General features: G+C 24.9%; 4 long non-coding RNA genes across 10 annotated transcripts in view; all 4 read left to right on the top strand.

Annotated features, from left to right (window-relative positions):
* The window catches only part of LOC132931229 (uncharacterized), a 16,512-nt gene extending 12,320 nt beyond the window's left edge, over positions 1 to 4,192 (top strand). For all 5 annotated transcript variants that reach the window (XR_009662356.1, XR_009662357.1, XR_009662359.1 and 2 more), the window contains exon 7: positions 4,117 to 4,192. This is a non-coding gene — a long non-coding RNA (uncharacterized LOC132931229). The remainder of the gene's footprint in view (positions 1 to 4,116) is intronic.
* Positions 4,193 to 22,925: 18,733 nt separating this feature from the next.
* Positions 22,926 to 34,675, top strand: LOC132931385 (uncharacterized). Its single transcript, XR_009662572.1, has 2 exons — positions 22,926 to 23,023; positions 34,600 to 34,675. It is a non-coding gene; the product is annotated as an uncharacterized LOC132931385 (long non-coding RNA).
* A 45-nt stretch (positions 34,676 to 34,720) lies between these two features.
* Positions 34,721 to 56,312, top strand: LOC132931384 (uncharacterized). 3 transcript variants are annotated; one of them, XR_009662569.1, is made up of 8 exons: positions 41,619 to 41,724; positions 41,789 to 41,977; positions 44,038 to 44,226; positions 46,287 to 46,475; positions 48,536 to 48,724; positions 52,799 to 52,929; positions 55,276 to 55,325; positions 55,846 to 56,312. It is a non-coding gene; the product is annotated as an uncharacterized LOC132931384 (long non-coding RNA). The 3 variants fall into 3 exon arrangements; XR_009662571.1 differs by lacking the exon at positions 55,276 to 55,325 and having other exon boundaries at positions 41,620 to 41,724; XR_009662570.1 differs by lacking the exons at positions 41,619 to 41,724; positions 55,276 to 55,325; positions 55,846 to 56,312 and adding an exon at positions 34,721 to 34,789 and having other exon boundaries at positions 52,799 to 52,874.
* Positions 56,313 to 60,424: 4,112 nt separating this feature from the next.
* On the top strand, positions 60,425 to 62,071 carry LOC132931244 (uncharacterized). The gene is made up of 4 exons (XR_009662381.1): positions 60,425 to 60,606; positions 60,667 to 60,764; positions 61,163 to 61,272; positions 61,872 to 62,071. It is a non-coding gene; the product is annotated as an uncharacterized LOC132931244 (long non-coding RNA).
* The last annotated feature ends 10,018 nt before the right edge of the window (positions 62,072 to 72,089 follow it).

The following is a 72,089-nucleotide window of genomic DNA, read 5'->3' as shown; positions in this document are numbered from 1 at the left end:
TATATATTTATTTTTTGAACTGCTTATAAAACACACAATTCTCAAGTTAATCTCTTAAAACCTGGACCACTATATTAAGAAAAGGATTCTAATTTATTATTATTAACTTGTATACATCTCATTTAAGCAGGTACTTCATAAAAACTATAAAACATGATTTTATATGATAATTTTGACGAATATTATATATTTATTTTTTGAACTGCTTATAAAACACACAATTCTCAAGTTAATCTCTTGAAACCTGGACCACTATATTAAGAAAATGATTCTAATTTATTATTATTAACTTGCATACATGTCATTTAAGCAGATTTTTCATAAACACTATAAAACATAATTTTGTATGATAATTTTGACGTATATTAATTATTTATGTTTTGAACTGCTTATAAAACACACAATTCTCAAGTTAATCTCTTGAAACCTGGACCACTATATTAAGAAAATGATTCTAATTTATTATTATTAACTTGCATACATGTCATTTAAGCAGATTTTTCATAAACACTATAAAACATGATTTTATATGATAATTTTGACGAATAATATATATTTATTTTTTGAACTGCTTCTAAAACACACAATTCTCTAGTTAATCTCTTGAAACCTGGACCTCTATATTAAGAAAATGATTCTAATTTATTATTATTAACTTGCATACATCTCATTTAAGCAGATTTTTCATAAACACTATAAAACATGATTTTATATGATAATTTTGACGAATGATATATATTTATTTTTTGAACTGCTTATAAAACACACAATTCTGAAGTTAATCTCTTGAAACCTGGACCACTATATTAAGAAAATGATTCTAATTTATTATTATTAACTTCTATAGATATTATGTAAGCTGATTCTTCATAAACACTATAAAACATGATTTTCTATGATAATTTTGACGAATATTAAAAATTCATTTTTTTAACTGTTTATAATACACACAATTCTCAAGTTAATCTCTTGAAACCTGGACCTCTATATTAAGAAAATGATTCTAATTTATTATTATTAACTTGCATACATTTGATTTAAGCAGATTTTTCATAAACACTATAAAACATGATTTTATATGATAATTTTGACGAATAATATATATTTATTTTTTGAACTGCTTATAAAACACACAATTCTCAAGTTAATCTCTTGAAACCTGGACCACTATATTAAGAAAATGATTCTAATTTATTATTATTAACTTCTATAGATATTATGTAAGCTGATTCTTCATAAACACTATAAAACATGATTTTCTATGATAATTTTGACGAATATTAAAAATTCATTTTTTTAACTGTTTATAAAACACACAATTCTCAAGTTAATCTCTTGAAACCTGGACCTCTATATTAAGAAAATGATTCTAATTTATTATTATTAACTTGCATACATTTGATTTAAGCAGATTTTTCATAAACACTATAAAACATGATTTTATATGATAATTTTGACGAATAATATATATTTATTTTTTGAACTGCTTATAAAACACACAATTCTCAAGTTAATCTCTTGAAACCTGGACCACTGTATAATTAAAAGGATTCTAATTTATTATTATTAACTTGTATACATCTCATTTAAGCAGGTACTTCATAAAAACTATAAAACATGATTTTATATGATAATTTTCACGTATATTAATTATATATGCATTGAACTGCTTATAAAACAAACAATTCTCAAGTTAATCTCTTGAAACCTGACCACTATATTAAGAAAATGATTCTAATTTATTATTATTAACTTGCATACATCTCATTTAAGCAGATTTTTCATAAACACTATAAAACATGATTTTATATGATAATTTTGACAAATATTATATATTTATTTTTTGAACTGCTTATAAAACACACAATTCTCAAGTTAATCTCTTGAAACCTGGACCACTATATTAAGAAAATGATTCTAATTTATTATTATTAACTTGCATACATGTCATTTAAGCAGATTTTTCATAAACACTATAAAACATGATTTTATATGATAATTTTGACGAATAATATATATTTATTTTTTGAACTGATAATAAAACACACAATTCTCAAGTTAATCTCTTGAAACCTGGACCACTATATTAAGAAAATGATTCTAATTTACTATTATTAACTTCTATAGATATTATGTAAGCTGATTCTTCATAAACACTATAAAACATAATTTTGTATGATAATTTTGACGTATATTAATTATTTATGTTTTGAACTGCTTATAAAACACACAATTCTCAAGTTAATCTTTTGAAACCTGGACCACTGTATAATTAAAAGGATTCTAATTTATTATTATTAATTTGCATACAATTCATTTAAGCAGATTTTTCATAAAAATTATAAAACATGATTTTATATGATAATTTTCACGTATATTAATTATATATGTATTGAACTGCTTATAAAACAAACAATTCTCAAGTTAATCTCTTGAAACCTGACCACTATATTAAGAAAATGATTCTAATTTATTATTATTAACTTGCATACATCTCATTTAAGCAGATTTTTCATAAACACTATAAAACATGATTTTATATGATAATTTTGACGAATATTATATATTTATTTTTTGAACTGCTTATAAAACACACAATTCTCAAGTTAATCTCTTGAAACCTGGACCACTATATTAAGAAAATGATTCTAATTTATTATTATTAACTTGCATACATGTCATTTAAGCAGATTTTTCATAAACACTATAAAACATGATTTTATATGATAATTTTGACGAATAATATATATTTATTTTTTGAACTGATAATAAAACACACAATTCTCAAGTTAATCTCTTGAAACCTGGACCACTATATTAAGAAAATGATTCTAATTTACTATTATTAACTTCTATAGATATTATGTAAGCTGATTCTTCATAAACACTATAAAACATAATTTTGTATGATAATTTTGACGTATATTAATTATTTATGTTTTGAACTGCTTATAAAACACACAATTCTCAAGTTAATCTTTTGAAACCTGGACCACTGTATAATTAAAAGGATTCTAATTTATTATTATTAATTTGCATACAATTCATTTAAGCAGATTTTTCATAAAAATTATAAAACATGATTTTATATGATAATTTTCACGTATATTAATTATATATGTATTGAACTGCTTATAAAACAAACAATTCTCAAGTTAATCTCTTGAAACCTGACCACTATATTAAGAAAATGATTCTAATTTATTATTATTAACTTGCATACATCTTATTTAAGCAGATTTTTCATAAACACTATAAAACATGATTTTATATGATAAGTTTTAGAAATATTATGAATACCTATTTTAATCTGCTTATAAAACAGTCAAAAATTAAATGTATACACCAACAGAGGGCGTGAGCGTCGCCGTAGTAGGGACGACATCCGTCGGCCGAATCGCCTCAGAACGAAACTAGATAGTTGTGTGGCGTTCACCGTACTGCTGTGTATCGTGACGGGTCGTTGTATTTACTTAGATTTTGAGTCTACTCGTTTTTTATTAATTAAGATTTTTGATATTATAAACGAATTGTTCATATTTTATGCCCGAAGTTAACACAAGTAACTGTCTTGATCCTTGACTACTAGATCAAGAAAATGATTCTAATTTATAATTTTTAACTTTCATTTTTTTCATTTTACCTGATATTTTTACTTCATAAAAACTATAAAATATGATTTTATAAGTTAATTTTGACGAATAATACAACTTAACATTTTTTCGTATTGTAAAGGAGCGATTTTCAGTTGTTGTCCAAATGTATTCTTTAGTTACACTCATAATACATTTGAATTCCTTCTACAAACCATTCTGGTACATTTGTACTATCTTTTATGGCTTATCATAATTATTATTTATTATCATCTGTTATCTATGTTTTGCAGTTCTACATTCGTTTTTGTATTTAAGTTTCAATTGTGAATTCCTTTCATGTATTTTGTATAAAAATGAAGTTTGTCTGTTAGTTTATGTTTTGATAGTTTCCTTTTCTGAATTACTCAGTGTTGTCCACGTACTAGTTGTTATATAAAAATTGTCGTTCTCCTTATGGTATCTAGTAGTGACATTTTGTCCTCCAACCATTATACATATTTAACTTACTATTTTTTTTTAGATGGCTGTACACCAGATATACTCAGGACATATTGAAACATGAATTACCATTTCTACCACATGGGAAAGTTTCAACATCCTACGTTGAAAATGGACTGGACGATCCTGATAATAATAATAGTTTTATGCATAGTACGAGTAATGGATATTGAATATAATTGATAGTCAATTAATATTAGTGTAACAAAAAGTTAGAGTCATGAAATCCAGACCATTAGATTAAGTTTATGATTCTTATTTACCATTACCAACTTCCATATATATCATATAAGCTGATACTTCATAAACACTATAAAACATGTTTTTATATGATTATTTTGACTCGTATTTTAAATTCATATTTTTAACTGCTTATAAAACAGTGAATTCTCAAGTTAGTGTCATGAAAGTCAGACCATTAGATTAAAAAAATTATTCTAATTTACCATTATTAACTAGCATACATTTCATTTAAGCTGATACTTCAATAACGCTATAAAACATGATTTTATATGATGATTTTGACGAATATTATATATTTATTTTTTGAACTGCTTATAAAACACACAATTCTCAAGTTAATCTCTTGAAACCTGGACCACTATATTAATAAAATGATTATAATTTATTATTATTAACTTTTATAAATATTATGTAAGCTGATTCTTCATAAACACTATAAAACATGATTTTGTATGATAATTTTGACAAATATTAAAAATTCATTTTTTTAACTGTTTATAAAACACACAATTCTCAAGTTAATCTCTTGAAACCTGGACCTCTATATTAAGAAAATGATTCTAATTTATTATTATTAACTTGCATACATTTGATTTAAGCAGATTTTTCATAAACACTATAAAACATGATTTTATATGATAATTTTGACGAATAATATATATTTATTTTTTGAACTGCTTATAAAACACACAATTCTCAAGTTAATCTCTTGAAACCTGGACCACTATATTAAGAAAATGATTCTAATTTACTATTATTAACTTCTATAGATATTATGTAAGCTGATTCTTCATAAACACTATAAAACATGATTTTGTATGATAATTTTGACGTATATTAATTATTTATGTTTTGAACTGCTTATAAAACACACAATTCTCAAGTTAATCTCTTGAAACCTGGACCACTATATTAAGAAAATGATTCTAATTTATTATTATTAACTTGCATACATGTCATTTAAGCAGATTTTTCATAAACACTATAAAACATGATTTTATATGATAATTTTGACGAATAATATATATTTATTTTTTGAACTGCTTATAAAACACACAATTCTCAAGTTAATCTCTTAAAACCTGGACCACTATATTAAGAAAAGGATTCTAATTTATTATTATTAACTTGTATACATCTCATTTAAGCAGGTACTTCATAAAAACTATAAAACATGATTTTATATGATAATTTTGACGAATATTATATATTTATTTTTTGAACTGCTTATAAAACACACAATTCTCAAGTTAATCTCTTGAAACCTGGACCACTATATTAAGAAAATGATTCTAATTTATTATTATTAACTTGCATACATGTCATTTAAGCAGATTTTTCATAAACACTATAAAACATGATTTTATATGATAATTTTGACGAATAATATATATTTATTTTTTGAACTGATAATAAAACACACAATTCTCAAGTTAATCTCTTGAAACCTGGACCACTATATTAAGAAAATGATTCTAATTTACTATTATTAACTTCTATAGATATTATGTAAGCTGATTCTTCATAAACACTATAAAACATAATTTTGTATGATAATTTTGACGTATATTAATTATTTATGTTTTGAACTGCTTATAAAACACACAATTCTCAAGTTAATCTTTTGAAACCTGGACCACTGTATAATTAAAAGGATTCTAATTTATTATTATTAATTTGCATACAATTCATTTAAGCAGATTTTTCATAAACACTATAAAACATGATTTTATATGATAATTTTGACGAATAATATATATTTATTTTTTGAACTGCTTCTAAAACACACAATTCTCTAGTTAATCTCTTGAAACCTGGACCTCTATATTAAGAAAATGATTCTAATTTATTATTATTAACTTGCATACATTTGATTTAAGCAGATTTTTCATAAACACTATAAAACATGATTTTATATGATAATTTTGACGAATGATATATATTTATTTTTTGAACTGCTTATAAAACACACAATTCTGAAGTTAATCTCTTGAAACCTGGACCACTATATTAAGAAAATGATTCTAATTTACTATTATTAACTTCTATAGATATTATGTAAGTTGATTCTTCATAAACACTATAAAACATGATTTTGTATGATAATTTTGACGAATATTAAAAATTCATTTTTTTAACTGTTTATAAAACACACAATTCTCAAGTTAATCTCTTGAAACTTGGACCACTATATTAAGAAAATGATTCTAATTTATTATTATTAACTTGCATACATGTCATTTAAGCAGATTTTTCATAAACACTATAAAACATGATTTTATATGATAATTTTGACGAATAATATATATTTATTTTTTGAACTGCTTATAAAACACACAATTCTCAAGTTAATCTCTTAAAACCTGGACCACTATATTAAGAAAAGGATTCTAATTTATTATTATTAACTTGTATACATCTCATTTAAGCAGGTACTTCATAAAAACTATAAAACATGATTTTATATGATAATTTTGACGAATATTATATATTTATTTTTTGAACTGCTTATAAAACACACAATTCTCAAGTTAATCTCTTGAAACCTGGACCACTATATTAAGAAAATGATTCTAATTTATTATTATTAACTTGCATACATGTCATTTAAGCAGATTTTTCATAAACACTATAAAACATGATTTTATATGATAATTTTGACGAATAATATATATTTATTTTTTGAACTGATAATAAAACACACAATTCTCAAGTTAATCTCTTGAAACCTGGACCACTATATTAAGAAAATGATTCTAATTTACTATTATTAACTTCTATAGATATTATGTAAGCTGATTCTTCATAAACACTATAAAACATAATTTTGTATGATAATTTTGACGTATATTAATTATTTATGTTTTGAACTGCTTATAAAACACACAATTCTCAAGTTAATCTTTTGAAACCTGGACCACTGTATAATTAAAAGGATTCTAATTTATTATTATTAATTTGCATACAATTCATTTAAGCAGATTTTTCATAAACACTATAAAACATGATTTTATATGATAATTTTGACGAATAATATATATTTATTTTTTGAACTGCTTCTAAAACACACAATTCTCTAGTTAATCTCTTGAAACCTGGACCTCTATATTAAGAAAATGATTCTAATTTATTATTATTAACTTGCATACATTTGATTTAAGCAGATTTTTCATAAACACTATAAAACATGATTTTATATGATAATTTTGACGAATGATATATATTTATTTTTTGAACTGCTTATAAAACACACAATTCTGAAGTTAATCTCTTGAAACCTGGACCACTATATTAAGAAAATGATTCTAATTTATTATTATTAACTTCTATAGATATTATGTAAGCTGATTCTTCATAAACACTATAAAACATGATTTTGTATGATAATTTTGACAAATATTAAAAATTCATTTTTTTAACTGTTTATAAAACACACAATTCTCAAGTTAATCTCTTGAAACCTGGACCTCTATATTAAGAAAATGATTCTAATTTATTATTATTAACTTGCATACATTTGATTTAAGCAGATTTTTCATAAACACTATAAAACATGATTTTATATGATAATTTTGACGAATAATATATATTTATTTTTTGAACTGCTTATAAAACACACAATTCTCAAGTTAATCTCTTGAAACCTGGACCACTATATTAAGAAAATGATTCTAATTTATTATTATTAACTTCTATAGATATTATGTAAGCTGATTCTTCATAAACACTATAAAACATGATTTTCTATGATAATTTTGACGAATATTAAAAATTCATTTTTTTAACTGTTTATAAAACACACAATTCTCAAGTTAATCTCTTGAAACCTGGACCTCTATATTAAGAAAATGATTCTAATTTATTATTATTAACTTGCATACATTTGATTTAAGCAGATTTTTCATAAACACTATAAAACATGATTTTATATGATAATTTTGACGAATAATATATATTTATTTTTTGAACTGCTTATAAAACACACAATTCTCAAGTTAATCTCTTGAAACCTGGACCACTATATTAAGAAAATGATTCTAATTTATTATTATTAACTTCTATAGATATTATGTAAGCTGATTCTTCATAAACACTATAAAACATGATTTTCTATGATAATTTTGACGAATATTAAAAATTCATTTTTTTAACTGTTTATAAAACACACAATTCTCAAGTTAATCTCTTGAAACCTGGACCTCTATATTAAGAAAATGATTCTAATTTATTATTATTAACTTGCATACATTTGATTTAAGGAGATTTTTCATAAACACTATAAAACATGATTTTATATGATAATTTTGACGAATAATATATATTTATTTTTTGAACTGCTTATAAAACACACAATTCTCAAGTTAATCTCTTGAAACCTGGACCACTATATTAAGAAAATGATTCTAATTTACTATTATTAACTTCTATAGATATTATGTAAGCTGATTCTTCATAAACACTATAAAACATGATTTTGTATGATAATTTTGACGTATATTAATTATTTATGTTTGAACTGCTTATAAAACACACAATTCTCAAGTTAATCTCTTGAAACCTGGACCACTATATTAAGAAAATGATTCTAATTTATTATTATTAACTTGCATACATGTCATTTAAGCAGATTTTTCATAAACACTATAAAACATGATTTTATATGATAATTTTGACGAATAATATATATTTATTTTTTGAACTGCTTATAAAACACACAATTCTCAAGTTAATCTCTTAAAACCTGGACCACTATATTAAGAAAAGGATTCTAATTTATTATTATTAACTTGTATACATCTCATTTAAGCAGGTACTTCATAAAAACTATAAAACATGATTTTATATGATAATTTTGACGAATATTATATATTTATTTTTTGAACTGCTTATAAAACACACAATTCTCAAGTTAATCTCTTGAAACCTGGACCACTATATTAAGAAAATGATTGTAATTTATTATTATTAACTTGCATACATGTCATTTAAGCAGATTTTTCATAAACACTATAAAACATGATTTTATATGATAATTTTGACGAATAATATATATTTATTTTTTGAACTGATAATAAAACACACAATTCTCAAGTTAATCTCTTGAAACCTGGACCACTATATTAAGAAAATGATTCTAATTTACTATTATTAACTTCTATAGATATTATGTAAGCTGATTCTTCATAAACACTATAAAACATAATTTTGTATGATAATTTTGACGTATATTAATTATTTATGTTTTGAACTGCTTATAAAACACACAATTCTCAAGTTAATCTTTTGAAACCTGGACCACTGTATAATTAAAAGGATTCTAATTTATTATTATTAATTTGCATACAATTCATTTAAGCAGATTTTTCATAAACACTATAAAACATGATTTTATATGATAATTTTGACGAATAATATATATTTATTTTTTGAACTGCTTCTAAAACACACAATTCTCTAGTTAATCTCTTGAAACCTGGACCTCTATATTAAGAAAATGATTCTAATTTATTATTATTAACTTGCATACATTTGATTTAAGCAGATTTTTCATAAACACTATAAAACATGATTTTATATGATAATTTTGACGAATGATATATATTTATTTTTTGAACTGCTTATAAAACACACAATTCTGAAGTTAATCTCTTGAAACCTGGACCACTATATTAAGAAAATGATTCTAATTTATTATTATTAACTTCTATAGATATTATGTAAGCTGATTCTTCATAAACACTATAAAACATGATTTTGTATGATAATTTTGACAAATATTAAAAATTCATTTTTTTAACTGTTTATAAAACACACAATTCTCAAGTTAATCTCTTGAAACCTGGACCTCTATATTAAGAAAATGATTCTAATTTATTATTATTAACTTGCATACATTTGATTTAAGCAGATTTTTCATAAACACTATAAAACATGATTTTATATGATAATTTTGACGAATAATATATATTTATTTTTTGAACTGCTTATAAAACACACAATTCTCAAGTTAATCTCTTGAAACCTGGACCACTATATTAAGAAAATGATTCTAATTTATTATTATTAACTTGCATACATGTCATTTAAGCAGATTTTTCATAAACACTATAAAACATGATTTTATATGATAATTTTGACGAATAATATATATTTATTTTTTGAACTGATAATAAAACACACAATTCTCAAGTTAATCTCTTGAAACCTGGACCACTATATTAAGAAAATGATTCTAATTTACTATTATTAACTTCTATAGATATTATGTAAGCTGATTCTTCATAAACACTATAAAACATGATTTTGTATGATAATTTTGACGTATATTAATTATTTATGTTTTGAACTGCTTATAAAACACACAATTCTCAAGTTAATCTTTTGAAACCTGGACCACTGTATAATTAAAAGGATTCTAATTTATTATTATTAATTTGCATACAATTCATTTAAGCAGATTTTTCATAAACACTATAAAACATGATTTTATATGATAATTTTGACGAATAATATATATTTATTTTTTGAACTGCTTCTAAAACACACAATTCTCTAGTTAATCTCTTGAAACCTGGACCTCTATATTAAGAAAATGATTCTAATTTATTATTATTAACTTGCATACATTTGATTTAAGCAGATTTTTCATAAACACTATAAAACATGATTTTATATGATAATTTTGACGAATGATATATATTTATTTTTTGAACTGCTTATAAAACACACAATTCTGAAGTTAATCTCTTGAAACCTGGACCACTATATTAAGAAAATGATTCTAATTTACTATTATTAACTTCTATAGATATTATGTAAGTTGATTCTTCATAAACACTATAAAACATGATTTTGTATGATAATTTTGACGAATATTAAAAATTCATTTTTTTAACTGTTTATAAAACACACAATTCTCAAGTTAATCTCTTGAAACTTGGACCACTATATTAAGAAAATGATTCTAATTTATTATTATTAACTTGCATACATGTCATTTAAGCAGATTTTTCATAAACACTATAAAACATGATTTTATATGATAATTTTGACGAATAATATATATTTATTTTTTGAACTGCTTATAAAACACACAATTCTCAAGTTAATCTCTTAAAACCTGGACCACTATATTAAGAAAAGGATTCTAATTTATTATTATTAACTTGTATACATCTCATTTAAGCAGGTACTTCATAAAAACTATAAAACATGATTTTATATGATAATTTTGACGAATATTATATATTTATTTTTTGAACTGCTTATAAAACACACAATTCTCAAGTTAATCTCTTGAAACCTGGACCACTATATTAAGAAAATGATTCTAATTTATTATTATTAACTTGCATACATGTCATTTAAGCAGATTTTTCATAAACACTATAAAACATGATTTTATATGATAATTTTGACGAATAATATATATTTATTTTTTGAACTGATAATAAAACACACAATTCTCAAGTTAATCTCTTGAAACCTGGACCACTATATTAAGAAAATGATTCTAATTTACTATTATTAACTTCTATAGATATTATGTAAGCTGATTCTTCATAAACACTATAAAACATAATTTTGTATGATAATTTTGACGTATATTAATTATTTATGTTTTGAACTGCTTATAAAACACACAATTCTCAAGTTAATCTTTTGAAACCTGGACCACTGTATAATTAAAAGGATTCTAATTTATTATTATTAATTTGCATACAATTCATTTAAGCAGATTTTTCATAAACACTATAAAACATGATTTTATATGATAATTTTGACGAATAATATATATTTATTTTTTGAACTGCTTCTAAAACACACAATTCTCTAGTTAATCTCTTGAAACCTGGACCTCTATATTAAGAAAATGATTCTAATTTATTATTATTAACTTGCATACATTTGATTTAAGCAGATTTTTCATAAACACTATAAAACATGATTTTATATGATAATTTTGACGAATGATATATATTTATTTTTTGAACTGCTTATAAAACACACAATTCTGAAGTTAATCTCTTGAAACCTGGACCACTATATTAAGAAAATGATTCTAATTTACTATTATTAACTTCTATAGATATTATGTAAGTTGATTCTTCATAAACACTATAAAACATGATTTTGTATGATAATTTTGACGAATATTAAAAATTCATTTTTTTAACTGTTTATAAAACACACAATTCTCAAGTTAATCTCTTGAAACTTGGACCACTATATTAAGAAAATGATTCTAATTTATTATTATTAACTTGCATACATGTCATTTAAGCAGATTTTTCATAAACACTATAAAACATGATTTTATATGATAATTTTGACGAATAATATATATTTATTTTTTGAACTGCTTATAAAACACACAATTCTCAAGTTAATCTCTTAAAACCTGGACCACTATATTAAGAAAAGGATTCTAATTTATTATTATTAACTTGTATACATCTCATTTAAGCAGGTACTTCATAAAAACTATAAAACATGATTTTATATGATAATTTTGACGAATATTATATATTTATTTTTTGAACTGCTTATAAAACACACAATTCTCAAGTTAATCTCTTGAAACCTGGACCACTATATTAAGAAAATGATTCTAATTTATTATTATTAACTTGCATACATGTCATTTAAGCAGATTTTTCATAAACACTATAAAACATGATTTTATATGATAATTTTGACGAATAATATATATTTATTTTTTGAACTGATAATAAAACACACAATTCTCAAGTTAATCTCTTGAAACCTGGACCACTATATTAAGAAAATGATTCTAATTTACTATTATTAACTTCTATAGATATTATGTAAGCTGATTCTTCATAAACACTATAAAACATAATTTTGTATGATAATTTTGACGTATATTAATTATTTATGTTTTGAACTGCTTATAAAACACACAATTCTCAAGTTAATCTTTTGAAACCTGGACCACTGTATAATTAAAAGGATTCTAATTTATTATTATTAATTTGCATACAATTCATTTAAGGAGATTTTTCATAAACACTATAAAACATGATTTTATATGATAATTTTGACGAATAATATATATTTATTTTTTGAACTGCTTATAAAACACACAATTCTCAAGTTAATCTCTTGAAACCTGGACCACTATATTAAGAAAATGATTCTAATTTACTATTATTAACTTCTATAGATATTATGTAAGCTGATTCTTCATAAACACTATAAAACATGATTTTGTATGATAATTTTGACGTATATTAATTATTTATGTTTTGAACTGCTTATAAAACACACAATTCTCAAGTTAATCTCTTGAAACCTGGACCACTATATTAAGAAAATGATTCTAATTTATTATTATTAACTTGCATACATGTCATTTAAGCAGATTTTTCATAAACACTATAAAACATGATTTTATATGATAATTTTGACGAATAATATATATTTATTTTTTGAACTGCTTATAAAACACACAATTCTCAAGTTAATCTCTTAAAACCTGGACCACTATATTAAGAAAAGGATTCTAATTTATTATTATTAACTTGTATACATCTCATTTAAGCAGGTACTTCATAAAAACTATAAAACATGATTTTATATGATAATTTTGACGAATATTATATATTTATTTTTTGAACTGCTTATAAAACACACAATTCTCAAGTTAATCTCTTGAAACCTGGACCACTATATTAAGAAAATGATTCTAATTTATTATTATTAACTTGCATACATGTCATTTAAGCAGATTTTTCATAAACACTATAAAACATGATTTTATATGATAATTTTGACGAATAATATATATTTATTTTTTGAACTGATAATAAAACACACAATTCTCAAGTTAATCTCTTGAAACCTGGACCACTATATTAAGAAAATGATTCTAATTTACTATTATTAACTTCTATAGATATTATGTAAGCTGATTCTTCATAAACACTATAAAACATAATTTTGTATGATAATTTTGACGTATATTAATTATTTATGTTTTGAACTGCTTATAAAACACACAATTCTCAAGTTAATCTTTTGAAACCTGGACCACTGTATAATTAAAAGGATTCTAATTTATTATTATTAATTTGCATACAATTCATTTAAGCAGATTTTTCATAAACACTATAAAACATGATTTTATATGATAATTTTGACGAATAATATATATTTATTTTTTGAACTGCTTCTAAAACACACAATTCTCTAGTTAATCTCTTGAAACCTGGACCTCTATATTAAGAAAATGATTCTAATTTATTATTATTAACTTGCATACATTTGATTTAAGCAGATTTTTCATAAACACTATAAAACATGATTTTATATGATAATTTTGACGAATGATATATATTTATTTTTTGAACTGCTTATAAAACACACAATTCTGAAGTTAATCTCTTGAAACCTGGACCACTATATTAAGAAAATGATTCTAATTTATTATTATTAACTTCTATAGATATTATGTAAGCTGATTCTTCATAAACACTATAAAACATGATTTTGTATGATAATTTTGACAAATATTAAAAATTCATTTTTTTAACTGTTTATAAAACACACAATTCTCAAGTTAATCTCTTGAAACCTGGACCTCTATATTAAGAAAATGATTCTAATTTATTATTATTAACTTGCATACATTTGATTTAAGCAGATTTTTCATAAACACTATAAAACATGATTTTATATGATAATTTTGACGAATAATATATATTTATTTTTTGAACTGCTTATAAAACACACAATTCTCAAGTTAATCTCTTGAAACCTGGACCACTATATTAAGAAAATGATTCTAATTTATTATTATTAACTTCTATAGATATTATGTAAGCTGATTCTTCATAAACACTATAAAACATGATTTTGTATGATAATTTTGACGTATATTAATTATTTATGTTTTGAACTGCTTATAAAACACACAATTCTCAAGTTAATCTCTTGAAACCTGGACCACTATATTAAGAAAATGATTCTAATTTATTATTATTAACTTGCATACATGTCATTTAAGCAGATTTTTCATAAACACTATAAAACATGATTTTATATGATAATTTTGACGAATAATATATATTTATTTTTTGAACTGCTTATAAAACACACAATTCTCAAGTTAATCTCTTAAAACCTGGACCACTATATTAAGAAAAGGATTCTAATTTATTATTATTAACTTGTATACATCTCATTTAAGCAGGTACTTCATAAAAACTATAAAACATGATTTTATATGATAATTTTGACGAATATTATATATTTATTTTTTGAACTGCTTATAAAACACACAATTCTCAAGTTAATCTCTTGAAACCTGGACCACTATATTAAGAAAATGATTCTAATTTATTATTATTAACTTGCATACATGTCATTTAAGCAGATTTTTCATAAACACTATAAAACATGATTTTATATGATAATTTTGACGAATAATATATATTTATTTTTTGAACTGATAATAAAACACACAATTCTCAAGTTAATCTCTTGAAACCTGGACCACTATATTAAGAAAATGATTCTAATTTACTATTATTAACTTCTATAGATATTATGTAAGCTGATTCTTCATAAACACTATAAAACATAATTTTGTATGATAATTTTGACGTATATTAATTATTTATGTTTTGAACTGCTTATAAAACACACAATTCTCAAGTTAATCTTTTGAAACCTGGACCACTGTATAATTAAAAGGATTCTAATTTATTATTATTAATTTGCATACAATTCATTTAAGCAGATTTTTCATAAACACTATAAAACATGATTTTATATGATAATTTTGACGAATAATATATATTTATTTTTTGAACTGCTTCTAAAACACACAATTCTCTAGTTAATCTCTTGAAACCTGGACCTCTATATTAAGAAAATGATTCTAATTTATTATTATTAACTTGCATACATTTGATTTAAGCAGATTTTTCATAAACACTATAAAACATGATTTTATATGATAATTTTGACGAATGATATATATTTATTTTTTGAACTGCTTATAAAACACACAATTCTGAAGTTAATCTCTTGAAACCTGGACCACTATATTAAGAAAATGATTCTAATTTATTATTATTAACTTCTATAGATATTATGTAAGCTGATTCTTCATAAACACTATAAAACATGATTTTGTATGATAATTTTGACAAATATTAAAAATTCATTTTTTTAACTGTTTATAAAACACACAATTCTCAAGTTAATCTCTTGAAACCTGGACCTCTATATTAAGAAAATGATTCTAATTTATTATTATTAACTTGCATACATTTGATTTAAGCAGATTTTTCATAAACACTATAAAACATGATTTTATATGATAATTTTGACGAATAATATATATTTATTTTTTGAACTGCTTATAAAACACACAATTCTCAAGTTAATCTCTTGAAACCTGGACCACTATATTAAGAAAATGATTCTAATTTATTATTATTAACTTCTATAGATATTATGTAAGCTGATTCTTCATAAACACTATAAAACATGATTTTGTATGATAATTTTGACGTATATTAATTATTTATGTTTTGAACTGCTTATAAAACACACAATTCTCAAGTTAATCTCTTGAAACCTGGACCACTATATTAAGAAAATGATTCTAATTTATTATTATTAACTTGCATACATGTCATTTAAGCAGATTTTTCATAAACACTATAAAACATGATTTTATATGATAATTTTGACGAATAATATATATTTATTTTTTGAACTGCTTATAAAACACACAATTCTCAAGTTAATCTCTTAAAACCTGGACCACTATATTAAGAAAAGGATTCTAATTTATTATTATTAACTTGTATACATCTCATTTAAGCAGGTACTTCATAAAAACTATAAAACATGATTTTATATGATAATTTTGACGAATATTATATATTTATTTTTTGAACTGCTTATAAAACACACAATTCTCAAGTTAATCTCTTGAAACCTGGACCACTATATTAAGAAAATGATTCTAATTTATTATTATTAACTTGCATACATGTCATTTAAGCAGATTTTTCATAAACACTATAAAACATGATTTTATATGATAATTTTGACGAATAATATATATTTATTTTTTGAACTGATAATAAAACACACAATTCTCAAGTTAATCTCTTGAAACCTGGACCACTATATTAAGAAAATGATTCTAATTTACTATTATTAACTTCTATAGATATTATGTAAGCAGATTTTTCATAAACACTATAAAACATGATTTTATATGATAATTTTGACGAATAATATATATTTATTTTTTGAACTGCTTCTAAAACACACAATTCTCTAGTTAATCTCTTGAAACCTGGACCTCTATATTAAGAAAATGATTCTAATTTATTATTATTAACTTGCATACATTTGATTTAAGCAGATTTTTCATAAACACTATAAAACATGATTTTATATGATAATTTTGACGAATGATATATATTTATTTTTTGAACTGCTTATAAAACACACAATTCTGAAGTTAATCTCTTGAAACCTGGACCACTATATTAAGAAAATGATTCTAATTTATTATTATTAACTTCTATAGATATTATGTAAGCTGATTCTTCATAAACACTATAAAACATGATTTTGTATGATAATTTTGACAAATATTAAAAATTCATTTTTTTAACTGTTTATAAAACACACAATTCTCAAGTTAATCTCTTGAAACCTGGACCTCTATATTAAGAAAATGATTCTAATTTATTATTATTAACTTGCATACATTTGATTTAAGCAGATTTTTCATAAACACTATAAAACATGATTTTATATGATAATTTTGACGAATAATATATATTTATTTTTTGAACTGCTTATAAAACACACAATTCTCAAGTTAATCTCTTGAAACCTGGACCACTATATTAAGAAAATGATTCTAATTTATTATTATTAACTTCTATAGATATTATGTAAGCTGATTCTTCATAAACACTATAAAACATGATTTTCTATGATAATTTTGACGAATATTAAAAATTCATTTTTTTAACTGTTTATAAAACACACAATTCTCAAGTTAATCTCTTGAAACCTGGACCTCTATATTAAGAAAATGATTCTAATTTATTATTATTAACTTGCATACATTTGATTTAAGCAGATTTTTCATAAACACTATAAAACATGATTTTATATGATAATTTTGACGAATAATATATATTTATTTTTTGAACTGCTTATAAAACACACAATTCTCAAGTTAATCTCTTGAAACCTGGACCACTGTATAATTAAAAGGATTCTAATTTATTATTATTAACTTGTATAGATATTATGTAAGCTGATTCTTCATAAACACTATAAAACATGATTTTCTATGATAATTTTGACGAATATTAAAAATTCATTTTTTTAACTGTTTATAAAACACACAATTCTCAAGTTAATCTCTTGAAACCTGGACCTCTATATTAAGAAAATGATTCTAATTTATTATTATTAACTTGCATACATTTGATTTAAGCAGATTTTTCATAAACACTATAAAACATGATTTTATATGATAATTTTGACGAATAATATATATTTATTTTTTGAACTGCTTATAAAACACACAATTCTCAAGTTAATCTCTTGAAACCTGGACCACTATATTAAGAAAATGATTCTAATTTACTATTATTAACTTCTATAGATATTATGTAAGCTGATTCTTCATAAACACTATAAAACATGATTTTGTATGATAATTTTGACGTATATTAATTATTTATGTTTTGAACTGCTTATAAAACACACAATTCTCAAGTTAATCTCTTGAAACCTGGACCACTGTATAATTAAAAGGATTCTAATTTATTATTATTAACTTGTATACATCTCATTTAAGCAGGTACTTCATAAAAACTATAAAACATGATTTTATATGATAATTTTCACGTATATTAATTATATATGCATTGAACTGCTTATAAAACAAACAATTCTCAAGGTAATCTCTTAAAACCTGGACCACTATATTAAGAAAAGGATTCTAATTTATTATTATTAACTTGTATACATCTCATTTAAGCAGGTACTTCATAAAAACTATAAAACATGATTTTATATGATAATTTTGACGAATATTATATATTTATTTTTTGAACTGCTTATAAAACACACAATTCTCAAGTTAATCTCTTGAAACCTGGACCACTATATTAAGAAAATGATTCTAATTTATTATTATTAACTTGCATACATGTCATTTAAGCAGATTTTTCATAAACACTATAAAACATGATTTTATATGATAATTTTGACGAATAATATATATTTATTTTTTGAACTGATAATAAAACACACAATTCTCAAGTTAATCTCTTGAAACCTTGACCACTATATTAAGAAAATGATTCTAATTTACTATTATTAACTTCTATAGATATTATGTAAGCTGATTCTTCATAAACACTATAAAACATAATTTTGTATGATAATTTTGACGTATATTAATTATTTATGTTTTGAACTGCTTATAAAACACACAATTCTCAAGTTAATCTTTTGAAACCTGGACCACTGTATAATTAAAAGGATTCTAATTTATTATTATTAATTTGCATACAATTCATTTAAGCAGATTTTTCATAAAAATTATAAAACATGATTTTATATGATAATTTTCACGTATATTAATTATATATGTATTGAACTGCTTATAAAACAAACAATTCTCAAGTTAATCTCTTGAAACCTGGACCTCTATATTAAGAAAATGATTCTAATTTATTATTATTAACTTGCATACATTTGATTTAAGCAGATTTTTCATAAACACTATAAAACATGATTTTATATGATAATTTTGACGAATGATATATATTTATTTTTTGAACTGCTTATAAAACACACAATTCTGAAGTTAATCTCTTGAAACCTGGACCACTATATTAAGAAAATGATTCTAATTTATTATTATTAACTTCTATAGATATTATGTAAGCTGATTCTTCATAAACACTATAAAACATGATTTTCTATGATAATTTTGACGAATATTAAAAATTCATTTTTTTAACTGTTTATAATACACACAATTCTCAAGTTAATCTCTTGAAACCTGGACCTCTATATTAAGAAAATGATTCTAATTTATTATTATTAACTTGCATACATTTGATTTAAGCAGATTTTTCATAAACACTATAAAACATGATTTTATATGATAATTTTGACGAATAATATATATTTATTTTTTGAACTGCTTATAAAACACACAATTCTCAAGTTAATCTCTTGAAACCTGGACCACTATATTAAGAAAATGATTCTAATTTATTATTATTAACTTCTATAGATATTATGTAAGCTGATTCTTCATAAACACTATAAAACATGATTTTCTATGATAATTTTGACGAATATTAAAAATTCATTTTTTTAACTGTTTATAAAACACACAATTCTCAAGTTAATCTCTTGAAACCTGGACCTCTATATTAAGAAAATGATTCTAATTTATTATTATTAACTTGCATACATTTGATTTAAGCAGATTTTTCATAAACACTATAAAACATGATTTTATATGATAATTTTGACGAATAATATATATTTATTTTTTGAACTGCTTATAAAACACACAATTCTCAAGTTAATCTCTTGAAACCTGGACCACTGTATAATTAAAAGGATTCTAATTTATTATTATTAACTTGTATACATCTCATTTAAGCAGGTACTTCATAAAAACTATAAAACATGATTTTATATGATAATTTTCACGTATATTAATTATATATGCATTGAACTGCTTATAAAACAAACAATTCTCAAGTTAATCTCTTGAAACCTGACCACTATATTAAGAAAATGATTCTAATTTATTATTATTAACTTGCATACATCTCATTTAAGCAGATTTTTCATAAACACTATAAAACATGATTTTATATGATAATTTTGACAAATATTATATATTTATTTTTTGAACTGCTTATAAAACACACAATTCTCAAGTTAATCTCTTGAAACCTGGACCACTATATTAAGAAAATGATTCTAATTTATTATTATTAACTTGCATACATGTCATTTAAGCAGATTTTTCATAAACACTATAAAACATGATTTTATATGATAATTTTGACGAATAATATATATTTATTTTTTGAACTGATAATAAAACACACAATTCTCAAGTTAATCTCTTGAAACCTGGACCACTATATTAAGAAAATGATTCTAATTTACTATTATTAACTTCTATAGATATTATGTAAGCTGATTCTTCATAAACACTATAAAACATAATTTTGTATGATAATTTTGACGTATATTAATTATTTATGTTTTGAACTGCTTATAAAACACACAATTCTCAAGTTAATCTTTTGAAACCTGGACCACTGTATAATTAAAAGGATTCTAATTTATTATTATTAATTTGCATACAATTCATTTAAGCAGATTTTTCATAAAAATTATAAAACATGATTTTATATGATAATTTTCACGTATATTAATTATATATGTATTGAACTGCTTATAAAACAAACAATTCTCAAGTTAATCTCTTGAAACCTGACCACTATATTAAGAAAATGATTCTAATTTATTATTATTAACTTGCATACATCTCATTTAAGCAGATTTTTCATAAACACTATAAAACATGATTTTATATGATAAGTTTTAGAAATATTATGAATACCTATTTTAATCTGCTTATAAAACAGTCAAAAATTAAATGTATACACCAACAGAGGGCGTGAGCGTCGCCGTAGTAGGGACGACATCCGTCGGCCGAATCGCCTCAGAACGAAACTAGATAGTTGTGTGGCGTTCACCGTACTGCTGTGTATCGTGACGGGTCGTTGTATTTACTTAGATTTTGAGTCTACTCGTTTTTTATTAATTAAGATTTTTGATATTATAAACGAATTGTTCATATTTTATGCCCGAAGTTAACACAAGTAACTGTCTTGATCCTTGACTACTAGATCAAGAAAATGATTCTAATTTATAATTTTTAACTTTCATTTTTTTCATTTTACCTGATATTTTTACTTCATAAAAACTATAAAATATGATTTTATAAGTTAATTTTGACGAATAATACAACTTAACATTTTTTCGTATTGTAAAGGAGCGATTTTCAGTTGTTGTCCAAATGTATTCTTTAGTTACACTCATAGTACATTTGAATTCCTTCTACAAACCATTCTGGTACATTTGTACTATCTTTTATGGCTTATCATAATTATTATTTATTATCATCTGTTATCTATGTTTTGCAGTTCTACATTCGTTTTTGTATTTAAGTTTCAATTGTGAATTCCTTTCATGTATTTTGTATAAAAATGAAGTTTGTCTGTTAGTTTATGTTTTGATAGTTTCCTTTTCTGAATTACTCAGTGTTGTCCACGTACTAGTTGTTATATAAAAATTGTCGTTCTCCTTATGGTATCTAGTAGTGACATTTTGTCCTCCAACCATTATACATATTTAACTTACTATTTTTTTTTAGATGGCTGTACACCAGATATACTCAGGACATATTGAAACATGAATTACCATTTCTACCACATGGGAAAGTTTCAACATCCTACGTTGAAAATGGGACTGGACGATCCTGATAATAATAATAGTTTTATGCATAGTACGAGTAATGGATATTGAATATAATTGATAGTCAATTAATATTAGTGTAACAAAAAGTTAGAGTCATGAAATCCAGACCATTAGATTAAGTTTATGATTCTTATTTACCATTACCAACTTCCATATATATCATATAAGCTGATACTTCATAAACACTATAAAACATGTTTTTATATGATTATTTTGACTCGTATTTTAAATTCATATTTTTAACTGCTTATAAAACAGTGAATTCTCAAGTTAGTGTCATGAAAGTCAGACCATTAGATTAAAAAAATTATTCTAATTTACCATTATTAACTAGCATACATTTCATTTAAGCTGATACTTCAATAACGCTATAAAACATGATTTTATATGATGATTTTGACGAATATTATATATTTATTTTTTGAACTGCTTATAAAACACACAATTCTCAAGTTAATCTCTTGAAACCTGGACCACTATATTAATAAAATGATTATAATTTATTATTATTAACTTCTATAAATATTATGTAAGCTGATTCTTCATAAACACTATAAAACATGATTTTGTATGATAATTTTGACAAATATTAAAAATTCATTTTTTTAACTGTTTATAAAACACACAATTCTCAAGTTAATCTCTTGAAACCTGGACCTCTATATTAAGAAAATGATTCTAATTTATTATTATTAACTTGCATACATTTGATTTAAGCAGATTTTTCATAAACACTATAAAACATGATTTTATATGATAATTTTGACGAATAATATATATTTATTTTTTGAACTGCTTATAAAACACACAATTCTCAAGTTAATCTCTTGAAACCTGGACCACTATATTAAGAAAATGATTCTAATTTATTATTATTAACTTCTATAGATATTATGTAAGCTGATTCTTCATAAACACTATAAAACATGATTTTCTATGATAATTTTGACGAATATTAAAAATTCATTTTTTTAACTGTTTATAAAACACACAATTCTCAAGTTAATCTCTTGAAACCTGGACCTCTATATTAAGAAAATGATTCTAATTTATTATTATTAACTTGCATACATTTGATTTAAGCAGATTTTTCATAAACACTATAAAACATGATTTTATATGATAATTTTGACGAATAATATATATTTATTTTTTGAACTGCTTATAAAACACACAATTCTCAAGTTAATCTCTTGAAACCTGGACCACTATATTAAGAAAATGATTCTAATTTACTATTATTAACTTCTATAGATATTATGTAAGCTGATTCTTCATAAACACTATAAAACATGATTTTGTATGATAATTTTGACGTATATTAATTATTTATGTTTTGAACTGCTTATAAAACACACAATTCTCAAGTTAATCTCTTGAAACCTGGACCACTGTATAATTAAAAGGATTCTAATTTATTATTATTAACTTGTATACATCTCATTTAAGCAGGTACTTCATAAAAACTATAAAACATGATTTTATATGATAATTTTCACGTATATTAATTATATATGCATTGAACTGCTTATAAAACAAACAATTCTCAAGGTAATCTCTTAAAACCTGGACCACTATATTAAGAAAAGGATTCTAATTTATTATTATTAACTTGTATACATCTCATTTAAGCAGGTACTTCATAAAAACTATAAAACATGATTTTATATGATAATTTTGACGAATATTATATATTTATTTTTTGAACTGCTTATAAAACACACAATTCTCAAGTTAATCTCTTGAAACCTGGACCACTATATTAAGAAAATGATTCTAATTTATTATTATTAACTTGCATACATGTCATTTAAGCAGATTTTTCATAAACACTATAAAACATGATTTTATATGATAATTTTGACGAATAATATATATTTATTTTTTGAACTGATAATAAAACACACAATTCTCAAGTTAATCTCTTGAAACCTGGACCACTATATTAAGAAAATGATTCTAATTTACTATTATTAACTTCTATAGATATTATGTAAGCTGATTCTTCATAAACACTATAAAACATAATTTTGTATGATAATTTTGACGTATATTAATTATTTATGTTTTGAACTGCTTATAAAACACACAATTCTCAAGTTAATCTTTTGAAACCTGGACCACTGTATAATTAAAAGGATTCTAATTTATTATTATTAATTTGCATACAATTCATTTAAGCAGATTTTTCATAAAAATTATAAAACATGATTTTATATGATAATTTTCACGTATATTAATTATATATGTATTGAACTGCTTATAAAACAAACAATTCTCAAGTTAATCTCTTGAAACCTGGACCTCTATATTAAGAAAATGATTCTAATTTATTATTATTAACTTGCATACATTTGATTTAAGCAGATTTTTCATAAACACTATAAAACATGATTTTATATGATAATTTTGACGAATGATATATATTTATTTTTTGAACTGCTTATAAAACACACAATTCTGAAGTTAATCTCTTGAAACCTGGACCACTATATTAAGAAAATGATTCTAATTTATTATTATTAACTTCTATAGATATTATGTAAGCTGATTCTTCATAAACACTATAAAACATGATTTTCTATGATAATTTTGACGAATATTAAAAATTCATTTTTTTAACTGTTTATAATACACACAATTCTCAAGTTAATCTCTTGAAACCTGGACCTCTATATTAAGAAAATGATTCTAATTTATTATTATTAACTTGCATACATTTGATTTAAGCAGATTTTTCATAAACACTATAAAACATGATTTTATATGATAATTTTGACGAATAATATATATTTATTTTTTGAACTGCTTATAAAACACACAATTCTCAAGTTAATCTCTTGAAACCTGGACCACTATATTAAGAAAATGATTCTAATTTATTATTATTAACTTCTATAGATATTATGTAAGCTGATTCTTCATAAACACTATAAAACATGATTTTCTATGATAATTTTGACGAATATTAAAAATTCATTTTTTTAACTGTTTATAAAACACACAATTCTCAAGTTAATCTCTTGAAACCTGGACCTCTATATTAAGAAAATGATTCTAATTTATTATTATTAACTTGCATACATTTGATTTAAGCAGATTTTTCATAAACATTATAAAACATGATTTTATATGATAATTTTGACGAATAATATATATTTATTTTTTGAACTGCTTATAAAACACACAATTCTCAAGTTAATCTCTTGAAACCTGGACCACTGTATAATTAAAAGGATTCTAATTTATTATTATTAACTTGTATAGATATTATGTAAGCTGATTCTTCATAAACACTATAAAACATGATTTTCTATGATAATTTTGACGAATATTAAAAATTCATTTTTTTAACTGTTTATAAAACACACAATTCTCAAGTTAATCTCTTGAAACCTGGACCTCTATATTAAGAAAATGATTCTAATTTATTATTATTAACTTGCATACATTTGATTTAAGCAGATTTTTCATAAACACTATAAAACATGATTTTATATGATAATTTTGACGAATAATATATATTTATTTTTTGAACTGCTTATAAAACACACAATTCTCAAGTTAATCTCTTGAAACCTGGACCACTATATTAAGAAAATGATTCTAATTTACTATTATTAACTTCTATAGATATTATGTAAGCTGATTCTTCATAAACACTATAAAACATGATTTTGTATGATAATTTTGACGTATATTAATTATTTATGTTTTGAACTGCTTATAAAACACACAATTCTCAAGTTAATCTCTTGAAACCTGGACCACTGTATAATTAAAAGGATTCTAATTTATTATTATTAACTTGTATACATCTCATTTAAGCAGGTACTTCATAAAAACTATAAAACATGATTTTATATGATAATTTTCACGTATATTAATTATATATGCATTGAACTGCTTATAAAACAAACAATTCTCAAGGTAATCTCTTAAAACCTGGACCACTATATTAAGAAAAGGATTCTAATTTATTATTATTAACTTGTATACATCTCATTTAAGCAGGTACTTCATAAAAACTATAAAACATGATTTTATATGATAATTTTGACGAATATTATATATTTATTTTTTGAACTGCTTATAAAACACACAATTCTCAAGTTAATCTCTTGAAACCTGGACCACTATATTAAGAAAATGATTCTAATTTATTATTATTAACTTGCATACATGTCATTTAAGCAGATTTTTCATAAACACTATAAAACATGATTTTATATGATAATTTTGACGAATAATATATATTTATTTTTTGAACTGATAATAAAACACACAATTCTCAAGTTAATCTCTTGAAACCTGGACCACTATATTAAGAAAATGATTCTAATTTACTATTATTAACTTCTATAGATATTATGTAAGCTGATTCTTCATAAACACTATAAAACATAATTTTGTATGATAATTTTGACGTATATTAATTATTTATGTTTTGAACTGCTTATAAAACACACAATTCTCAAGTTAATCTTTTGAAACCTGGACCACTGTATAATTAAAAGGATTCTAATTTATTATTATTAATTTGCATACAATTCATTTAAGCAGATTTTTCATAAAAATTATAAAACATGATTTTATATGATAATTTTCACGTATATTAATTATATATGTATTGAACTGTTTATAAAACAAACAATTCTCAAGTTAATCTCTTGAAACCTGGACCTCTATATTAAGAAAATGATTCTAATTTATTATTATTAACTTGCATACATTTGATTTAAGCAGATTTTTCATAAACACTATAAAACATGATTTTATATGATAATTTTGACGAATGATATATATTTATTTTTTGAACTGCTTATAAAACACACAATTCTGAAGTTAATCTCTTGAAACCTGGACCACTATATTAAGAAAATGATTCTAATTTATTATTATTAACTTCTATAGATATTATGTAAGCTGATTCTTCATAAACACTATAAAACATGATTTTCTATGATAATTTTGACGAATATTAAAAATTCATTTTTTTAACTGTTTATAATACACACAATTCTCAAGTTAATCTCTTGAAACCTGGACCTCTATATTAAGAAAATGATTCTAATTTATTATTATTAACTTGCATACATTTGATTTAAGCAGATTTTTCATAAACACTATAAAACATGATTTTATATGATAATTTTGACGAATAATATATATTTATTTTTTGAACTGCTTATAAAACACACAATTCTCAAGTTAATCTCTTGAAACCTGGACCACTATATTAAGAAAATGATTCTAATTTATTATTATTAACTTCTATAGATATTATGTAAGCTGATTCTTCATAAACACTATAAAACATGATTTTCTATGATAATTTTGACGAATATTAAAAATTCATTTTTTTAACTGTTTATAAAACACACAATTCTCAAGTTAATCTCTTGAAACCTGGACCTCTATATTAAGAAAATGATTCTAATTTATTATTATTAACTTGCATACATTTGATTTAAGCAGATTTTTCATAAACACTATAAAACATGATTTTATATGATAATTTTGACGAATAATATATATTTATTTTTTGAACTGCTTATAAAACACACAATTCTCAAGTTAATCTCTTGAAACCTGGACCACTATATTAAGAAAATGATTCTAATTTACTATTATTAACTTCTATAGATATTATGTAAGCTGATTCTTCATAAACACTATAAAACATGATTTTGTATGATAATTTTGACGTATATTAATTATTTATGTTTTGAACTGCTTATAAAACACACAATTCTCAAGTTAATCTCTTGAAACCTGGACCACTGTATAATTAAAAGGATTCTAATTTATTATTATTAACTTGTATACATCTCATTTAAGCAGGTACTTCATAAAAACTATAAAACATGATTTTATATGATAATTTTCACGTATATTAATTATATATGCATTGAACTGCTTATAAAACAAACAATTCTCAAGGTAATCTCTTAAAACCTGGACCACTATATTAAGAAAAGGATTCTAATTTATTATTATTAACTTGTATACATCTCATTTAAGCAGGTACTTCATAAAAACTATAAAACATGATTTTATATGATAATTTTGACGAATATTATATATTTATTTTTTGAACTGCTTATAAAACACACAATTCTCAAGTTAATCTCTTGAAACCTGGACCACTATATTAAGAAAATGATTCTAATTTATTATTATTAACTTGCATACATGTCATTTAAGCAGATTTTTCATAAACACTATAAAACATGATTTTATATGATAATTTTGACGAATAATATATATTTATTTTTTGAACTGATAATAAAACACACAATTCTCAAGTTAATCTCTTGAAACCTGGACCACTATATTAAGAAAATGATTCTAATTTACTATTATTAACTTCTATAGATATTATGTAAGCTGATTCTTCATAAACACTATAAAACATAATTTTGTATGATAATTTTGACGTATATTAATTATTTATGTTTTGAACTGCTTATAAAACACACAATTCTCAAGTTAATCTTTTGAAACCTGGACCACTGTATAATTAAAAGGATTCTAATTTATTATTATTAATTTGCATACAATTCATTTAAGCAGATTTTTCATAAAAATTATAAAACATGATTTTATATGATAATTTTCACGTATATTAATTATATATGTATTGAACTGCTTATAAAACAAACAATTCTCAAGTTAATCTCTTGAAACCTGGACCTCTATATTAAGAAAATGATTCTAATTTATTATTATTAACTTGCATACATTTGATTTAAGCAGATTTTTCATAAACACTATAAAACATGATTTTATATGATAATTTTGACGAATGATATATATTTATTTTTTGAACTGCTTATAAAACACACAATTCTGAAGTTAATCTCTTGAAACCTGGACCACTATATTAAGAAAATGATTCTAATTTATTATTATTAACTTCTATAGATATTATGTAAGCTGATTCTTCATAAACACTATAAAACATGATTTTCTATGATAATTTTGACGAATATTAAAAATTCATTTTTTTAACTGTTTATAATACACACAATTCTCAAGTTAATCTCTTGAAACCTGGACCTCTATATTAAGAAAATGATTCTAATTTATTATTATTAACTTGCATACATTTGATTTAAGCAGATTTTTCATAAACACTATAAAACATGATTTTATATGATAATTTTGACGAATAATATATATTTATTTTTTGAACTGCTTATAAAACACACAATTCTCAAGTTAATCTCTTGAAACCTGGACCACTATATTAAGAAAATGATTCTAATTTATTATTATTAACTTCTATAGATATTATGTAAGCTGATTCTTCATAAACACTATAAAACATGATTTTCTATGATAATTTTGACGAATATTAAAAATTCATTTTTTTAACTGTTTATAAAACACACAATTCTCAAGTTAATCTCTTGAAACCTGGACCTCTATATTAAGAAAATGATTCTAATTTATTATTATTAACTTGCATACATTTGATTTAAGCAGATTTTTCATAAACATTATAAAACATGATTTTATATGATAATTTTGACGAATAATATATATTTATTTTTTGAACTGCTTATAAAACACACAATTCTCAAGTTAATCTCTTGAAACCTGGACCACTGTATAATTAAAAGGATTCTAATTTATTATTATTAACTTGTATAGATATTATGTAAGCTGATTCTTCATAAACACTATAAAACATGATTTTCTATGATAATTTTGACGAATATTAAAAATTCATTTTTTTAACTGTTTATAAAACACACAATTCTCAAGTTAATCTCTTGAAACCTGGACCTCTATATTAAGAAAATGATTCTAATTTATTATTATTAACTTGCATACATTTGATTTAAGCAGATTTTTCATAAACACTATAAAACATGATTTTATATGATAATTTTGACGAATAATATATATTTATTTTTTGAACTGCTTATAAAACACACAATTCTCAAGTTAATCTCTTGAAACCTGGACCACTATATTAAGAAAATGATTCTAATTTACTATTATTAACTTCTATAGATATTATGTAAGCTGATTCTTCATAAACACTATAAAACATGATTTTGTATGATAATTTTGACGTATATTAATTATTTATGTTTTGAACTGCTTATAAAACACACAATTCTCAAGTTAATCTCTTGAAACCTGGACCACTGTATAATTAAAAGGATTCTAATTTATTATTATTAACTTGTATACATCTCATTTAAGCAGGTACTTCATAAAAACTATAAAACATGATTTTATATGATAATTTTCACGTATATTAATTATATATGCATTGAACTGCTTATAAAACAAACAATTCTCAAGGTAATCTCTTAAAACCTGGACCACTATATTAAGAAAAGGATTCTAATTTATTATTATTAACTTGTATACATCTCATTTAAGCAGGTACTTCATAAAAACTATAAAACATGATTTTATATGATAATTTTGACGAATATTATATATTTATTTTTTGAACTGCTTATAAAACACACAATTCTCAAGTTAATCTCTTGAAACCTGGACCACTATATTAAGAAAATGATTCTAATTTATTATTATTAACTTGCATACATGTCATTTAAGCAGATTTTTCATAAACACTATAAAACATGATTTTATATGATAATTTTGACGAATAATATATATTTATTTTTTGAACTGATAATAAAACACACAATTCTCAAGTTAATCTCTTGAAACCTGGACCACTATATTAAGAAAATGATTCTAATTTACTATTATTAACTTCTATAGATATTATGTAAGCTGATTCTTCATAAACACTATAAAACATAATTTTGTATGATAATTTTGACGTATATTAATTATTTATGTTTTGAACTGCTTATAAAACACACAATTCTCAAGTTAATCTTTTGAAACCTGGACCACTGTATAATTAAAAGGATTCTAATTTATTATTATTAATTTGCATACAATTCATTTAAGCAGATTTTTCATAAAAATTATAAAACATGATTTTATATGATAATTTTCACGTATATTAATTATATATGTATTGAACTGTTTATAAAACAAACAATTCTCAAGTTAATCTCTTGAAACCTGGACCTCTATATTAAGAAAATGATTCTAATTTATTATTATTAACTTGCATACATTTGATTTAAGCAGATTTTTCATAAACACTATAAAACATGATTTTATATGATAATTTTGACGAATGATATATATTTATTTTTTGAACTGCTTATAAAACACACAATTCTGAAGTTAATCTCTTGAAACCTGGACCACTATATTAAGAAAATGATTCTAATTTATTATTATTAACTTCTATAGATATTATGTAAGCTGATTCTTCATAAACACTATAAAACATGATTTTCTATGATAATTTTGACGAATATTAAAAATTCATTTTTTTAACTGTTTATAATACACACAATTCTCAAGTTAATCTCTTGAAACCTGGACCTCTATATTAAGAAAATGATTCTAATTTATTATTATTAACTTGCATACATTTGATTTAAGCAGATTTTTCATAAACACTATAAAACATGATTTTATATGATAATTTTGACGAATAATATATATTTATTTTTTGAACTGCTTATAAAACACACAATTCTCAAGTTAATCTCTTGAAACCTGGACCACTATATTAAGAAAATGATTCTAATTTATTATTATTAACTTCTATAGATATTATGTAAGCTGATTCTTCATAAACACTATAAAACATGATTTTCTATGATAATTTTGACGAATATTAAAAATTCATTTTTTTAACTGTTTATAAAACACACAATTCTCAAGTTAATCTCTTGAAACCTGGACCTCTATATTAAGAAAATGATTCTAATTTATTATTATTAACTTGCATACATTTGATTTAAGCAGATTTTTCATAAACACTATAAAACATGATTTTATATGATAATTTTGACGAATAATATATATTTATTTTTTGAACTGCTTATAAAACACACAATTCTCAAGTTAATCTCTTGAAACCTGGACCACTGTATAATTAAAAGGATTCTAATTTATTATTATTAACTTGTATACATCTCATTTAAGCAGGTACTTCATAAAAACTATAAAACATGATTTTATATGATAATTTTCACGTATATTAATTATATATGCATTGAACTGCTTATAAAACAAACAATTCTCAAGTTAATCTCTTGAAACCTGACCACTATATTAAGAAAATGATTCTAATTTATTATTATTAACTTGCATACATCTCATTTAAGCAGATTTTTCATAAACACTATAAAACATGATTTTATATGATAATTTTGACGAATATTATATATTTATTTTTTGAACTGCTTATAAAACACACAATTCTCAAGTTAATCTCTTGAAACCTGGACCACTATATTAAGAAAATGATTCTAATTTATTATTATTAACTTGCATACATGTCATTTAAGCAGATTTTTCATAAACACTATAAAACATGATTTTATATGATAATTTTGACGAATAATATATATTTATTTTTTGAACTGATAATAAAACACACAATTCTCAAGTTAATCTCTTGAAACCTGGACCACTATATTAAGAAAATGATTCTAATTTACTATTATTAACTTCTATAGATATTATGTAAGCTGATTCTTCATAAACACTATAAAACATAATTTTGTATGATAATTTTGACGTATATTAATTATTTATGTTTTGAACTGCTTATAAAACACACAATTCTCAAGTTAATCTTTTGAAACCTGGACCACTGTATAATTAAAAGGATTCTAATTTATTATTATTAATTTGCATACAATTCATTTAAGCAGATTTTTCATAAAAATTATAAAACATGATTTTATATGATAAGTTTTAGAAATATTATGAATACCTATTTTAATCTGCTTATAAAACAGTCAAAAATTAAATGTATACACCAACAGAGGGCGTGAGCGTCGCCGTAGTAGGGACGACATCCGTCGGCCGAATCGCCTCAGAACGAAACTAGATAGTTGTGTGGCGTTCACCGTACTGCTGTGTATCGTGACGGGTCGTTGTATTTACTTAGATTTTGAGTCTACTCGTTTTTTATTAATTAAGATTTTTGATATTATAAACGAATTGTTCATATTTTATGCCCGAAGTTAACACAAGTAACTGTCTTGATCCTTGACTACTAGATCAAGAAAATGATTCTAATTTATAATTTTTAACTTTCATTTTTTTCATTTTACCTGATATTTTTACTTCATAAAAACTATAAAATATGATTTTATAAGTTAATTTTGACGAATAATACAACTTAACATTTTTTCGTATTGTAAAGGAGCGATTTTCAGTTGTTGTCCAAATGTATTCTTTAGTTACACTCATAATACATTTGAATTCCTTCTACAAACCATTCTGGTACATTTGTACTATCTTTTATGGCTTATCATAATTATTATTTATTATCATCTGTTATCTATGTTTTGCAGTTCTACATTCGTTTTTGTATTTAAGTTTCAATTGTGAATTCCTTTCATGTATTTTGTATAAAAATGAAGTTTGTCTGTTAGTTTATGTTTTGATAGTTTCCTTTTCTGAATTACTCAGTGTTGTCCACGTACTAGTTGTTATATAAAAATTGTCGTTCTCCTTATGGTATCTAGTAGTGACATTTTGTCCTCCAACCATTATACATATTTAACTTACTATTTTTTTTTAGATGGCTGTACACCAGATATACTCAGGACATATTGAAACATGAATTACCATTTCTACCACATGGGAAAGTTTCAACATCCTACGTTGAAAATGGACTGGACGATCCTGATAATAATAATAGTTTTTATGCATAGTACGAGTAATGGATATTGAATATAATTGATAGTCAATTAATATTAGTGTAACAAAAAGTTAGAGTCATGAAATCCAGACCATTAGATTAAGTTTATGATTCTTATTTACCATTACCAACTTCCATATATATCATATAAGCTGATACTTCATAAACACTATAAAACATGTTTTTATATGATTATTTTGACTCGTATTTTAAATTCATATTTTTAACTGCTTATAAAACAGTGAATTCTCAAGTTAGTGTCATGAAAGTCAGACCATTAGATTAAAAAAATTATTCTAATTTACCATTATTAACTAGCATACATTTCATTTAAGCTGATACTTCAATAACGCTATAAAACATGATTTTATATGATGATTTTGACGAATATTATATATTTATTTTTTGAACTGCTTATAAAACACACAATTCTCAAGTTAATCTCTTGAAACCTGGACCACTATATTAATAAAATGATTCTAATTTATTATTATTAACTTGCATACATGTCATTTAAGCAGATTTTTCATAAACACTATAAAACATGATTTTATATGATAATTTTGACGAATAATATATATTTATTTTTTGAACTGCTTATAAAACACACAATTCTCAAGTTAATCTCTTAAAACCTGGACCACTATATTAAGAAAAGGATTCTAATTTATTATTATTAACTTGTATACATCTCATTTAAGCAGGTACTTCATAAAAACTATAAAACATGATTTTATATGATAATTTTGACGAATATTATATATTTATTTTTTGAACTGCTTATAAAACACACAATTCTCAAGTTAATCTCTTGAAACCTGGACCACTATATTAAGAAAATGATTCTAATTTATTATTATTAACTTGCATACATGTCATTTAAGCAGATTTTTCATAAACACTATAAAACATGATTTTATATGATAATTTTGACGAATAATATATATTTATTTTTTGAACTGATAATAAAACACACAATTCTCAAGTTAATCTCTTGAAACCTGGACCACTATATTAAGAAAATGATTCTAATTTACTATTATTAACTTCTATAGATATTATGTAAGCAGATTTTTCATAAACACTATAAAACATGATTTTATATGATAATTTTGACGAATAATATATATTTATTTTTTGAACTGCTTCTAAAACACACAATTCTCTAGTTAATCTCTTGAAACCTGGACCTCTATATTAAGAAAATGATTCTAATTTATTATTATTAACTTGCATACATTTGATTTAAGCAGATTTTTCATAAACACTATAAAACATGATTTTATATGATAATTTTGACGAATGATATATATTTATTTTTTGAACTGCTTATAAAACACACAATTCTGAAGTTAATCTCTTGAAACCTGGACCACTATATTAAGAAAATGATTCTAATTTATTATTATTAACTTCTATAGATATTATGTAAGCTGATTCTTCATAAACACTATAAAACATGATTTTGTATGATAATTTTGACAAATATTAAAAATTCATTTTTTTAACTGTTTATAAAACACACAATTCTCAAGTTAATCTCTTGAAACCTGGACCTCTATATTAAGAAAATGATTCTAATTTATTATTATTAACTTGCATACATTTGATTTAAGCAGATTTTTCATAAACACTATAAAACATGATTTTATATGATAATTTTGACGAATAATATATATTTATTTTTTGAACTGCTTATAAAACACACAATTCTCAAGTTAATCTCTTGAAACCTGGACCACTATATTAAGAAAATGATTCTAATTTATTATTATTAACTTCTATAGATATTATGTAAGCTGATTCTTCATAAACACTATAAAACATGATTTTCTATGATAATTTTGACGAATATTAAAAATTCATTTTTTTAACTGTTTATAAAACACACAATTCTCAAGTTAATCTCTTGAAACCTGGACCTCTATATTAAGAAAATGATTCTAATTTATTATTATTAACTTGCATACATTTGATTTAAGCAGATTTTTCATAAACACTATAAAACATGATTTTATATGATAATTTTGACGAATAATATATATTTATTTTTTGAACTGCTTATAAAACACACAATTCTCAAGTTAATCTCTTGAAACCTGGACCACTGTATAATTAAAAGGATTCAAATTTATTATTATTAACTTGTATAGATATTATGTAAGCTGATTCTTCATAAACACTATAAAACATGATTTTCTATGATAATTTTGACGAATATTAAAAATTCATTTTTTTAACTGTTTATAAAACACACAATTCTCAAGTTAATCTCTTGAAACCTGGACCTCTATATTAAGAAAATGATTCTAATTTATTATTATTAACTTGCATACATTTGATTTAAGCAGATTTTTCATAAACACTATAAAACATGATTTTATATGATAATTTTGACGAATAATATATATTTATTTTTTGAACTGCTTATAAAACACACAATTCTCAAGTTAATCTCTTGAAACCTGGACCACTATATTAAGAAAATGATTCTAATTTACTATTATTAACTTCTATAGATATTATGTAAGCTGATTCTTCATAAACACTATAAAACATGATTTTGTATGATAATTTTGACGTATATTAATTATTTATGTTTTGAACTGCTTATAAAACACACAATTCTCAAGTTAATCTCTTGAAACCTGGACCACTGTATAATTAAAAGGATTCTAATTTATTATTATTAACTTGTATACATCTCATTTAAGCAGGTACTTCATAAAAACTATAAAACATGATTTTATATGATAATTTTCACGTATATTAATTATATATGCATTGAACTGCTTATAAAACAAACAATTCTCAAGGTAATCTCTTAAAACCTGGACCACTATATTAAGAAAAGGATTCTAATTTATTATTATTAACTTGTATACATCTCATTTAAGCAGGTACTTCATAAAAACTATAAAACATGATTTTATATGATAATTTTGACGAATATTATATATTTATTTTTTGAACTGCTTATAAAACACACAATTCTCAAGTTAATCTCTTGAAACCTGGACCACTATATTAAGAAAATGATTCTAATTTATTATTATTAACTTGCATACATGTCATTTAAGCAGATTTTTCATAAACACTATAAAACATGATTTTATATGATAATTTTGACGAATAATATATATTTATTTTTTGAACTGATAATAAAACACACAATTCTCAAGTTAATCTCTTGAAACCTGGACCACTATATTAAGAAAATGATTCTAATTTACTATTATTAACTTCTATAGATATTATGTAAGCTGATTCTTCATAAACACTATAAAACATAATTTTGTATGATAATTTTGACGTATATTAATTATTTATGTTTTGAACTGCTTATAAAACACACAATTCTCAAGTTAATCTTTTGAAACCTGGACCACTGTATAATTAAAAGGATTCTAATTTATTATTATTAATTTGCATACAATTCATTTAAGCAGATTTTTCATAAAAATTATAAAACATGATTTTTTATGATAATTTTCACGTATATTAATTATATATGTATTGAACTGCTTATAAAACAAACAATTCTCAAGTTAATCTCTTGAAACCTGGACCTCTATATTAAGAAAATGATTCTAATTTATTATTATTAACTTGCATACATTTGATTTAAGCAGATTTTTCATAAACACTATAAAACATGATTTTATATGATAATTTTGACGAATGATATATATTTATTTTTTGAACTGCTTATAAAACACACAATTCTGAAGTTAATCTCTTGAAACCTGGACCACTATATTAAGAAAATGATTCTAATTTATTATTATTAACTTCTATAGATATTATGTAAGCTGATTCTTCATAAACACTATAAAACATGATTTTCTATGATAATTTTGACGAATATTAAAAATTCATTTTTTTAACTGTTTATAATACACACAATTCTCAAGTTAATCTCTTGAAACCTGGACCTCTATATTAAGAAAATGATTCTAATTTATTATTATTAACTTGCATACATTTGATTTAAGCAGATTTTTCATAAACACTATAAAACATGATTTTATATGATAATTTTGACGAATAATATATATTTATTTTTTGAACTGCTTATAAAACACACAATTCTCAAGTTAATCTCTTGAAACCTGGACCACTATATTAAGAAAATGATTCTAATTTATTATTATTAACTTCTATAGATATTATGTAAGCTGATTCTTCATAAACACTATAAAACATGATTTTCTATGATAATTTTGACGAATATTAAAAATTCATTTTTTTAACTGTTTATAAAACACACAATTCTCAAGTTAATCTCTTGAAACCTGGACCTCTATATTAAGAAAATGATTCTAATTTATTATTATTAACTTGCATACATTTGATTTAAGCAGATTTTTCATAAACACTATAAAACATGATTTTATATGATAATTTTGACGAATAATATATATTTATTTTTTGAACTGCTTATAAAACACACAATTCTCAAGTTAATCTCTTGAAACCTGGACCACTGTATAATTAAAAGGATTCTAATTTATTATTATTAACTTGTATACATCTCATTTAAGCAGGTACTTCATAAAAACTATAAAACATGATTTTATATGATAATTTTCACGTATATAAATTATATATGCATTGAACTGCTTATAAAACAAACAATTCTCAAGTTAATCTCTTGAAACCTGACCACTATATTAAGAAAATGATTCTAATTTATTATTATTAACTTGCATACATCTCATTTAAGCAGATTTTTCATAAACACTATAAAACATGATTTTATATGATAATTTTGACAAATATTATATATTTATTTTTTGAACTGCTTATAAAACACACAATTCTCAAGTTAATCTCTTGAAACCTGGACCACTATATTAAGAAAATGATTCTAATTTATTATTATTAACTTGCATACATGTCATTTAAGCAGATTTTTCATAAACACTATAAAACATGATTTTATATGATAATTTTGACGAATAATATATATTTATTTTTTGAACTGATAATAAAACACACAATTCTCAAGTTAATCTCTTGAAACCTGGACCACTATATTAAGAAAATGATTCTAATTTACTATTATTAACTTCTATAGATATTATGTAAGCTGATTCTTCATAAACACTATAAAACATAATTTTGTATGATAATTTTGACGTATATTAATTATTTATGTTTTGAACTGCTTATAAAACACACAATTCTCAAGTTAATCTTTTGAAACCTGGACCACTGTATAATTAAAAGGATTCTAATTTATTATTATTAATTTGCATACAATTCATTTAAGCAGATTTTTCATAAAAATTATAAAACATGATTTTATATGATAATTTTCACGTATATTAATTATATATGTATTGAACTGCTTATAAAACAAACAATTCTCAAGTTAATCTCTTGAAACCTGACCACTATATTAAGAAAATGATTCTAATTTATTATTATTAACTTGCATACATCTCATTTAAGCAGATTTTTCATAAACACTATAAAACATGATTTTATATGATAATTTTGACGAATATTATATATTTATTTTTTGAACTGCTTATAAAACACACAATTCTCAAGTTAATCTCTTGAAACCTGGACCACTATATTAAGAAAATGATTCTAATTTATTATTATTAACTTGCATACATGTCATTTAAGCAGATTTTTCATAAACACTATAAAACATGATTTTATATGATAATTTTGACGAATAATATATATTTATTTTTTGAACTGATAATAAAACACACAATTCTCAAGTTAATCTCTTGAAACCTGGACCACTATATTAAGAAAATGATTCTAATTTACTATTATTAACTTCTATAGATATTATGTAAGCTGATTCTTCATAAACACTATAAAACATAATTTTGTATGATAATTTTGACGTATATTAATTATTTATGTTTTGAACTGCTTATAAAACACACAATTCTCAAGTTAATCTTTTGAAACCTGGACCACTGTATAATTAAAAGGATTCTAATTTATTATTATTAATTTGCATACAATTCATTTAAGCAGATTTTTCATAAAAATTATAAAACATGATTTTATATGATAATTTTCACGTATATTAATTATATATGTATTGAACTGCTTATAAAACAAACAATTCTCAAGTTAATCTCTTGAAACCTGACCACTATATTAAGAAAATGATTCTAATTTATTATTATTAACTTGCATACATCTCATTTAAGCAGATTTTTCATAAACACTATAAAACATGATTTTATATGATAAGTTTTAGAAATATTATGAATACCTATTTTAATCTGCTTATAAAACAGTCAAAAATTAAATGTATACACCAACAGAGGGCGTGAGCGTCGCCGTAGTAGGGACGACATCCGTCGGCCGAATCGCCTCAGAACGAAACTAGATAGTTGTGTGGCGTTCACCGTACTGCTGTGTATCGTGACGGGTCGTTGTATTTACTTAGATTTTGAGTCTACTCGTTTTTTATTAATTAAGATTTTTGATATTATAAACGAATTGTTCATATTTTATGCCCGAAGTTAACACAAGTAACTGTCTTGATCCTTGACTACTAGATCAAGAAAATGATTCTAATTTATAATTTTTAACTTTCATTTTTTTCATTTTACCTGATATTTTTACTTCATAAAAACTATAAAATATGATTTTATAAGTTAATTTTGACGAATAATACAACTTAACATTTTTTCGTATTGTAAAGGAGCGATTTTCAGTTGTTGTCCAAATGTATTCTTTAGTTACACTCATAATACATTTGAATTCCTTCTACAAACCATTCTGGTACATTTGTACTATCTTTTATGGCTTATCATAATTATTATTTATTATCATCTGTTATCTATGTTTTGCAGTTCTACATTCGTTTTTGTATTTAAGTTTCAATTGTGAATTCCTTTCATGTATTTTGTATAAAAATGAAGTTTGTCTGTTAGTTTATGTTTTGATAGTTTCCTTTTCTGAATTACTCAGTGTTGTCCACGTACTAGTTGTTATATAAAAATTGTCGTTCTCCTTATGGTATCTAGTAGTGACATTTTGTCCTCCAACCATTATACATATTTAACTTACTATTTTTTTTTAGATGGCTGTACACCAGATATACTCAGGACATATTGAAACATGAATTACCATTTCTACCACATGGGAAAGTTTCAACATCCTACGTTGAAAATGGACTGGACGATCCTGATAATAATAATAGTTTTATGCATAGTACGAGTAATGGATATTGAATATAATTGATAGTCAATTAATATTAGTGTAACAAAAAGTTAGAGTCATGAAATCCAGACCATTAGATTAAGTTTATGATTCTTATTTACCATTACCAACTTCCATATATATCATATAAGCTGATACTTCATAAACACTATAAAACATGTTTTTATATGATTATTTTGACTCGTATTTTAAATTCATATTTTTAACTGCTTATAAAACAGTGAATTCTCAAGTTAGTGTCATGAAAGTCAGACCATTAGATTAAAAAAATTATTCTAATTTACCATTATTAACTAGCATACATTTCATTTAAGCTGATACTTCAATAACGCTATAAAACATGATTTTATATGATGATTTTGACGAATATTATATATTTATTTTTTGAACTGCTTATAAAACACACAATTCTCAAGTTAATCTCTTGAAACCTGGACCACTATATTAATAAAATGATTATAATTTATTATTATTAACTTCTATAAATATTATGTAAGCTGATTCTTCATAAACACTATAAAACATGATTTTGTATGATAATTTTGACAAATATTAAAAATTCATTTTTTTAACTGTTTATAAAACACACAATTCTCAAGTTAATCTCTTGAAACCTGGACCTCTATATTAAGAAAATGATTCTAATTTATTATTATTAACTTGCATACATTTGATTTAAGCAGATTTTTCATAAACACTATAAAACATGATTTTATATGATAATTTTGACGAATAATATATATTTATTTTTTGAACTGATAATAAAACACACAATTCTCAAGTTAATCTCTTGAAACCTGGACCACTATATTAAGAAAATGATTCTAATTTACTATTATTAACTTCTATAGATATTATGTAAGCTGATTCTTCATAAACACTATAAAACATAATTTTGTATGATAATTTTGACGTATATTAATTATTTATGTTTTGAACTGCTTATAAAACACACAATTCTCAAGTTAATCTTTTGAAACCTGGACCACTGTATAATTAAAAGGATTCTAATTTATTATTATTAATTTGCATACAATTCATTTAAGCAGATTTTTCATAAAAATTATAAAACATGATTTTATATGATAATTTTCACGTATATTAATTATATATGTATTGAACTGCTTATAAAACAAACAATTCTCAAGTTAATCTCTTGAAACCTGACCACTATATTAAGAAAATGATTCTAATTTATTATTATTAACTTGCATACATCTCATTTAAGCAGATTTTTCATAAACACTATAAAACATGATTTTATATGATAAGTTTTAGAAATATTATGAATAACTATTTTAATCTGCTTATAAAACAGTCAAAAATTAAATGTATACACCAACAGAGGGCGTGAGCGTCGCCGTAGTAGGGACGACATCCGTCGGCCGAATCGCCTCAGAACGAAACTAGATAGTTGTGTGGCGTTCACCGTACTGCTGTGTATCGTGACGGGTCGTTGTATTTACTTAGATTTTGAGTCTACTCGTTTTTTATTAATTAAGATTTTTGATATTATAAACGAATTGTTCATATTTTATGCCCGAAGTTAACACATGTAACTGTCTTGATCCTTGACTACTAGATCAAGAAAATGATTCTAATTTATAATTTTTAACTTTCATTTTTTTCATTTTACCTGATATTTTTACTTCATAAAAACTATAAAATATGATTTTATAAGTTAATTTTGACGAATAATACAACTTAACATTTTTTCGTATTGTAAAGGAGCGATTTTCAGTTGTTGTCCAAATGTATTCTTTAGTTACACTCATAATACATTTGAATTCCTTCTACAAACCATTCTGGTACATTTGTACTATCTTTTATGGCTTATCATAATTATTATTTATTATCATCTGTTATCTATGTTTTGCAGTTCTACATTCGTTTATGTATTTAAGTTTCAATTGTGAATTCCTTTCATGTATTTTGTATAAAAATGAAGTTTGTCTGTTAGTTTATGTTTTGATAGTTTCCTTTTCTGAATTACTCAGTGTTGTCCACGTACTAGTTGTTATATAAAAATTGTCGTTCTCCTTATGGTATCTAGTAGTGACATTTTGTCCTCCAACCATTATACATATTTAACTTACTATTTTTTTTTAGATGGCTGTACACCAGATATACTCAGGACATATTGAAACATGAATTACCATTTCTACCACATGGGAAAGTTTCAACATCCTACGTTGAAAATGGACTGGACGATCCTGATAATAATAATAGTTTTATGCATAGTACGAGTAATGGATATTGAATATAATTGATAGTCAATTAATATTAGTGTAACAAAAAGTTAGAGTCATGAAATCCAGACCATTAGATTAAGTTTATGATTCTTATTTACCATTACCAACTTCCATATATATCATATAAGCTGATACTTCATAAACACTATAAAACATGTTTTTATATGATTATTTTGACTCGTATTTTAAATTCATATTTTTAACTGCTTATAAAACAGTGAATTCTCAAGTTAGTGTCATGAAAGTCAGACCATTAGATTAAAAAAATTATTCTAATTTACCATTATTAACTAGCATACATTTCATTTAAGCTGATACTTCAATAACGCTATAAAACATGATTTTATATGATGATTTTGACGAATATTATATATTTATTTTTTGAACTGCTTATAAAACACACAATTCTCAAGTTAATCTCTTGAAACCTGGACCACTATATTAATAAAATGATTATAATTTATTATTATTAACTTCTATAAATATTATGTAAGCTGATTCTTCATAAACACTATAAAACATGATTTTGTATGATAATTTTGACAAATATTAAAAATTCATTTTTTTAACTGTTTATAAAACACACAATTCTCAAGTTAATCTCTTGAAACCTGGACCTCTATATTAAGAAAATGATTCTAATTTATTATTATTAACTTGCATACATTTGATTTAAGCAGATTTTTCATAAACACTATAAAACATGATTTTATATGATAATTTTGACGAATAATATATATTTATTTTTTGAACTGATAATAAAACACACAATTCTCAAGTTAATCTCTTGAAACCTGGACCACTATATTAAGAAAATGATTCTAATTTACTATTATTAACTTCTATAGATATTATGTAAGCTGATTCTTCATAAACACTATAAAACATAATTTTGTATGATAATTTTGACGTATATTAATTATTTATGTTTTGAACTGCTTATAAAACACACAATTCTCAAGTTAATCTTTTGAAACCTGGACCACTGTATAATTAAAAGGATTCTAATTTATTATTATTAATTTGCATACAATTCATTTAAGCAGATTTTTCATAAAAATTATAAAACATGATTTTTTATGATAATTTTCACGTATATTAATTATATATGTATTGAACTGCTTATAAAACAAACAATTCTCAAGTTAATCTCTTGAAACCTGACCACTATATTAAGAAAATGATTCTAATTTATTATTATTAACTTGCATACATCTCATTTAAGCAGATTTTTCATAAACACTATAAAACATGATTTTATATGATAAGTTTTAGAAATATTATGAATACCTATTTTAATCTGCTTATAAAACAGTCAAAAATTAAATGTATACACCAACAGAGGGCGTGAGCGTCGCCGTAGTAGGGACGACATCCGTCGGCCGAATCGCCTCAGAACGAAACTAGATAGTTGTGTGGCGTTCACCGTACTGCTGTGTATCGTGACGGGTCGTTGTATTTACTTAGATTTTGAGTCTACTCGTTTTTTATTAATTAAGATTTTTGATATTATAAACGAATTGTTCATATTTTATGCCCGAAGTTAACACAAGTAACTGTCTTGATCCTTGACTACTAGATCAAGAAAATGATTCTAATTTATAATTTTTAACTTTCATTTTTTTCATTTTACCTGATATTTTTACTTCATAAAAACTATAAAATATGATTTTATAAGTTAATTTTGACGAATAATACAACTTAACATTTTTTCGTATTGTAAAGGAGCGATTTTCAGTTGTTGTCCAAATGTATTCTTTAGTTACACTCATAGTACATTTGAATTCCTTCTACAAACCATTCTGGTACATTTGTACTATCTTTTATGGCTTATCATAATTATTATTTATTATCATCTGTTATCTATGTTTTGCAGTTCTACATTCGTTTTTGTATTTAAGTTTCAATTGTGAATTCCTTTCATGTATTTTGTATAAAAATGAAGTTTGTCTGTTAGTTTATGTTTTGATAGTTTCCTTTTCTGAATTACTCAGTGTTGTCCACGTACTAGTTGTTATATAAAAATTGTCGTTCTCCTTATGGTATCTAGTAGTGACATTTTGTCCTCCAACCATTATACATATTTAACTTACTATTTTTTTTTAGATGGCTGTACACCAGATATACTCAGGACATATTGAAACATGAATTACCATTTCTACCACATGGGAAAGTTTCAACATCCTACGTTGAAAATGGACTGGACGATCCTGATAATAATAATAGTTTTATGCATAGTACGAGTAATGGATATTGAATATAATTGATAGTCAATTAATATTAGTGTAACAAAAAGTTAGAGTCATGAAATCCAGACCATTAGATTAAGTTTATGATTCTTATTTACCATTACCAACTTCCATATATATCATATAAGCTGATACTTCATAAACACTATAAAACATGTTTTTATATGATTATTTTGACTCGTATTTTAAATTCATATTTTTAACTGCTTATAAAACAGTGAATTCTCAAGTTAGTGTCATGAAAGTCAGACCATTAGATTAAAAAAATTATTCTAATTTACCATTATTAACTAGCATACATTTCATTTAAGCTGATACTTCAATAACGCTATAAAACATGATTTTATATGATGATTTTGACGAATATTATATATTTATTTTTTGAACTGCTTATAAAACACACAATTCTCAAGTTAATCTCTTGAAACCTGGACCACTATATTAATAAAATGATTATAATTTATTATTATTAACTTCTATAAATATTATGTAAGCTGATTCTTCATAAACACTATAAAACATGATTTTGTATGATAATTTTGACAAATATTAAAAATTCATTTTTTTAACTGTTTATAAAACACACAATTCTCAAGTTAATCTCTTGAAACCTGGACCTCTATATTAAGAAAATGATTCTAATTTATTATTATTAACTTGCATACATTTGATTTAAGCAGATTTTTCATAAACACTATAAAACATGATTTTATATGATAATTTTGACGAATAATATATATTTATTTTTTGAACTGATAATAAAACACACAATTCTCAAGTTAATCTCTTGAAACCTGGACCACTATATTAAGAAAATGATTCTAATTTACTATTATTAACTTCTATAGATATTATGTAAGCTGATTCTTCATAAACACTATAAAACATAATTTTGTATGATAATTTTGACGTATATTAATTATTTATGTTTTGAACTGCTTATAAAACACACAATTCTCAAGTTAATCTTTTGAAACCTGGACCACTGTATAATTAAAAGGATTCTAATTTATTATTATTAATTTGCATACAATTCATTTAAGCAGATTTTTCATAAAAATTATAAAACATGATTTTTTATGATAATTTTCACGTATATTAATTATATATGTATTGAACTGCTTATAAAACAAACAATTCTCAAGTTAATCTCTTGAAACCTGACCACTATATTAAGAAAATGATTCTAATTTATTATTATTAACTTGCATACATCTCATTTAAGCAGATTTTTCATAAACACTATAAAACATGATTTTATATGATAAGTTTTAGAAATATTATGAATACCTATTTTAATCTGCTTATAAAACAGTCAAAAATTAAATGTATACACCAACAGAGGGCGTGAGCGTCGCCGTAGTAGGGACGACATCCGTCGGCCGAATCGCCTCAGAACGAAACTAGATAGTTGTGTGGCGTTCACCGTACTGCTGTGTATCGTGACGGGTCGTTGTATTTACTTAGATTTTGAGTCTACTCGTTTTTTATTAATTAAGATTTTTGATATTATAAACGAATTGTTCATATTTTATGCCCGAAGTTAACACAAGTAACTGTCTTGATCCTTGACTACTAGATCAAGAAAATGATTCTAATTTATAATTTTTAACTTTCATTTTTTTCATTTTACCTGATATTTTTACTTCATAAAAACTATAAAATATGATTTTATAAGTTAATTTTGACGAATAATACAACTTAACATTTTTTCGTATTGTAAAGGAGCGATTTTCAGTTGTTGTCCAAATGTATTCTTTAGTTACACTCATAGTACATTTGAATTCCTTCTACAAACCATTCTGGTACATTTGTACTATCTTTTATGGCTTATCATAATTATTATTTATTATCATCTGTTATCTATGTTTTGCAGTTCTACATTCGTTTTTGTATTTAAGTTTCAATTGTGAATTCCTTTCATGTATTTTGTATAAAAATGAAGTTTGTCTGTTAGTTTATGTTTTGATAGTTTCCTTTTCTGAATTACTCAGTGTTGTCCACGTACTAGTTGTTATATAAAAATTGTCGTTCTCCTTATGGTATCTAGTAGTGACATTTTGTCCTCCAACCATTATACATATTTAACTTACTATTTTTTTTTAGATGGCTGTACACCAGATATACTCAGGACATATTGAAACATGAATTACCATTTCTACCACATGGGAAAGTTTCAACATCCTACGTTGAAAATGGACTGGACGATCCTGATAATAATAATAGTTTTATGCATAGTACGAGTAATGGATATTGAATATAATTGATAGTCAATTAATATTAGTGTAACAAAAAGTTAGAGTCATGAAATCCAGACCATTAGATTAAGTTTATGATTCTTATTTACCATTACCAACTTCCATATATATCATATAAGCTGATACTTCATAAACACTATAAAACATGTTTTTATATGATTATTTTGACTCGTATTTTAAATTCATATTTTTAACTGCTTATAAAACAGTGAATTCTCAAGTTAGTGTCATGAAAGTCAGACCATTAGATTAAAAAAATTATTCTAATTTACCATTATTAACTAGCATACATTTCATTTAAGCTGATACTTCAATAACGCTATAAAACATGATTTTATATGATGATTTTGACGAATATTATATATTTATTTTTTGAACTGCTTATAAAACACACAATTCTCAAGTTAATCTCTTGAAACCTGGACCACTATATTAATAAAATGATTATAATTTATTATTATTAACTTCTATAAATATTATGTAAGCTGATTCTTCATAAACACTATAAAACATGATTTTGTATGATAATTTTGACAAATATTAAAAATTCATTTTTTTAACTGTTTATAAAACACACAATTCTCAAGTTAATCTCTTGAAACCTGGACCTCTATATTAAGAAAATGATTCTAATTTATTATTATTAACTTGCATACATTTGATTTAAGCAGATTTTTCATAAACACTATAAAACATGATTTTATATGATAATTTTGACGAATAATATATATTTATTTTTTGAACTGCTTATAAAACACACAATTCTCAAGTTAATCTCTTGAAACCTGGACCACTATATTAAGAAAATGATTCTAATTTATTATTATTAACTTCTATAGATATTATGTAAGCTGATTCTTCATAAACACTATAAAACATGATTTTCTATGATAATTTTGACGAATATTAAAAATTCATTTTTTTAACTGTTTATAAAACACACAATTCTCAAGTTAATCTCTTGAAACCTGGACCTCTATATTAAGAAAATGATTCTAATTTATTATTATTAACTTGCATACATTTGATTTAAGCAGATTTTTCATAAACACTATAAAACATGATTTTATATGATAATTTTGACGAATAATATATATTTATTTTTTGAACTGCTTATAAAACACACAATTCTCAAGTTAATCTCTTGAAACCTGGACCACTATATTAAGAAAATGATTCTAATTTACTATTATTAACTTCTATAGATATTATGTAAGCTGATTCTTCATAAACACTATAAAACATGATTTTGTATGATAATTTTGACGTATATTAATTATTTATGTTTTGAACTGCTTATAAAACACACAATTCTCAAGTTAATCTCTTGAAACCTGGACCACTGTATAATTAAAAGGATTCTAATTTATTATTATTAACTTGTATACATCTCATTTAAGCAGGTACTTCATAAAAACTATAAAACATGATTTTATATGATAATTTTCACGTATATTAATTATATATGCATTGAACTGCTTATAAAACAAACAATTCTCAAGGTAATCTCTTAAAACCTGGACCACTATATTAAGAAAAGGATTCTAATTTATTATTATTAACTTGTATACATCTCATTTAAGCAGGTACTTCATAAAAACTATAAAACATGATTTTATATGATAATTTTGACGAATATTATATATTTATTTTTTGAACTGCTTATAAAACACACAATTCTCAAGTTAATCTCTTGAAACCTGGACCACTATATTAAGAAAATGATTCTAATTTATTATTATTAACTTGCATACATGTCATTTAAGCAGATTTTTCATAAACACTATAAAACATGATTTTATATGATAATTTTGACGAATAATATATATTTATTTTTTGAACTGATAATAAAACACACAATTCTCAAGTTAATCTCTTGAAACCTGGACCACTGTATAATTAAAAGGATTCTAATTTATTATTATTAATTTGCATACAATTCATTTAAGCAGATTTTTCATAAAAATTATAAAACATGATTTTATATGATAATTTTCACGTATATTAATTATATATGTATTGAACTGCTTATAAAACAAACAATTCTCAAGTTAATCTCTTGAAACCTGGACCTCTATATTAAGAAAATGATTCTAATTTATTATTATTAACTTGCATACATTTGATTTAAGCAGATTTTTCATAAACACTATAAAACATGATTTTATATGATAATTTTGACGAATGATATATATTTATTTTTTGAACTGCTTATAAAACACACAATTCTGAAGTTAATCTCTTGAAACCTGGACCACTATATTAAGAAAATGATTCTAATTTATTATTATTAACTTCTATAGATATTATGTAAGCTGATTCTTCATAAACACTATAAAACATGATTTTCTATGATAATTTTGACGAATATTAAAAATTCATTTTTTTAACTGTTTATAATACACACAATTCTCAAGTTAATCTCTTGAAACCTGGACCTCTATATTAAGAAAATGATTCTAATTTATTATTATTAACTTGCATACATTTGATTTAAGCAGATTTTTCATAAACACTATAAAACATGATTTTATATGATAATTTTGACGAATAATATATATTTATTTTTTGAACTGCTTATAAAACACACAATTCTCAAGTTAATCTCTTGAAACCTGGACCACTATATTAAGAAAATGATTCTAATTTATTATTATTAACTTGCATACATGTCATTTAAGCAGATTTTTCATAAACACTATAAAACATGATTTTATATGATAATTTTGACGAATAATATATATTTATTTTTTGAACTGCTTCTAAAACACACAATTCTCTAGTTAATCTCTTGAAACCTGGACCACTATATTAAGAAAATGATTCTAATTTATTATTATTAACTTCTATAGATATTATGTAAGCTGATTCTTCATAAACACTATAAAACATGATTTTCTATGATAATTTTGACGAATATTAAAAATTCATTTTTTTAACTGTTTATAAAACACACAATTCTCAAGGTAATCTCTTAAAACCTGGACCACTATATTAAGAAAAGGATTCTAATTTATTATTATTAACTTGTATACATCTCATTTAAGCAGGTACTTCATAAAAACTATAAAACATGATTTTATATGATAATTTTCACGTATATTAATTATATATGCATTGAACTGCTTATAAAACAAACAATTCTCAAGTTAATCTCTTGAAACCTGACCACTATATTAAGAAAATGATTCTAATTTATTATTATTAACTTGCATACATCTCATTTAAGCAGATTTTTCATAAACACTATAAAACATGATTTTATATGATAAGTTTTAGAAATATTATGAATACCTATTTTAATCTGCTTATAAAACAGTCAAAAATTAAATGTATACACCAACAGAGGGCGTGAGCGTCGCTGTAGTAGGGACGACATCCGTCGGCCGAATCGCCTCAGAACGAAACTAGATAGTTGTGTGGCGTTCACCGTACTGCTGTGTATCGTGACGGGTCGTTGTATTTACTTAGATTTTGAGTCTACTCGTTTTTTATTAATTAAGATTTTTGATATTATAAACGAATTGTTCATATTTTATGCCCGAAGTTAACACAAGTAACTGTCTTGATCCTTGACTACTAGATCAAGAAAATGATTCTAATTTATAATTTTTAACTTTCATTTTTTTTCATTTTACCTGATATTTTTACTTCATAAAAACTATAAAATATGATTTTATAAGTTAATTTTGACGAATAATACAACTTAACATTTTTTCGTATTGTAAAGGAGCGATTTTCAGTTGTTGTCCAAATGTATTCTTTAGTTACACTCATAATACATTTGAATTCCTTCTACAAACCATTCTGGTACATTTGTACTATCTTTTATGGCTTATCATAATTATTATTTATTATCATCTGTTATCTATGTTTTGCAGTTCTACATTCGTTTTTGTATTTAAGTTTCAATTGTGAATTCCTTTCATGTATTTTGTATAAAAATGAAGTTTGTCTGTTAGTTTATGTTTTGATAGTTTCCTTTTCTGAATTACTCAGTGTTGTCCACGTACTAGTTGTTATATAAAAATTGTCGTTCTCCTTATGGTATCTAGTAGTGACATTTTGTCCTCCAACCATTATACATATTTAACTTACTATTTTTTTTTAGATGGCTGTACACCAGATATACTCAGGACATATTGAAACATGAATTACCATTTCTACCACATGGGAAAGTTTCAACATCCTACGTTGAAAATGGACTGGACGATCCTGATAATAATAATAGTTTTATGCATAGTACGAGTAATGGATATTGAATATAATTGATAGTCAATTAATATTAGTGTAACAAAAAGTTAGAGTCATGAAATCCAGACCATTAGATTAAGTTTATGATTCTTATTTACCATTACCAACTTCCATATATATCATATAAGCTGATACTTCATAAACACTATAAAACATGTTTTTATATGATTATTTTGACTCGTATTTTAAATTCATATTTTTAACTGCTTATAAAACAGTGAATTCTCAAGTTAGTGTCATGAAAGTCAGACCATTAGATTAAAAAAATTATTCTAATTTACCATTATTAACTAGCATACATTTCATTTAAGCTGATACTTCAATAACGCTATAAAACATGATTTTATATGATGATTTTGACGAATATTATATATTTATTTTTTGAACTGCTTATAAAACACACAATTCTCAAGTTAATCTCTTGAAACCTGGACCACTATATTAATAAAATGATTATAATTTATTATTATTAACTTGCATACATTTGATTTAAGCAGATTTTTCATAAACACTATAAGACATGATTTTATATGATAATTTTGACGAATAATATATATTTATTTTTTGAACTGCTTATAAAACACACAATTCTCAAGTTAATCTCTTGAAACCTGGACCACTATTTTAATAAAATGATTATAATTTATTATTATTAACTTCTATAGATATCATGTAAGCTGATTCTTCATAAACACTATAAAACATGATTTTGTATGATAATTTTGACGAATATTAAAAATTCATTTTTTTAACTGTTTATAAAACACACAATTCTCAAGTTAATCTCTTGAAACCTGGACCACTATATTAAGAAAATGATTATAATTTATTATTATTAACTTCTATAGATATCGTGTAAGCTGATTCTTCATAAACACTATAAAACATGATTTTGTATGATAATTTTGACGAATATTAAAAATTCATTTTTTTAACTGTTTATAAAACACACAATTCTCAAGTTAATCTCTTGAAACCTGGACCACTATATTAAGAAAATGATTCTAATTTACCATTATTAATTTGCATAGATTTCATTTAAGCTGATGCTTTATAAACACTATAAGACATGATTTTATATGATAATTTTGACGAATAATATATATTTATTTTTTGAACTGCTTATAAAACACACAATTCTCAAGTTAATCTCTTGAAACCTGGACCACTATTTTAATAAAATGATTATAATTTATTATTATTAACTTCTATAGATATCATGTAAGCTGATTCTTCATAAACACTATAAAACATGATTTTGTATGATAATTTTGACGAATATTAAAAATTCATTTTTTTAACTGTTTATAAAACACACAATTCTCAAGTTAATCTCTTGAAACCTGGACCACTATATTAAGAAAATGATTTTAATTTACCATTATTAATTTGCATACATTTCATTTAAGCTGATGCTTCATAAACACTATAAGACATGATTTTATATGATAAGTTTTAGAAATATTATGAATACCTATTTTAATCTGCTTATAAAACAGTCAAAAATTAAATGTATACACCAACAGAGGGCGTGAGCGTCGCCGTAGTAGTGACGACAGGGATGGTGCCAGTTGGACCCCTTGATAAGAAATTATAGGTGATAACAGAAATTAAAAGTTCGAACACTAACCTCAAATCGCAAAAATTCAAATTAATACCAACTATTCAACATTGTAAATAATTCTACTACGATTTTTGAGTATATAAATTTCTCAGCCTGGTCCCCAGAACCAGATACATTATTTATCCGTCGTATTCTGTCGGTCGAAATTAATAAATTACCGTTATTCAACATTTTAACGACTTTAACGGGCAACGAATAACGATTACTTGTTTTACGTTTGCTGCCCCTGGCTGGAAGTTTGGTTCAATATTTAACATAAGTAAAACTTGTGTATAATAAGTGCCTAAATCAATTGTTTGTAATATATTTGAATGTTTATTAATTAATTAATATCCAACTAGTAAGTACTACCTTTATTTTTAAGCCATTGGCGCAACTATAGACCTAAATAACAAATGTTTGTTATAGAATTTCACACATTATTACTTATTTGTATGTTGTACATTAACAACTTATATATTATTACACTCATAAAGTAAATAATTTCCTTATTATTTCAATATAAATATATAATACATAAATACTTTACAACTAATAATAAGTTATAAATTACATATATTTTATATTTATCAATAAGATCATTACATGTTATTTTAAAATTATTTTCCTTTTTTTCTTTGTTAATCGTCTTAGTTGCACTGTGGTCTCTATGTTACACTGTCCTATAAATGTTAGTATTCTATCTTATGTGTTTTATGTTTTGTTAATAGGTACATGTTTAACATAATTAACAGTGTAACAACAATTCATAACAAAATTAGTAAGTTCCATCAATATTTGAATTTAGTCTAGTATATAAATTGTTTTTTATTTGCTGTGCGTATTTATCATATTGCCTTCAAAGCTTAACCTGGTTTCAACCTAAATTTGAACAATTCCCTTATTAGTCAATCATTGATGAAAAAAAATTAGTTTTAATTTTGAGAAATTTTTATTACTTCAAATACTAAGTTATATGTAAATGTATCATTATAAATAGAAATCGTGTACTGGATATTTTTGCTTTTTAATGGTGTGTATGAAAACAAATTGTTTTTAATTATTGTTATTGTTGACAATATTATACCTATTATTAAATAATGATTAATTTATATAATAAACAGAAAGACAGTCTTTCAAAGATTGACTATTGTTGAAAATCAGTTCTTTTAGAATTACAACAGTACACAAATAACCTCACAGAAATTGTATAATTTTTATTTTCTGAATAAACATGATTTGTTATGTTTATGGTTGAATAATGTAAATTTACTTTTTTAAATTAGAAATTATACTTCCAGATCTGAAAGAAAAATACTACAAGGATTATCAGAGAATCTGTACAGTAACTGAACAGAAACAATGATCTGTTGATGTTTTTGAAGAGGACTGTTCTCCAAAATCATGACTATGTTCCACAACAAATTGGACCTTATCCCTTAGTACCTATGTTGTAAATACTGTGAATATTGTAATTCATTTAAATTTAATTTTCTACTTGTACACTTACAAAAAACTATTCAACTGGGGAATTAATTGTACTTATTATTGTAGGAGGTCTGTTATTGTTCAATGTTATAAATTATAATATTCCTTTTATTATTAAATTATGTAATTTATTAAGTTTATTGTTATTGAATTATTTTATTTATAAAATTTACTATTATTTAATTATATTATTATTAAGTGAGTAACTACCAGTAAAAAATTATACTTTATTTTTTCAAAAATGATGATTTTAAAATAAATTATAGAGTTAATAAACTAACGTACCCATTACATTTTTTTTTAAATACTACTTAAAAATTAAAAAGTGATGTTCTTCTTATTAAAATTAATCTTATAATGTTTATACAAAAACTGTATTTAAGCATTTTCAGATCTGTTGGTTGCAGTAAGAACTATTTATGAGAAACTGTTTTGCTTTCAATTTTTAATCCTAACTATAAAAAAATTGAGTAAGTGGGTGTTGCTTTGCTGTACAATAGGTTAATAATGGGTGTACTGACATTTAAATTCAATGAAATAAAATCATTATATCAGAAAAATAATTATGAACAAAGATGTTCTATCAGCCTACATTATTACTAAGTAGATTTGATGGCATTGTGAATAAAGTAATTAATTTTACTATTGAATTAGTACAGCAGTAGGTTAAATTCATTTTTACAGGAAAAACAATGCATTTGAAAATGTCATTATATGTATAAAAATATAATAATATACTTGCTATATAACTTCTTATGAAGAATCATGTATACAATTTCCAAAACTTAAAAATAGAAGAAAGACAACTTTTAACTACGAAAAAGTTTGTTCTTTTTTTGAAATTTGATAGGTAAATGTCAAGGTATAAACTTATAATACTTATAAAAACAAATCAAGACTTATGAATTATGATTATCCTTATATTACATTTTTAAGCTTTTTTACACAACAAAAAAAAGTTTTATGGACATTTGTGATCTGTGTTTTGTTTATATTTCAATAATATTAGTTATAGCCAGGCTGTCAGATCCTTATTTCTTTCATCAGTAGAAGGGGTTTATATAGGCAAGTTCTATACATTATAATTATTTTTTAAAAATAAAATATTGGTTGGTCGGTTGATTCTTCTATTATTCTATCTCTATGATACAATTTATTTTATAAATTATTTTGTCATACAGTACACCTCAAATAGTGAACGCATTAAATTGGCATACAGATTTGAAGGTATTTTGTATAGGCAACCCTACCGCACATTCAATATTTTCGCTATTTTCTATTTTCCTCATAAACTATTGCATAATATTTAAAAACTGTCGACTCATTTATAATTATATAACTGTCCAAATTCTGATTTTTTTATGAATTTTTGTCCAAAAATTCAATTTATTATTACGTTTTCAAAAATCTAACTCCAAAACTAAACCCTTTAATACTGGCCCCATCTAGATAAAATCTTCAAGGATCGACGCAGATGCGTCCCTAGATAATCTTCCAAATACTAAAGGTTTTTCAACTCAATTATTTAGACGGTAAGTGGTGATTTAAATTTAAAGTTTTCAAAAAAGGAAATTGGCGGGAAATTTGGTTTTAGCAATTTCTTAATTTTAAAATTAAAATTCAACATTTTTGAGAACAAAAATTTGATCTCAAGGTGTCACTGCATTGAACCTCGAAGATTTCGAAACGATACAACTATATGAACTATAATATTAAAAAGTTAGTACTTCAAGTTGAACCTCAAAATCTATGGATGAATATCATAATAACAACATATTATATCATGTGTTAAAATAACGAGTTGTAAAATGCGAAGTTTTAGAAAAGTTATGTTGTATAACATAAAACTTTTTAAATATTTATTTTATTTACTTAATGCAAGTCTGCGTCATATTCAACATTAGGTACTTAAGTCATTTTCTTTAATGAATCTGGTTTCAAAGTAAATAATTATATTTTTCAGTTATATAAAAGTTTAACATTACCCTAAACGGTATAATAATACTGAATCTTCTACATTTTAATTACCAAAAGCAACAAAAAAATTATGAAAAATTACGACTCGGTACAATTTGTAAGAAATACGATATATTCGCAAACGTCAGTCATATAATATTCTATGTAAATAAAAAAACTACATTACTTATTATACGTACAATTACAAAAGGTAGACCTTAAATACCTTTTCAAAAGCGTAAATATTCTTAATTTCGTACTGTGTTTCATCATTATCTATGAGTACTATTATTACTTATTAGTACTGTATACTTGCATTAAATTGTTAAATTTTAGGAAGGCATTCATATTTAGTAAAACACTAGGTAAGTATACATATTATTTAGAAATAGTTTTTCATCAAATCATATCGAGAATCATGCGGCAATGATATGATATATTATAATTTTGAAAAATTCTTACGAAAAAACTATTGTCTCTACAGCTATAAAAGTTACGTTCCTAAACAATGGTTAGGCCTCTCCAAAAATTACCCTGTAGTTGGGGTACCTTTAACCCCCCCCCCCAAATATATTTTTGAAAAACCTTAGTGGTCGTTCTACGTGTCTGAAACTCAATATTCTGGTATTTTTGAGGATTCTGATTAAAAGTGATATCTTTTGTCGAGACCGTAAAAGCCGTTTTTACCCCACTTTGGGGCTTTGGAATTCCGAAATTTGAGTTTTTTAGTCGAGTGTTACTCGGCCGGGTTTCGATGTAGGGGCATAGTTTCTTCACCAAAAGTTTTGTTTTAAGATATTTTACATAAAATCTTTCGGTGGTCGGAGGGTCCTATGCCCCCCCCTCATGAATATTTTGAAAAATGTTTATTTTTTGTTCCACGTTTCTGAAATTCGCAGGTTCGATTTTTTGTAGATCGGTGATCAAAATCGGCGTCTTGTGTCGAAACTGTAGGAGCCTTTTTTACCCCTCTTTTTGGCGTAGGAAATTAGGATTTTGCAGTTTTTGGACTTTGTTGCCACGAAACACTTAGACTTTGGGTGGTTAGAGCAATTTTTTTCTACGCATCGTTAAAAAATTTTTGTCAAAAATCGAACGGTACCAAAACCAAAGAAATCGGACGTTTTGTTGGAAAGTTATGATTTTCTTTTTCTTTTTTGGTACTTAGATTTTACGTATTTTCTGAATTTTTTGAAATTGAGTTTTTGTTCAATCTTTTTGAAATTTGAGTGCTGACTTATAAATGCCATGACGAGTTATAAAGGTTCTATGGTCAAAATTCCTAGGATCATTATTTACCCCGTAATCGGGGTGCGAAAATAGTTGAAAATCGAATCACTTGTTTTTTTGTATACACATACGTTTCTTTGTGGTATACCCCCGTATATCGATTTAACGAATTATATTTTTGAACTTTTTTTGAACTTTTTACTCGTTTTAGGTTTGTTCGCGTTTCAACGTTTGGCAATTACGCCATCAGCATAAAAAATAATTTATTTTGAAGTAATTTTTCATCAAATCACATCGATAATACATTTATTTAATGTTTATACCCCTCGTTTATATAAGCAATTTCGTTGTATATATGAGATACGACCATCATTTTTAAAATGTACGACGCAGTCAGTCGATCACTCGATCGTAAGCCATACAATTTTTAATAAGTCGTTTTACTCTAACACTATATTTTATGATCCTTCATTAAGTAAAACTTAATTAACTATTCAGTATTCGACTCGCAATCAATAAATTAAATTCATCAACCAAAATTGTGTTGATATTTGATTTTCATTCCTTAAGAAGAACCGACTAGGTACCAAACAATAAATTAAACAACCGTACAAGATCTGACTGGAACGGGATATAACAGTGTTATATATCAACTAGGTACCTAGGTATCAATAATTGTTCATATAACTGATGAACTTTGAATTTCAATCATCAAAACTAACGATATATACTCCTAAAAAATGCTTATAATTAAATGTATATTGTTGTGAATGTATAATAATAATATGACAAGTCTCAAAATGTATTAACGCTGAACAATAGTTATAGTAAATTACAAAATGACAAGTGTAATATTATGTTTTCTATTCAAAAATTTGTCATTGTTCGTTTGTAGATGAGGTTAATCCCACATAGAAGAATGATAAATGGTGAAATCTAAAGTTTATCGATAGAGAATTTTATGCAGATTCCATTTCAATGGTCAGTGTAATGAATTTTTCAGTAGTTAAATAGATAACTTTCAAAAAGCATAAAAAAGCTAAAAAACAATACAAAATTAGCTTTATCAATATTATCATAGATTATACATTAAGATAATGAATTATTAATTAGTATAACCATGGTTTTAGTTTTATAAGGTTACCACTTCGAATGTCTGATAAACAATTGCGGTTATGTTCAATTTTTACGTAAATAATAATTATACGTTAATTTGATAATTTGTATTTTTTTAATTTTACTTTTTAGTATTTACGTTCTAAGTAATTAGTTTTTGTATAATTAAATAATATGTTCTTTACCCTGTACAGTATACAAATTACAGATTAAAACAGTTCTCTTTAGATGTGGTCTTCATCAGTCATTCTTATAGTCATTGGAAACAACCGGTTTGCATAATATGTAGATTTAATTAACAGTATAACAGTATAATTATTTTTACTTTTTAGGTACAATGTATCGATAAATAATTGAAACCATTGCAAAAAACAAGTTAAATTCATGCTATCTACAACATTCATATTCAAATCTTCATAACTTAAATCATGTAAGTTCTGTATAGTGTTCCTAATGTTCCTATAATGTAGTACTCATTTAAGGTTTATTACCTATTAGCATATCTGAAACAACTTAAGAGATACACTGACAAGATAATTATTTATCTTATAAAGTTGTAGTCAGGTGTTGGTTGATACCTGTGATTTTGTAATTGTTGGCTGATCAATTTTATAGTAGTAGTAAATGGTGATAGAATTACTATTTTATAATAATAAATAATATAAGTATATATACTTTAGGTACACAACTATAACACAAAGATGTTTGCTATAATAATATTGATTAAAGATTGGTTTCTATTTTACATTAAATTTCATTATAATATTGAGCTATTGAAACAATTTTCAAAATTATTTAGTTAATATAATTTTTTTTTCCTAATTATAGTTAGCAAGATACAGTAACTGAAGTATACATGTATCCAGGCCAATAAGGAGATTATTCTGTTTGGAAAAACATCTGAAAAAACTGTTCCTACTAACATAATTGTTTATCCGGTAAGGTAGAAGAGTTCATATTATCTGAATTACTATAGTGTGTCACTTTACTATTATAAAAGTTATTTTATGAATACTATCTATATTTTATTAGTCTGTATATTACAGCCATAGCAACACAGGGGATCAATGCAATTTGATACTGCTATTAATTATGTTCATAATTATTTAAGTTTTAATTTAACCCAAAACAATATTTTTAGATATTTATAGGCATTGTTACACATACAAAATAAGAGATTTAAATAATACATTCAATTTTATAATATTCTACTCTTTCTTATAGAGGAAAGAAATAATATAAATTTTTATGTTTAATCAATATACATAATACATTGTCAAAATGCATTTAATGTATACTTAAAATCAGTATTGTATTAATTGCTATCTGGTTAACTGTCTGCTATTTTAGTGTTCCTGTTTACTTATTTTTCATTTTTATCACAATAGTTTAAACATTTTAAATAACCAGATATTCTATAATATTGTTATCATAATTAACAAATAAAAATACTACATTGGTGATGGTTATTTTACATTTATAATCAAAAAATGTATGCTTATGGTTTTATTTATATGATTTTGTTTTATTGTTATAGTCTGCAAAGAAGAGATTCCAGATAAATTAGTATAATAGTGACTAACATGGACTACTCAAAAAAGATGTGTTGTTCGCATACAAACTAATCGCTATCCAGCAAGCTGTCAATATTACTCTATTGATAAATATCTGATAATTGATTATCAAACAAAGTTTGTCGGTTTAAATGAAATAAAAGAAAACTTGATACAAATATTATTGTGACAATTAATATTATTTTTTTTTACTTTAACTCCTTATAAGGTGTAAAAGGCTTTTATTTATTGACTTTTTAATGTGTCAACAAACTAATTAATTTTATTATTATTATTTTTACACTATTTAAATCAAATTTCATCTATAAAAACAAAAAAATTGAAATAGTGACTTCTTGTATTATGGATATTTACATTCTTTTAACAAACTGTTTTGTATTCAAACCTTACAAACTTTACAAATTTACAACTTATACTTTTTAATATATAAATTAAAATTAAGTCATTAAATTTAATTTCTTATTTAATGACAAACAAAAGCAAAATATAACATATATATTTATATTTGGGCAATATAATGTTTAATAGATATATAAAATAACAGTTTTATAATTTATCCATAACTTATAACTGATGTGTATATTAACTTATACATTAAATATTTATAGATTTTAATCAAGTAAATGCTATTTCTAAGATTTATTTATGCTTTATAAATTATGTTGAGTTTACTACTGATATTAATATGTATGTATGTTTTTGAAACTGCATTAAAAAACGATAAAAAAAAAAATCACAAATAATTGTTAATGAATATTAAATTAATTGCATTGCATCAAATCCAACATATTATAAAAGAGTACAAACACATACATTTTTTGTCATATAAGACATAATCAAAATTGTTATGAATTTTGTGTTACACACTACACAGATTCACCAGTATAAGATCACAACATACTATTTTTGGTCATTTGGGTTTAAGTGTGTGTGGGTCATGGGTCAACTTTATAGTATCTCTTATGAATAAAAAGGTTGACTGAGTAATATTATAAAATATATATTTTTTGTTACATTTGTTACACAGTGTAACTTAGAGCTTTTTCATTTTTCTAAATTTTCAATTTTCATTCGCTTTTCCTAGGTCACCTGGTGGTCCAACGACAATTTATCACAGAAGTTAAAATGTTCTACATGTAATTCCAAACCAGAATCAGTTTTTCTTTTTTCCAAAAACTCGTTATTTCAAATTTTGGGTTTTCAAAAATCGTTAGACCTAAGTACGACGTTTAAAAATCCTTAATAACGGTTTTTCGAAAAATCAAAAGCATACAACTTATGAAGCTGGTTATGGGGATCAATTTTATGTCTCACGACTTTCGTCCTATCTCTCTCGGTTTTCCCGTAAAACACTTCGTAAACGAGAATTTTCATTTTTCTAAATTTTCAATTTTCATTCGCTTTTCCTAGGTCACCTGGTGGTCCAACGACAATTTATCACAGAAGTTAAAATGTTCTACATGTAATTCCAAACCAGAATCAGTTTTTCTTTTTTCCAAAAACTCGTTATTTCAAATTTTGGGTTTTCAAAAATCGTTAGACCTAAGTACGACGTTTAAAAATCCTTAATAACGGTTTTTCGAAAAATCAAAAGCATACAACTTATGAAGCTGGTTATGGGGATCAATTTTATGTCTCACGACTTTCGTCCTATCTCTCTCGGTTTTCCCGTAAAACACTTCGTAAACGAGAATTTTCATTTTTCTAAATTTTCAATTTTCATTCGCTTTTCCTAGGTCACCTGGTGGTCCAACGACAATTTATCACAGAAGTTAAAATGTTCTACATGTAATTCCAAACCAGAATCAGTTTTTCTTTTTTCCAAAAACTCGTTATTTCAAATTTTGGGTTTTCAAAAATCGTTAGACCTAAGTACGACGTTTAAAAATCCTTAATAACGGTTTTTCGAAAAATCAAAAGCATACAACTTATGAAGCTGGTTATGGGGATCAATTTTATGTCTCACGACTTTCGTCCTATCTCTCTCGGTTTTCCCGTAAAACACTTCGTAAACGAGAATTTTCATTTTTCTAAATTTTCAATTTTCATTCGCTTTTCCTAGGTCACCTGGTGGTCCAACGACAATTTATCACAGAAGTTAAAATGTTCTACATGTAATTCCAAACCAGAATCAGTTTTTCTTTTTTCCAAAAACTCGTTATTTCAAATTTTGGGTTTTCAAAAATCGTTAGACCTAAGTACGACGTTTAAAAATCCTTAATAACGGTTTTTCGAAAAATCAAAAGCATACAACTTATGAAGCTGGTTATGGGGATCAATTTTATGTCTCACGACTTTCGTCCTATCTCTCTCGGTTTTCCCGTAAAACACTTCGTAAACGAGAATTTTCATTTTTCTAAATTTTCAATTTTCATTCGCTTTTCCTAGGTCACCTGGTGGTCCAACGACAATTTATCACAGAAGTTAAAATGTTCTACATGTAATTCCAAACCAGAATCAGTTTTTCTTTTTTCCAAAAACTCGTTATTTCAAATTTTGGGTTTTCAAAAATCGTTAGACCTAAGTACGACGTTTAAAAATCCTTAATAACGGTTTTTCGAAAAATCAAAAGCATACAACTTATGAAGCTGGTTATGGGGATCAATTTTATGTCTCACGACTTTCGTCCTATCTCTCTCGGTTTTCCCGTAAAACACTTCGTAAACGAGAATTTTCATTTTTCTAAATTTTCAATTTTCATTCGCTTTTCCTAGGTCACCTGGTGGTCCAACGACAATTTATCACAGAAGTTAAAATGTTCTACATGTAATTCCAAACCAGAATCAGTTTTTCTTTTTTCCAAAAACTCGTTATTTCAAATTTTGGGTTTTCAAAAATCGTTAGACCTAAGTACGACGTTTAAAAATCCTTAATAACGGTTTTTCGAAAAATCAAAAGCATACAACTTATGAAGCTGGTTATGGGGATCAATTTTATGTCTCACGACTTTCGTCCTATCTCTCTCGGTTTTCCCGTAAAACACTTCGTAAACGAGAATTTTCATTTTTCTAAATTTTCAATTTTCATTCGCTTTTCCTAGGTCACCTGGTGGTCCAACGACAATTTATCACAGAAGTTAAAATGTTCTACATGTAATTCCAAACCAGAATCAGTTTTTCTTTTTTCCAAAAACTCGTTATTTCAAATTTTGGGTTTTCAAAAATCGTTAGACCTAAGTACGACGTTTAAAAATCCTTAATAACGGTTTTTCGAAAAATCAAAAGCATACAACTTATGAAGCTGGTTATGGGGATCAATTTTATGTCTCACGACTTTCGTCCTATCTCTCTCGGTTTTCCCGTAAAACACTTCGTAAACGAGAATTTTCATTTTTCTAAATTTTCAATTTTCATTCGCTTTTCCTAGGTCACCTGGTGGTCCAACGACAATTTATCACAGAAGTTAAAATGTTCTACATGTAATTCCAAACCAGAATCAGTTTTTCTTTTTTCCAAAAACTCGTTATTTCAAATTTTGGGTTTTCAAAAATCGTTAGACCTAAGTACGACGTTTAAAAATCCTTAATAACGGTTTTTCGAAAAATCAAAAGCATACAACTTATGAAGCTGGTTATGGGGATCAATTTTATGTCTCACGACTTTCGTCCTATCTCTCTCGGTTTTCCCGTAAAACACTTCGTAAACGAGAATTTTCATTTTTCTAAATTTTCAATTTTCATTCGCTTTTCCTAGGTCACCTGGTGGTCCAACGACAATTTATCACAGAAGTTAAAATGTTCTACATGTAATTCCAAACCAGAATCAGTTTTTCTTTTTTCCAAAAACTCGTTATTTCAAATTTTGGGTTTTCAAAAATCGTTAGACCTAAGTACGACGTTTAAAAATCCTTAATAACGGTTTTTCGAAAAATCAAAAGCATACAACTTATGAAGCTGGTTATGGGGATCAATTTTATGTCTCACGACTTTCGTCCTATCTCTCTCGGTTTTCCCGTAAAACACTTCGTAAACGAGAATTTTCATTTTTCTAAATTTTCAATTTTCATTCGCTTTTCCTAGGTCACCTGGTGGTCCAACGACAATTTATCACAGAAGTTAAAATGTTCTACATGTAATTCCAAACCAGAATCAGTTTTTCTTTTTTCCAAAAACTCGTTATTTCAAATTTTGGGTTTTCAAAAATCGTTAGACCTAAGTACGACGTTTAAAAATCCTTAATAACGGTTTTTCGAAAAATCAAAAGCATACAACTTATGAAGCTGGTTATGGGGATCAATTTTATGTCTCACGACTTTCGTCCTATCTCTCTCGGTTTTCCCGTAAAACACTTCGTAAACGAGAATTTTCATTTTTCTAAATTTTCAATTTTCATTCGCTTTTCCTAGGTCACCTGGTGGTCCAACGACAATTTATCACAGAAGTTAAAATGTTCTACATGTAATTCCAAACCAGAATCAGTTTTTCTTTTTTCCAAAAACTCGTTATTTCAAATTTTGGGTTTTCAAAAATCGTTAGACCTAAGTACGACGTTTAAAAATCCTTAATAACGGTTTTTTCGAAAAATCAAAAGCATACAACTTATGAAGCTGGTTATGGGGATCAATTTTATGTCTCACGACTTTCGTCCTATCTCTCTCGGTTTTCCCGTAAAACACTTCGTAAACGAGAATTTTCATTTTTCTAAATTTTCAATTTTCATTCGCTTTTCCTAGGTCACCTGGTGGTCCAACGACAATTTATCACAGAAGTTAAAATGTTCTACATGTAATTCCAAACCAGAATCAGTTTTTCTTTTTTCCAAAAACTCGTTATTTCAAATTTTGGGTTTTCAAAAATCGTTAGACCTAAGTACGACGTTTAAAAATCCTTAATAACGGTTTTTCGAAAAATCAAAAGCATACAACTTATGAAGCTGGTTATGGGGATCAATTTTATGTCTCACGACTTTCGTCCTATCTCTCTCGGTTTTCCCGTAAAACACTTCGTAAACGAGAATTTTCATTTTTCTAAATTTTCAATTTTCATTCGCTTTTCCTAGGTCACCTGGTGGTCCAACGACAATTTATCACAGAAGTTAAAATGTTCTACATGTAATTCCAAACCAGAATCAGTTTTTCTTTTTTCCAAAAACTCGTTATTTCAAATTTTGGGTTTTCAAAAATCGTTAGACCTAAGTACGACGTTTAAAAATCCTTAATAACGGTTTTTCGAAAAATCAAAAGCATACAACTTATGAAGCTGGTTATGGGGATCAATTTTATGTCTCACGACTTTCGTCCTATCTCTCTCGGTTTTCCCGTAAAACACTTCGTAAACGAGAATTTTCATTTTTCTAAATTTTCAATTTTCATTCGCTTTTCCTAGGTCACCTGGTGGTCCAACGACAATTTATCACAGAAGTTAAAATGTTCTACATGTAATTCCAAACCAGAATCAGTTTTTCTTTTTTCCAAAAACTCGTTATTTCAAATTTTGGGTTTTCAAAAATCGTTAGACCTAAGTACGACGTTTAAAAATCCTTAATAACGGTTTTTCGAAAAATCAAAAGCATACAACTTATGAAGCTGGTTATGGGGATCAATTTTATGTCTCACGACTTTCGTCCTATCTCTCTCGGTTTTCCCGTAAAACACTTCGTAAACGAGAATTTTCATTTTTCTAAATTTTCAATTTTCATTCGCTTTTCCTAGGTCACCTGGTGGTCCAACGACAATTTATCACAGAAGTTAAAATGTTCTACATGTAATTCCAAACCAGAATCAGTTTTTCTTTTTTCCAAAAACTCGTTATTTCAAATTTTGGGTTTTCAAAAATCGTTAGACCTAAGTACGACGTTTAAAAATCCTTAATAACGGTTTTTCGAAAAATCAAAAGCATACAACTTATGAAGCTGGTTATGGGGATCAATTTTATGTCTCACGACTTTCGTCCTATCTCTCTCGGTTTTCCCGTAAAACACTTCGTAAACGAGAATTTTCATTTTTCTAAATTTTCAATTTTCATTCGCTTTTCCTAGGTCACCTGGTGGTCCAACGACAATTTATCACAGAAGTTAAAATGTTCTACATGTAATTCCAAACCAGAATCAGTTTTTCTTTTTTCCAAAAACTCGTTATTTCAAATTTTGGGTTTTCAAAAATCGTTAGACCTAAGTACGACGTTTAAAAATCCTTAATAACGGTTTTTCGAAAAATCAAAAGCATACAACTTATGAAGCTGGTTATGGGGATCAATTTTATGTCTCACGACTTTCGTCCTATCTCTCTCGGTTTTCCCGTAAAACACTTCGTAAACGAGAATTTTCATTTTTCTAAATTTTCAATTTTCATTCGCTTTTCCTAGGTCACCTGGTGGTCCAACGACAATTTATCACAGAAGTTAAAATGTTCTACATGTAATTCCAAACCAGAATCAGTTTTTCTTTTTTCCAAAAACTCGTTATTTCAAATTTTGGGTTTTCAAAAATCGTTAGACCTAAGTACGACGTTTAAAAATCCTTAATAACGGTTTTTCGAAAAATCAAAAGCATACAACTTATGAAGCTGGTTATGGGGATCAATTTTATGTCTCACGACTTTCGTCCTATCTCTCTCGGTTTTCCCGTAAAACACTTCGTAAACGAGAATTTTCATTTTTCTAAATTTTCAATTTTCATTCGCTTTTCCTAGGTCACCTGGTGGTCCAACGACAATTTATCACAGAAGTTAAAATGTTCTACATGTAATTCCAAACCAGAATCAGTTTTTCTTTTTTCCAAAAACTCGTTATTTCAAATTTTGGGTTTTCAAAAATCGTTAGACCTAAGTACGACGTTTAAAAATCCTTAATAACGGTTTTTCGAAAAATCAAAAGCATACAACTTATGAAGCTGGTTATGGGGATCAATTTTATGTCTCACGACTTTCGTCCTATCTCTCTCGGTTTTCCCGTAAAACACTTCGTAAACGAGAATTTTCATTTTTCTAAATTTTCAATTTTCATTCGCTTTTCCTAGGTCACCTGGTGGTCCAACGACAATTTATCACAGAAGTTAAAATGTTCTACATGTAATTCCAAACCAGAATCAGTTTTTCTTTTTTCCAAAAACTCGTTATTTCAAATTTTGGGTTTTCAAAAATCGTTAGACCTAAGTACGACGTTTAAAAATCCTTAATAACGGTTTTTCGAAAAATCAAAAGCATACAACTTATGAAGCTGGTTATGGGGATCAATTTTATGTCTCACGACTTTCGTCCTATCTCTCTCGGTTTTCCCGTAAAACACTTCGTAAACGAGAATTTTCATTTTTCTAAATTTTCAATTTTCATTCGCTTTTCCTAGGTCACCTGGTGGTCCAACGACAATTTATCACAGAAGTTAAAATGTTCTACATGTAATTCCAAACCAGAATCAGTTTTTCTTTTTTCCAAAAACTCGTTATTTCAAATTTTGGGTTTTCAAAAATCGTTAGACCTAAGTACGACGTTTAAAAATCCTTAATAACGGTTTTTCGAAAAATCAAAAGCATACAACTTATGAAGCTGGTTATGGGGATCAATTTTATGTCTCACGACTTTCGTCCTATCTCTCTCGGTTTTCCCGTAAAACACTTCGTAAACGAGAATTTTCATTTTTCTAAATTTTCAATTTTCATTCGCTTTTCCTAGGTCACCTGGTGGTCCAACGACAATTTATCACAGAAGTTAAAATGTTCTACATGTAATTCCAAACCAGAATCAGTTTTTCTTTTTTCCAAAAACTCGTTATTTCAAATTTTGGGTTTTCAAAAATCGTTAGACCTAAGTACGACGTTTAAAAATCCTTAATAACGGTTTTTCGAAAAATCAAAAGCATACAACTTATGAAGCTGGTTATGGGGATCAATTTTATGTCTCACGACTTTCGTCCTATCTCTCTCGGTTTTCCCGTAAAACACTTCGTAAACGAGAATTTTCATTTTTCTAAATTTTCAATTTTCATTCGCTTTTCCTAGGTCACCTGGTGGTCCAACGACAATTTATCACAGAAGTTAAAATGTTCTACATGTAATTCCAAACCAGAATCAGTTTTTCTTTTTTCCAAAAACTCGTTATTTCAAATTTTGGGTTTTCAAAAATCGTTAGACCTAAGTACGACGTTTAAAAATCCTTAATAACGGTTTTTCGAAAAATCAAAAGCATACAACTTATGAAGCTGGTTATGGGGATCAATTTTATGTCTCACGACTTTCGTCCTATCTCTCTCGGTTTTCCCGTAAAACACTTCGTAAACGAGAATTTTCATTTTTCTAAATTTTCAATTTTCATTCGCTTTTCCTAGGTCACCTGGTGGTCCAACGACAATTTATCACAGAAGTTAAAATGTTCTACATGTAATTCCAAACCAGAATCAGTTTTTCTTTTTTCCAAAAACTCGTTATTTCAAATTTTGGGTTTTCAAAAATCGTTAGACCTAAGTACGACGTTTAAAAATCCTTAATAACGGTTTTTCGAAAAATCAAAAGCATACAACTTATGAAGCTGGTTATGGGGATCAATTTTATGTCTCACGACTTTCGTCCTATCTCTCTCGGTTTTCCCGTAAAACACTTCGTAAACGAGAATTTTCATTTTTCTAAATTTTCAATTTTCATTCGCTTTTCCTAGGTCACCTGGTGGTCCAACGACAATTTATCACAGAAGTTAAAATGTTCTACATGTAATTCCAAACCAGAATCAGTTTTTCTTTTTTCCAAAAACTCGTTATTTCAAATTTTGGGTTTTCAAAAATCGTTAGACCTAAGTACGACGTTTAAAAATCCTTAATAACGGTTTTTCGAAAAAATCAAAAGCATACAACTTATGAAGCTGGTTATGGGGATCAATTTTATGTCTCACGACTTTCGTCCTATCTCTCTCGGTTTTCCCGTAAAACACTTCGTAAACGAGAATTTTCATTTTTCTAAATTTTCAATTTTCATTCGCTTTTCCTAGGTCACCTGGTGGTCCAACGACAATTTATCACAGAAGTTAAAATGTTCTACATGTAATTCCAAACCAGAATCAGTTTTTCTTTTTTCCAAAAACTCGTTATTTCAAATTTTGGGTTTTCAAAAATCGTTAGACCTAAGTACGACGTTTAAAAATCCTTAATAACGGTTTTTCGAAAAATCAAAAGCATACAACTTATGAAGCTGGTTATGGGGATCAATTTTATGTCTCACGACTTTCGTCCTATCTCTCTCGGTTTTCCCGTAAAACACTTCGTAAACGAGAATTTTCATTTTTCTAAATTTTCAATTTTCATTCGCTTTTCCTAGGTCACCTGGTGGTCCAACGACAATTTATCACAGAAGTTAAAATGTTCTACATGTAATTCCAAACCAGAATCAGTTTTTCTTTTTTCCAAAAACTCGTTATTTCAAATTTTGGGTTTTCAAAAATCGTTAGACCTAAGTACGACGTTTAAAAATCCTTAATAACGGTTTTTTCGAAAAATCAAAAGCATACAACTTATGAAGCTGGTTATGGGGATCAATTTTATGTCTCACGACTTTCGTCCTATCTCTCTCGGTTTTCCCGTAAAACACTTCGTAAACGAGAATTTTCATTTTTCTAAATTTTCAATTTTCATTCGCTTTTCCTAGGTCACCTGGTGGTCCAACGACAATTTATCACAGAAGTTAAAATGTTCTACATGTAATTCCAAACCAGAATCAGTTTTTCTTTTTTCCAAAAACTCGTTATTTCAAATTTTGGGTTTTCAAAAATCGTTAGACCTAAGTACGACGTTTAAAAATCCTTAATAACGGTTTTTCGAAAAATCAAAAGCATACAACTTATGAAGCTGGTTATGGGGATCAATTTTATGTCTCACGACTTTCGTCCTATCTCTCTCGGTTTTCCCGTAAAACACTTCGTAAACGAGAATTTTCATTTTTCTAAATTTTCAATTTTCATTCGCTTTTCCTAGGTCACCTGGTGGTCCAACGACAATTTATCACAGAAGTTAAAATGTTCTACATGTAATTCCAAACCAGAATCAGTTTTTCTTTTTTCCAAAAACTCGTTATTTCAAATTTTGGGTTTTCAAAAATCGTTAGACCTAAGTACGACGTTTAAAAATCCTTAATAACGGTTTTTCGAAAAATCAAAAGCATACAACTTATGAAGCTGGTTATGGGGATCAATTTTATGTCTCACGACTTTCGTCCTATCTCTCTCGGTTTTCCCGTAAAACACTTCGTAAACGAGAATTTTCATTT

The sequence above is a fragment of the Rhopalosiphum padi genome, unplaced genomic scaffold, assembly GCF_020882245.1.
Source record: "Rhopalosiphum padi isolate XX-2018 unplaced genomic scaffold, ASM2088224v1 scaffold1, whole genome shotgun sequence".
Lineage (NCBI taxonomy): Eukaryota > Metazoa > Arthropoda > Insecta > Hemiptera > Aphididae > Rhopalosiphum > Rhopalosiphum padi.
The sequence above is the reverse complement of the archived record's forward strand: the minus strand, read 5'-3'. Positions and strand labels throughout refer to the sequence as shown.